General features: G+C 44.1%; 1 protein-coding gene and 1 pseudogene across 5 annotated transcripts; one reads left to right on the top strand and one right to left on the bottom strand.

Moving 5' to 3' along the window:
- Positions 1 to 19376: 19376 nt before the first annotated feature.
- Positions 19377 to 69626, top strand: ston2 (stonin 2). 5 transcript variants are annotated; one of them, XM_029729388.1, is made up of 9 exons: positions 19377 to 19459; positions 26368 to 26579; positions 30930 to 31079; positions 34374 to 34583; positions 58670 to 60117; positions 62159 to 62491; positions 62592 to 62814; positions 64698 to 64900; positions 66178 to 69626. In XM_029729388.1, the coding sequence occupies exons 2-9, from the start codon at positions 26489 to 26491 to the stop codon at positions 66265 to 66267; spliced, it is 2748 nt and encodes a 915-aa protein (XP_029585248.1). In that variant the 5' UTR covers positions 19377 to 19459; positions 26368 to 26488; the 3' UTR covers positions 66268 to 69626. The 5 variants fall into 5 exon arrangements, with proteins under 5 accessions (XP_029585248.1, XP_029585249.1, XP_029585250.1 ...); XM_029729389.1 differs by lacking the exon at positions 30930 to 31079; XM_029729390.1 differs by lacking the exons at positions 19377 to 19459; positions 26368 to 26579 and having other exon boundaries at positions 30936 to 31072.
- Positions 69627 to 71043: 1417 nt separating this feature from the next.
- Positions 71044 to 71716, bottom strand: LOC115172056 (lutropin-choriogonadotropic hormone receptor-like; annotated as a pseudogene).
- Between the last annotated feature and the right edge of the window lie 373 nt (positions 71717 to 72089).

The raw sequence follows: 72089 nt of genomic DNA, 5'->3' as shown, positions 1-72089 counted from the left end.
GTTCTTGGGGACCTTCAATGCTGCAGGAATTTTTTGGTATCCTTCCCCAGATCTGTGCCTCGACACAATCCTGTCTCGGAGCACTACAGACAATTCCTTCGACCTTATGGCATGGTTTTTGCTCTGACATGCACTGTCAACTGTGGGACCCCATATAGATAGGTGTGCACCTTTCCAAATCATGTCCAATCAATTGAATGTACCACAGGTGGACTACAATCAAGTTGTAGAAACATCTCAAGGATGATCAATGGAAACAGGATGCACCTGAGCTCAATTTCGAGTCTCATAGCAAAGGGTCTGAATACTTACGTAAATAAGGTATTTATGTTTACTTGTTTGCAATAAATTAGCAAAAATTGCTAAAAAAAATATGTTTTCACTTTGTCATTCTGGGGTATTGTGTGTTGAGATTGATGAGGATTTTAAAAAAAAATGTTAATCCATTTTACAATAAGGCTGTAATTTAACAAAATGTGGACAAAGTCAAGGGGTCTGAATACTTTCTGAATGCACTTTTTTCATAAGGCCTTATTTTGAGGGCCTAGTTTACCTTTATAAAGTGGCCTGAAATTAATGATTTTACAGGCCACATGAGCCCTGCAAGTCACATGCTGGCTTGCAAAGTGATGTGTAATTCCTATTGAAATCCAACCAGAGTTAGGATATCCAACATTTGGCATTTTTATTCACCTGCATTCATTATTGTCTACCAGGGTTGGGAAGGCTAAGATTTTAGACTACCTAAAGCATCTAAACTGGATGTAACGGGTGCAATAAGTTCAAGTAACAGAAAAATGTATGTTATTTATATTAGAGTAGCATAAGATTAATTAATCAATGTACATGCAAAAACAGACCTTGAAACAAACAATTAAAAAAATCTACCTGCAATAGAGCATGCTGGGAAATATGATAGTTGTCCTTTTGGTTCAAGTCTGGTTTTTAACACTGGTGTTCTTTTACACCAATGATTGTTAATTTAACACTTACAGAGTTAATTTAACTCCTGGATAAACACTAGAGTATAAATGGCAAAAACACAGCGAGAGACATAAAATCAACCCAAAACAACAGCGACATGAAAACACTTACTCGGTTAAACTTTTGCATCATCAATCAACACTAGGTAACACTGGCCAATTGGCGGTGCCTTTATGTGTTTTCCAACCTTCAGTCCTACATTTTCGTGCCAGTTTCCCAGACTGTGGAAAGAAAAGATGGGAAGAGGAAAGAAGAACAAGGACAGGAGGAAGAGCGTAGAAGAGGAAGGGATAGATAAGAGGAGAAGGGGGTTGTATGTACTCATTGTCTGATACACTGGGTATCACACAGTGTGCTATGGACCTGTTCCTGTAGAGGAAGAGAGGGAAAGGACAGAAAAGGAAGAGGATAAAAAGAGTATGTTTCTGTGTACACATGTTTTGAGACACAGTGGGTCTCTCACACTGTGTGACATGTTTTCTCCAGCCCCATAACTCACAGCCTGTTTGTGTTGCACTGCACACTGTGGACACACTAATTAAAGACCAACAGTCCTAGTCATAGACCACTATAAATCTCTCTCTCTTTCTCTCTCACTCTCTTTCTCTCGCTTACTATCTCTCCTTTTTTCTCACTTTCTCTCCCCCTCTTACCCATGCGCCACACCCTCTACCAACCTCCTTAAGCAACAGCGGCAATAAAGGAAGGAAAGGAAGTGCATTTAACCAGTCGCTGTTCCACCACTCTCTTATATTTGTCTCCATGCATGGATCTCCACCATGGTAGCCTGACCTATCATCCAACCTGGTTGTTGACTGTTTGTTCTGTCTGTTGTGCTCTTTTTACGTGTTGTGTGGGAAAAATCTTTACAAATGTTCATGTTAAACAAGTAAACTAGACTAGACATTTATTTTTCAACCTTTTTTTTGCCAGTTGATTGGGAATTAATTCTCATTGAGAATGAATTTTCTTTTACAATAGCAACCTAGCTTTACAATAGACCTGCAAACAGAATATTTTGAATATGCCATTCATGTTTTTTGTTAAGTGATCATCTGTCCACTTTCTGACAGTCAACCTCTGTGTCCGAAATCGCACCCTATTCCCTTTGTACTGCACTACTTTTGACCAGACCCCTATGTGGCTAACCAAATGAGGCGCTGGTGAAAAGCAGTGCACTATACACTGAATAGGGTGCGATTTCAGTATTCCAGACGAGCCGCTGACCAGTGTAATACTTCCTTCATGGTGATGTCATCCCATAGACCCTGTCCTTCCGAGAACGCTTGATTGGACACAGGTCACCGCCACCGACATGCTACCTGACACCAGTCCAATCGCTAATGACGTGTTGCTTGACTTTGATGCCAGGGAAAGAATCAAGAGGTGGCGATCATTTGAGCTTATGTCTTACTTTCTTCCTGGTGCTCTGCTTGGCCTGGCTCTGCTCAGTTGTCATGGATACAAAACACTCGTTTCTGAGAAGGGTGGGGAAAGGTGATAACTGGTGAACATTACTCAAACACTCAGCTATCACTGTTAACTCCTACCTGAAATGCCATGTTGACATTAAAGGGGTATGTTATGGTTTGAGTTAGTATCATCTCAGATGTCATCTTTATTGCTGCTCCCTACACAGATGAGGATTGGATTTTAAGTGGATACGTGTGTCTGTGTGTGTGTGTGTGTGTGTGTGTGTGTGTGTGTGTGTGTGTGTGTGTGTGTGTGTGTGTGTGTGTGTGTGTGTGTGTGTGTGATGCCAGATGTCTCATTGTTCACGCCAACACCCCACAATCCTTCACTAGGAGAACCCACACGGAAGTCACCCCACTGCTTTCTCCCGTTGTTGCCAAGGTAGCATAGAAATGGAGGTGTTCATTACATCAACGAATCAATAACCCCCCTCAGAAAGAAACACATACACACCCCAATCCGCAGACACCAGATAATAACCTGACAAATCCGTGCCCGTCCCCCTAATGCGTCCCAGGGTCCCTGTAACTCAGACACAAATACAGCAGTATTACATGAAAGCCCCAGTATTAGGCTGCCTGTGTTTGAATACATTTGCAAGTCTCCCTATCTATGGGAAGAGGGCTTGATTTGCATGGGGCTGCGGGCTAGGGGGATTTGAGAAAAGATTGAAGGCTTTGGTGGCAGCCTTGAGGAACGTGCCATGACTTCATGTAAGGACACCGACTGGAGTCTGGGAGGGAAGGGAGGGTGTGTAATGGATGCTTCAGTACTGGCACTGTGTCACTGTAACTAGACAAGAGGCTTGTAGTGCAAAACAGGGGTGGGCAACTCTGGTCCTGGGGGGCTAAAGAAGGTACTGGCTTTTGTTTCAATAAATCAAAGTGTCATGGTCTTCACTTCGGGTGTGTTAGAGCAAGGCCTGCATACAAAAGCCTGAATACATTGAGCTGTGACTCCAGTCTACCCCTAAGGTTATAAAAAGACAGTTGGTGTCTTCACATTGTGCCCTAAAAACATCACAACACACTATCTATGTTTGTTTACAGTTTGTTTTGGGCTGCCCATGGCCTGGCCCTGAAAGCTTTTCTGTTTGTGTGTGTGTGTGTGTGTGTGTGTGTGTGTGTGTGTGTGTGTGTGTGTGTGTGTGTGTGTGTGTGTGTGTGTGTGTGTGTGTGTGTGTGTGTGTGCGTGTGCGCACGCGCGAGTGTGGTGCTTGCATCTCTGTGTGTGTGTAAGTGTCTGTGTGTCTGTGCATGTGTGTGTGTACGTGCCTGTGTGTGTGGGTGTGTATGGTGTGAATCACGTTGAGGAATGTGACCGTAAGGAGACAGAAGGTAATGAAGCTGGCATTCCATGCAGCCACTGCTGACAAAGCACCTGCAAATGCCAACCTATGTTACTCCCATTCCCTTGCTCTCGCTCTCTCTCTCTCTTCCTCTCTTTGCCTCACGCTCTTTCTCTCTCTCTTTCTCTTTCTCTCCCTCTTGCTCTCTGTCTCTCTCTCCCCCTCCATTACAAATGAGGCTGCAGTAAAGTTAATGTTCTGTGTCGGAGCGTCTAACTGCAGGTAACCCACTTAGCTTTCCGCTGAGCTAATGCCCTTGATCTTTCATTAGGAGTCTACCTACGGCACCTAGGGGGGAGAGGGGCAGCCGAGCGAGGGATGAGACAGAGAGAGAGAGAAAGAAAGAGGGGAGGGGAGGGGGGGGAGAGCCCTTCCATACTCCTCTGCATTTATTTTTCTACACCCTAGTAATACTCATTCTCTTTTCGGTATTAAAACTTTAGCTTTCACTGTACCTATCTATATGTGTTACGACAAGAGATGTGTGTGTTGACAGGGAGAAACTTCCTGTTGAAATAGACTGGTGTTAAGGATAATTTTCTACGACTACACACTTTGTTTTGGTAGCAACCAACGTCCTGAAACCTGTTCAGTGGGCATGAAAGCTGTGTACCGGTAAAGGCGCCAACGATGTCCCCGTGTGTTCTCGTTGGTTACATAAACGAAATGTTCTTATAACACAGTTGCAACTACATAACAGTTATACTACTGTAATGATCCCTGTGACATCTGGATATGTGTGTGTGTACAGCGTTGGGGAGTAACTGATAACATGTAATCAGTTACATGTAATCTGATTACTATTTTTTAAACTGTAATCAGTTACTAAAATTTGGTCATCAGATTACTAAATACTTTTGAAAAACTTGATGATTACTTCTTGAATGACTTTTAAATTCAGAAAGGATGTTTGCGGAAAAAAATCATGATGTCACCTTTCTGCTTTCTCAATGACATTCATTTCAGCATTAGGTACAAGTTTAAGTTTGTTCCACTTGAGCGAGTCTGACTACAAGTCAGAGACAGGTTTGGGTAGGTTACTTTCTAAATGTAATCCATTACAGTTACTAATTACCTGTCCAAAATTGTAATCAGTAACGTAATTTTTGGATGACCCAAATTTAGTCAGGTAATTTGTTACTTTTGGATTACTTTCCCCTAAAGAGGCATTAGAAGAAGACAAAAGGATTGATCAAACGCAACTGATGTATCATTATAGTGGTCTCTGACACTCAAGAAATTAAACTTGCATCTTTTTTCAATGCTGAAATTAATGTAATTGAGAAAACAGAAAAGTTTATTTTTTTAACGTGGCATGTCAGTTAAGAACAAATTCTTATTTACAATGACGGCCTACCCCGCCCAAACCCTAACCCGGACGACGCTGGGCCAATTGTGCGCCGCCCTATGTGACTCCCAATCACGGCTGGTTGTGATACAGCCTGGAATCAAACCAGGGTCTGTAGTGACGCCTCTAGCACTGAGATGCAGAGCCTTAGACCGCTGCGCCCCTTGGGAGTCAATGTATTTTTGTTGTTGTTGCAAACATCCTTTATGATTTTAAAAATAATCCAAGGAGTAATCATCTAGTTTTTCAAAAGTATCTGTAATCTGATTACAATATTTTTGCTGGTAACGTAGCTGAATACTGTGACAGTTTTTTACATGTAACTGAGCAGGGTTACTCCCCAACCTTGCTCAGAGACCACTATGATGACACACCAAACGCGTTTGATGGATCCTTTTTGTCTTCTTGTAATGCCAAAGGGAAAAGTAATCCAAAAGTAACAGAAAGTAATCACATTACGCTACTGAGGCTAGGTAATTCAAAAGTAATCCTGGTAACTAGTAACTGTAACAGATTACATTTAGAAAGTACCCTTTACCCAACCCTGTGTGTGTTTGTGTGTGTGTGTGTGTGTGTGTGTGTGTGTGTGTGTGTGTGTGTGTGTGTGTGTGTGTGTGTGTGTGTGTGTGTGTGTGTGTGTGTGTGTGTGTGTGTGTGTGTGTGTGTGTGTGTGTGTGTGTGTGTGTGTGTGTGTGTGTGTGGGAAAGGATAAACTTAATCGGAAAATTACACATTCAACATAATATAGCACTTTACCCACATACACACTACGGACTTCTCACACAACTACATAGACAATACATATTGCACATTCCCTTACATTCAGTCAGTGGCGAACTAATGGAGCTCAGCTTTACTTATTGTCGTTCAGGTATTTGATGGACATGGGAATGAAAGAGTGCTTATAACTGTTCAGCTTACACGTAGGGACCCTATAGAGTCTGTCTGAGGGGAGGAGGGACTCTATAGTGTCTGTATGAGGGGATGAGGGACCCTATAGCGTCTGCCTGAGGGGAGGAGGGACCCTATAGTGTCTGTCTGAGGGGAGGAGGGACCCTATAGCGTCTGTCTGAGGGGATGAGGGACTCTATAGTGTCTGTATGAGGGGATTAGGGACTCTATAGTGTCTGTATGAGGGGATGAGGGACTCTATAGTGTCTGTATGAGGGGAGGAGGGACTCTATAGTGTCTGTATGAGGGGATGAGGGACCCTATAGCGTCTGTCTGAGGGGATGAGGGACTCTATAGTGTCTGTATGAGGGGATGAGGGACCCTATAGCGTCTGTCTGAGGGGAGGAGGGACCCTATAGCGTCTGTCTGAGGGGATGAGGGACTCTATAGTGTCTGTATGAGGGGATTAGGGACTCTATAGTGTCTGTATGAGGGGATGAGGGACTCTATAGTGTCTGTATGAGGGGAGGAGGGACTCTATAGTGTCTGTATGAGGGGATGAGGGACCCTATAGCGTCTGCCTGAGGGGAGGAGGGACCCTATAGCATCTGTCTGAGGGGATGAGGGACCCTATAGCGTCTGTCTGAGGGGAGGAGGGACCCTATAGCGTCTGTCTGAGGGGAGGAGGGACCCTATAGCGTCTGTCTGAGGGGATGAGGGACCCTATAGTGTCTGTCTGAGGGGATGAGGGACCCTATAGCGTCTGTCTGAGGGGATGAGGGACTCTATAGTGTCTGTCTGAGGGGATGAGGGACCCTATAGTGTCTGTCTGAGGGGATGAGGGACTCTATAGTGTCTGTATGAGGGGATGAGGGATTCTATAGTGTCTGTATGAGGGGATGAGGGACCCTATAGTGTCTGTATGAGGGGATGAGGAACTCTATAGTGTCTGTATGAGGGGAGGAGGGACCCTTTAGCGTCTGTCTGAGGGGAGGGACCCTATAGCGTCTGCCTGAGGGGATGAGGGACCCTATAGTGTCTGTATGAGGGGATAAGGGACCCTATAGTGTCTGTCTGAGGGGATGAGGAACTCTATAGTGTCTGTATGAGGGGATGAGGGACTCTATAGTGTCTGTCTGAGGGGATGAGGAACTCTATAGTGTCTGTATGAGGGGAGGAGGGACTCTATAGTGTCTGTATGAGGGGAAGAGGGACTCTATAGTGTCTGTTTGAGGGGATGAGGGACTCTATAGTGTCTGTATGAGGGGATGAGGGACACTATAGTGTCTGTCTGAGGGGATGAGGGACTCTATAGTGTCTGTCTGAGGGGATGATGAACTCTATAGTGTCTGTATGAGGGGATGAGGGACCCTATAGCGTCTGTATGAGGGGATGAGGAACTCTATAGTGTCTGTATGAGGGGATGAGGGACCCTATAGTGTCTGTATGAGGGGATGAGGGACTCTATAGTGTCTGTATGAGGGGATGAGGGACTCTATAGTGTCTGTCTGAGGGGATGAGGGACCCTATAGTGTCTGTATGAGGGGATGAGGGACTCTATAGTGTCTGTATGAGGGGATGAGGGACTCTATAGTGTCTGTATGAGGGGATGAGGGACCCTATAGTGTCTGTATGAGGGGATGAGGGACCCTATAGCGTCTGTCTGAGGGGATGAGGGACCCTATAGTGTCTGTATGAGGGGATGAGGGACCCTATAGTGTCTGTATGAGGGGATGAGGGACTCTATAGTGTCTGCCTGAGGGGATGAGGGACCCTATAGTGTCTGCCTGAGGGGATGAGGGACCCTATAGCGTCTGCCTGAGGGGAGGAGGGACCCTATAGTTTCTGCCTGAGGGGATGAGGGACCCTATAGTGTCTGTATGAGGGGATGAGGGACCCTATAGCGTCTGCCTGAGGGGATGAGGGACCCTATAGCGTCTGTCTGAGGGGAGGAGGGACCCTATAGCGTCTGCCTGAGGGGATGAGGGACCCTATAGCGTCTGTCTGAGGGGATGAGGGACCCTATAGCGTCTGTCTGAGGGGAGGAGGGACCCTATAGCGTCTGCCTGAGGGGATGAGGGACCCTATAGCGTCTGCCTGAGCGGATGAGGGACCCTATAGCGTCTGTATGAGGGGATGAGGGACCCTATAGCATCTGCCTGAGGGGAGGAGGGACCCTATAGTGTCTGCCTGAGGGGATGAGGGACCCTATAGTGTCTGCCTGAGGGGATGAGGGACCCTATAGCGTCTGCCTGAGGGGAGGAGGGACCCTATAGTGTCTGCCTGAGGGGATGAGGGACCCTATAGTGTCTGTATGAGGGGATGAGGGACCCTATAGCGTCTGTATGAGGGGATGAGGGACCCTATAGCGTCTGCCTGAGGGGAGGAGGGACCCTATAGTGTCTGCCTGAGGGGATGAGGGACCCTATAGCGTCTGCCTGAGGGGAGGAGGGACCCTATAGTGTCTGCCTGAGGGGATGAGGGACCCTATAGTGTCTGTATGAGGGGATGAGGGACCCTATAGCGTCTGCCTGAGGGGATGAGGGACCCTATAGCGTCTGCCTGAGGGGAGGAGGGACCCTATAGCGTCTACCTGAGGGGATGAGGGACTTTATAGCGTCTGTCTGAGGGGAGGAGGGACCCTATAGTGTCTGTATGAGGGGATGAGGGACCCTATAGTGTCTGTCTGAGGGGATGAGGGACTTTATAGCGTCTGTCTGAGGGGAGGAGGGACTCTATAGCGTCTGCCTGAGGGGATGAGGGACTCTATAGCGTCTGTCTGAGGGGATGAGGGACTCTATAGTGTCTGTATGAGGGGATGAGGGACCCTATAGCGTCTGTCTGAGGGGATGAGGGACCCTATAGCGTCTGTCTGAGGGGAGGAGGGACTCTATAGCGTCTGTCTGAGGGGAGGAGGGACCCTATAGTGTCTGTCTGAGGGGAGGAGGGACTCTATAGTGTCTGTATGAGGGGATGAGGGTCTCTATAGCGTCTGTCTGAGGGGATGAGGGACCCTATAGCGTCTGTCTGAGGGGAGGAGGGACCCTATAGTGTCTGTATGAGGGGATGAGGGACTCTATAGTGTCTGCCTGAGGGGATGAGGGACCCTATAGTGTCTGTATGAGGGGATGAGGGACTCTATAGCGTCTGCCTGAGGGGATGAGGGACCCTATAGTGTCTGCCTGAGGGGATGAGGGACCCTATAGTGTCTGTATGAGGGGATGAGGGAGCCTATAGTGTCTGTATGAGGGGATGAGGGACTCTATAGTGTCTGTATGAGGGGATGAGGGACTCTATAGCGTCTGTCTGAGGGGATGAGGGACTCTATAGTGTCTGTATGAGGGGAGGAGGGACTCTATAGTGTCTGTATGAGGGGATGAGGGACTCTATAGTGTCTGTATGAGGGGATGAGGGACTCTATAGTGTCTGTATGAGGGGATGAGGGACTCTGTAGTGTCTGTATGAGGGGATGAGGGACTCTATAGTGTCTGTATGAGGGGATAAGGGACTCTATAGTGTCTGTATGAGGGGATGAGGGACTCTATAGTGTCTGTATGAGGGGATGAGGGACTCTATAGTGTCTGTATGAGGGGAGTCCTGATACTTCATTTCATTTGATTTACTTATTTCACCTTTATTTAACCAGGTAGGCCAGTTGAGAACAAGTTCTCATTTACAAAGGCGACCTGGCCAAGATAAAGCAAAGCAGTGCGACAAAAACAACAACACAGAGTTACACATGGGATAAAGAAACGTATAGTCAATAACGCAATAGAAAAATCTATATACAGTGTGTGCAAATGTAGTAAGATTAGGGAGGTAAGGCAATAAATAGGCCATCGTGGCACAAAAATTGCAATTTAGCATTAACACAGGAGTGATAGATGTGCAGATGATGATGTGCAAGTAGAGATATGGGTGCAAAAGAGCAAAAATAAATAACAATATGGGGATGAGGGAGTTGGATGGGCTATTTACAGATGGGCTGTGTACAGGTGCAGTGATCGGTAAGCTGCTCTGACAGCTGATGCTTAAAGTTAGTGAGGGAGATATAAGTCTCCAGCTTCAGTGATTTTTGCAATTTGTTCCAGTGACTGGCAGCAGAAAATTGGAAGGAAAGGCGGTCAAAGGGGGTGTTAGCTTTGGGGATGACCAGTGAGATATACCTGCTGGAGCGCGTGCTACAGGTGGGTGTTGCTATGGTGACTAGTGAGCTGAGATAAGGCGGGGCTTTACCTAGCAAGGACTTATAGATGAACTGGAGCCAGTGGGTTTGGCAACGAATATGAAGCGAGGGCCAGCCAACGAGAGTGTACAGGTCACCCCGGGGTTGGGAGGAATATGGGGCTTTGGTGACAAACGGATGGCACTGTAATAGACTACATCCAATTTGCTGAGTAGAGTGTTGGAGGCTATTTTGTAAATGACATCGCCGAAGTCAAGGATCGGTAGGACAGTCAGTTTTACGAGGGTATGTTTAGCAGCATGAGTGAAGGAGGCTTTGTTGCGAAATAGGAAGCCGATTCTAGATCAAATTTGGGATTGGAGATGCTTAATGTGAGTCTGGAAGGAGAGGATACTCAGAGTGAAGTACATGGGAGTCAGAAATAGTCTGGATAATAGGAGGACGGGCTCATTGTAATGGCTGGGATGGAATCAATGGAACGGTGTCAACCACACTAAACATATGTTTGACTCCGTTTCATTTGTTTCGTTCCAGCCATTACACTGAACCCATCCTCCTATAACTCCTCCCACCAGCCTCCGTGCGTGTGTGTGTGTCACGACTTCTGCAGAAGTCGATGCCTCTCCTTGTTCGGGCGGTGCTCGGTGGTCGACGTCACCGGTCTTCTAGCCATCATTGATCCATTTTTCATTTTCCATTGGTTTTGTCTTGTCTTCCTACACACCTGGTTCCAATCTCATTCATTACATGTTGTGTATTTAACACTCTGTTTCCCCTCATGTCCTTGTCAGAGATTGTTTTGTTTGTATGCTCGTGTATTATGGATTGGTGCATGACGGGTTCTTGTACCCACTTTTATTTATTATGTACTTTGGTTTTGGAGTTTTGTTAAACGCTATTAAACTACTCCATTTATACCAAGTTCGATTCTCCTGTGCCTGACTTCCCTGCCACCTACACACACGACATTACAGTGTGATTGGCTGTTTAACTTAATCCAGAGCAGCCACCTGCAGCCCAGGCCTGTGAGGCCCATTGATTGACCGGTGATTTTAATAGTGGTGAATCAGTGTGTCTCAGTGGACAGCTGCAGACATTGGAATCCCCTGTCAACACTTATCAAATCAGGGACTCATCAGACACTGTTTACCAATGCAATGCTACGGCTCCAATCTCAGCTGTGTGTGTGTGTGTGTGTGTGTGTGTGTGTGTGTGTGTGTGTGTGTGTGTGTGTGTGTGTGTGTGTGTGTGTGTGTGTGTGAGAGAGAGATTCAACTACAATTCCAACTAAGGCAACAGATTTATTATCCCTCAGCAGCCAACCACATTGAGTGTGTACGTTTATTTGTGCATGCCTGCATGCGTCCATGCATGTGTGTGCGTATGCATGCATATGTGTGCGTATGCATGCATATGTGTGCGTATGCATGCATATGTGTGCGTATGCATGCATATGTGTGCGTATGCATGCATATGTGTGCGTATGCATGCATATGTGTGCGTATGCATGCATATGTGTGCGTATGCATGCATATGTGTGCGTATGCATGCATATGTGTGTGTGTAGTGGAGAATGGGTATGGGGAAGAGATGAGCATGTTTGGACATAGAGTATGTACTTGCCCGCTTGTACAGTTCCTGGTACGGGTATGGGAGCGTGGCTCAGCAACTGTTACTGCATCTTCTCCTGTTCTCCATTCTGTTTCAGAGATGAACACAGGCCTTGTTAGATCAGCCTGTTTATTGACCCTCTCAGGATAGTAAAGGAGTAGGTGTAAGTTCTCTCTCTCACCTGCTACAATGTTTTTGTGTGTGCATGCGCGTGTGCGTGTGTGTGTGTGTGTGTGTGTGTGTGCGTGTGCGTGCGTGCGTGTGTGTGTGTGTGTGTGTGTGTGTGCGTGTGTGTGTGTGTGTGTGTGTGTGTGTGTGTGTGTGTGTGTGTGTGTGTGTGTGTGTGTGTGTGTGTGTGTGTGTGTGTGTGTGTGTGTGTGTACGGACCTATACAGGCTATAATGTGCGGCTCATCCATACAAATTGGAGGTAATTTAATAAAAAGTTCCCACTGATGTCTCCTTTGATAGTTAGACAGTGTATCAGCGCCTCACTTGTCCCTAATGTCCTCCTCCTGTTTCATCTATTACACTGGAGAGAACGAGAGAGGGAGAGAGAGGGGAGGGGAGAGGAGAGGAGAGGAGAGGAGAGGGGAGAGGAGAGGAGAGGAGAGGAGAGGAGAGGGAGGGGAGAGGAGAGGAGAAGGGAGAAGGGAGGGGAAGGGAGAGGGGAGGAGAGGAGAGCGAGAGAGGGAGGGAGGGGGAGAGGAGAGGAGAGGAGAGGAGAGGAGAGGAGAGGAGAGGAGAGGAGAGGAGAGGAGAGGAGAGGAGAGGAGAGGAGAGGAGAGGGAAGTGGAAGGGAGAGATGGAAGAAGGAGAGAGGGGGTGAGAGGAAGATGGAAAATTAGATAGATAGAAAGAGGGAAGGAGAGACTAGTGCACAAAGAAAGAGAAGAAATATAGACAAATTGAAAAAGGTTGTGAGAGAGAAAGAGAGAAGGATTGGAGAGAGTGACTGAGATGTCGTAGTGTTGTGTTTTGTGTGCTGTGTTGTTCTGTTCATTTGCATCATTTACATATTGTACTGTACTGGGTATTGAATTGACAACGTTTAGATTTCAACCTACTCCCCATGCCAATAAAGCATGTTTGAATTAGAATTAGATGGGGATATGGAAGGAGAGGTGGAGACAGAGTGAGAGAGATGGAGAAGAGATGGATAGAGAGAGAGAAAGAGTGCCTTGGGCATTTTAATTGCTTTGAAAGTAGGTTAACCAGAGGGATGAATTAGCTGCATGTGGAGTGAATGAAGTACAGAGGAGGAGTGGTAGAGAGGAGGGGAGGAAAGGAGAAGAGAGGAGAGGAGCTTGAGAGAAGAGGAAAAGAGAGGAGCTGGAAAGGAGATGAGAAGGGAAGTGAGGAGAGGTGGAGAAGAATGGAGAGCAGAAGTGAGGGGAAGAGAGGAGAGGACAGGAGAGGTAGAGAAAGGAGAGGACAAGCGATGAGAGATAGGAGAAGGGGAGGAAAGGTAGGGCTGGAGAGGAGAGGAGGTTGACAGTATTGTGTGTGTGTGTGTGTCTGTGTGCACGTGTGCATGAGTCTGTGCATGCCCGCGCAAGTGTGAGTTTGTGTGAGGATAAAGGTATATGATAAGACAATAGTGGTCACATCTAACACAACTTTAACTGTAAAGATGGCAGGCAGCTGGTATCCCTCGTAGGCAGCGGCAATGTCACTTTACAGGATTTTGAGCAACGACCTAGTCTCACCAGCTGTCCATAGGTTACATAGTAAGCGTCCCAAATGGCACCCCATTCCCTTATATAGCACACTACTTTTGAACAGGGCCCATGAGGCCGACCAGGGCCCATAGAGCACTGGTGAAAAGTAGAGCACTACACAGGAAATAGGTTGCCACTGTACAGCAGTGGAGGCTGGTGGGAGGAGCTATAGGAGGACGGGCTCATTGTAATGGCTGTTATGGAACAAATGGAACAGAGTTAAACACGTGGTTTCCGTAGGTTTGATGTGTTTGATACCTTTCCATTGATTCCATTCCAGCCATTACAAAGAACCAATCCTCCTGTAGCTTCTCCCATCAGCCTCCACTGCTGTACAGTATGTACAGTACATTTACAAATGCATGTCGAGCAATGAGCTAACCAAGCAGCAACTTGGTAGATGTTGCCCTCAGGCATAGATGGACTTTAGGATCTCAGATCAGCCTGTACTGCACCAATTTAAACATCAGAAACCAGGAGGAGAAAACAGAAATCTGACCATAGATCAGTATGAAGGGAAATTCATTCTACTCCTCCCGCGGATGCTAACCATTTAGGCACTAGATATCTAGCTTTGCCAGAGCAACTTTATCTTATTTAGTGTCGTCTAAGGAGCCAAAACGTATCTTAGCAGGTGGTCTCTTCCATTGAGTGTGTGTGTGTGTGTGTGTGTGTGTGTGTGTGTGTCTCTGTGTGCGTGTCTCTGTCCCCCTCCCTCCCTCTCTCGCTCTCTGTGTGTGTGTGTGTGTGTGTGTGTGTGTGTGTGTGTGTGTGTGTGTGTGTGTGTGTGTGTGTGTGTGTGTGTGTGTGTGTGTGTGTGTGTGTGTGTGTGTGTGTGTGTGTGTGTGTGTGTGTACTTGTTTGACAGTGAGAGAAGGGGAAGTCACCCCTGAGCTCTTGCCTCTGCTCATGGTGGTAAATGTAGATTGTGTCTTCCGGCAGATAGGCTAACCTTGAGGGGCTCACCTGGGAGGCACAACACAGACAGAGAGGAGATTTAGTGTGTGTGTGCATGCATGTGCGTATGTGCGTGTGTATCCAGGACTGTCATTTTCCCCACCAGTTTAAAGGCTGAGGGTGGAAAGCGGTTTGCTTTCCCTTTCATGTGGATAGATAGATAGTAAGTGGTTCCCTGTAGACGTAAATCAAGTTCAAGTAAAGGGGGTCATTTTATCTCTCTCTCTCTCTCTCTCTCTCTCTCTCTCTCTCTCTCTCTCTCTCTCTCTCACACACACACACACACACATTCTCTCTATGATACCTGATACATGCTTTTGATCTGCCTCCTCCCTCCCACCTTCATGAGTCTCCATCCCATTTTCTCTGTACCTCCCTCCCTCCCTTTTTCCTTATTTAACACTCTTTGCCCATGCACAGGACCTATATCCACTTCCTCTCAAACGATAGTCTTGCAATATGGCTTTATTCAGTGGGGGGAAGGGGCAAGTGTCAATCGACATACAATTAATACATAACGGGAAAGATTTCCATGACTCTGGCGCTATCTACTGGCAAATGAGGAATGCACTCAATATTGTTGTTGATAAAGAGTCCTTAATTTCAAACCCACCAGGTGCCGCTAAATAGCTACTGAATATGTCAGTAGACCTATGCTACTAGTTTATGAAAAACACATCTAACAGCCTTATTGCACTGTCAATTGTGGCTAGGTGAAATACATACAAAATACATTTTGACAAAGGAAAAATGGATGTTTAAATTATTTTTACATAGGGCAAAGTACACGAGGTCTGGGAATTTAACAAAAAGAAACAAACTCACTTTATTGCAAAATAAAGACTCCACAGCGACACTGAAACAGTGCGATAATACACTACATGGCCAAAAGTATGTGGACACCTGCTCGAACATCTCATTCCGAAATCATGGACATTAATATAGAGTTGGTCCCCCTTTGCTGCATCCTTTCTTCTGGCAAGGCTTTCCACTAGATGTTGGAACATTGCTGCGGGGACTTGCTTTCATTCAGCCACAAGAGCATTAGTGAGGTCGGGCACCGATATTTGCCGATTAGACCTGGTTTGCAGCTGGCGTTCCAATTATTCTCAAAGGTGTTCGATGGGGTTGAGGTCAGGCCTCTGTGCAGGCCAGTCAAGTTCTTCCAGACTGATCTTGACAAACCATTTCTGTATGGACCTCACTTTGTGCATGGGGGCATTGTCATGCTGAAACAGGAAAGAGCTTTCCCCAAACTGTTGCCACAAAGTTAGAAGCACAGAATCGTCTAGAATGTCATTGTATGCTGTAGCTTAAGATTTCCCTTCACTGGAACTAAGGGGCCTAGCCCGAACCATGAAAAACAGCCCCAGACCATTATTTCTCCTCCACCAAACATTACAGTTGGCATTATGCATTCGGGCAGGTAGCGTTCTCCTGGCATCCGCCAAACCCAGATTCGTCTGTCGGACTGCCAGATGGTGAAGCGTGATTCATCACTCCAGAGATCGTGTTTCCACTGCTCCAGAGTCCAATGACATCGAGCTTTACACCCCTCCAGCCGACGCTTTCCATTGCGCATGGTGATTTTAGGCTTGTGTGCGACAGCTCGGCCACGGAAACCCATTTCATGAAGCTCCCAACGAACTGTTATCAAATCAAATCAAATTGTATTGGTCACATACACATGGTTAGCAGATGTTAATGCGAGTGTGGGTGAAATGCTTGTGCTTCTAGTTCCGACAGTGCAGTAATATCTAACAAGTAATCTAACAATTCCCCAACAACTACCTAATACACACAAATCTAAAGGGGTGAATGAGAATATGTACATATAAATATATGGATGAGCGATGGCCGAGCGGCATGGGCAAGGTGCAATAAATCAAATCAAAGTTTATTTGTCACCTGCGCCGAATACAACAGGTGTAGACCTTACAGTGAAATGCTTACTTATAGGCTCTAACCAACAGTGCAATTAAAAAAGTATTAGGTGAACAATAGGTAAGTAAAGAAATAAAAACAACAGTAAAAAGACAGTGAAAAATAACAGTAGCGAGGCTATATACAGTAGCGAGGCTATGACAGTAGTGAGGCTACATACAGGCACCGGTTAGTCGGGCTGATTGAGGTAGTATGTACATGTAGATATGGTTAAAGTGACTATGCATATATGATAAACAGAGAGTAGCAGTAGCATAAAAGAGAGGTTGGAGGGTGGATGGTGGCGGGACACAATGCAGATAGCCCGGTTAGCCAATGTGTGGGGGAACAGGTTGGTCAGGCTAATTGAGGTAGTATGAATATATAGCATGTATAGTTAAAGTGACTATGCATATATGATAAACAGAGAGCAGCAGCAGCATAAAAGAGGGGTTGGGGGGGCCACACAATGCAAATAGCCCGGGTAGCCATTTGATTACCTGTTCAGGAGTCTTATGGCTTGGGGGTAAAAACTGTTGAGAAGCCTTTTTGTCCTAGACTTGGCACTCTGGTACCGCTTGCCATGCGGTAGTAGAGAGAACAGTCTATGACTGGAGAGGCTGGGGTCTTTGACAATTTTTAGGGCCTTCCTCTGACACCGCCTGGTGTAGAGGTCTCGGATGGCAGGCAGCTTAGCCCCAGTGATGTACTGGGCCGTTCGCACTACCCTCTGTCGTGCCTTGCGGTCGGAGACCGAGCAGTTGCCATACCAGGCAGTGATGCAACCAGTCAGGATGCTCTCGATGTTGCAGCTGCAGAACCTTTTGAGGATCTGAGGACCCATGCCAAATCTTTTTAGTTTCCTAAGGGGGAATAGGCTTTGTCGTGCCCTCTTCACGACTGTCTTTGTGTGTTTGTACCATTCTAGTTTGTTGGTGATGTGGACACCAAGGAACTTGAAGCTCTCAACCTGCTCCACTACAGCCCCGTCGATGAGAATGGGGGTGTGCTCTGTCATCCTTTTCCTCTAGTCAACAATCATCTCCTTAGTCTTGATCACGTTGAGGGATAGGTTGTTATGTTGCACCACCTGGCCAGGTCTCTGACGTCCTCCCTATAGGATGTCTCATCGTTGTCGGTGATCATTCCTACCACTGTTGCATCATCTGCACACTTAATGATGGTGTTGGAGTCGTGCCTGCCATGCAGTCGTGGGTAAACAAGGAGTACAGGAGGGGACTGAGCACGCACCCTTGAGGGGCTCCTGTGTTGAGGATCAGCATGGCAGATGTGTTGTTACCTATCCTCACCACCTGGGGGCGGCCCAATCAGGAAGTCCAGGATCCAGTTGCAGAGGGAGGTGTTTAGTCCCAGGATTCTTAGCTTAGTGATGAGGTTTGAGTGTGGTGTTGAACGCTGAGCTGTAGTCAATGAATAGCTTTCTCACGTAGGTGTTCCTTTTGTCCAGGTGGGAAAGGGCAGAGTGGAGTGCAATAGAGATTGCATCATCTGTGGAATTGTTTGGGCGGTATGCAAATTGGAGTGGGTGTAGGGTTTCTGGGATAATGGTGTTGATGTGAGCCATTACTAACCTTTCAAAGCACTTCATGGCTACGGACGTGAGTGCTACGGGTCTGTAGTCATTTAGGCAGGTTACCTTTGTGTTCTTGGGCACAGGGACTATGGTGGTCTGCTTGAAACATGTTGGTATTACAGACTCAATCAGGGACATGTTGAAAATGTCAGTGATCGATGGCAAAAAAATACAGTATACACATATGATATGAGTGATGTAAGATATGTAAACATTATTAAAGTGGCATTATTTAAAGTGGCATTGTTTAAAGTAACTAGTGATCCATTTATTGAAGTGGCCAGTGATTGGGTCTCAATGTAGGCAGCAGCCTCTCTGAGTTAGTGATTGCTGTTTAGCAGTCTGATGGCCTTGAGATAGAAGCTGTTTTTCAGTCTCTCGGTCCCAGCTTTGATGCACCCTGTACTGACCTAGCCTTCTGGATGGTAGCGGTGTGAACAGGCAGTGGCTCGGGTGGTTGTTGTCCTTGATGATCTTGTTGGCCTTCCCGTGACATCGGGTGCTGTAGCTGTCATGGAGGGCAGGTAGTTGTGTACGCCGAGGAACTTAAAACTTTCCACCTTCTAAACTGCTGTCCCTATGATGCGGACAGGGGGTGCGCCCTCTGCTGTTTCCTGAAGTCCACGATCATCTCCTTTGTTTTGTTGACGTTGAGTGAGAGGTTGTTGGTAATCAAGCACACTACTGTTGTGTCGTCTGCAAACTTGATGATTGAGTTGGAGGCGTGCATGGCCACGCAGTCGTGGGTTAACAGGGAGTACAGGAGGGGGCTGAGCACGCACCCTTGTGGGGCCCCAGTGTTGCGGGTCAAGTTCTTGTGCTAACGTTGCTTCCAGTGGCAATTTGGAACTCACATTGGTTCCAGAGGCAGTTTGGAACTCAGTAGTGTTTCAGTAGTGTTGCAACCGAGGACAGACACCCTACGCACTTCAGCACTTGGCTATCTCGTTCTGTGGGCTTGTGTGGCCTACCACTTCCTAGCCAAGCTGTTGTTGTTCCTAGATGTTTTCACTTCCCAATAACAGCACTTGCAGTTGACCAGCCAGCTCTAGCCGGGCATAAATGTTTGTCTATGGAGATTGCATGGCGGTGTGCTCAATTTTATATACATGTCAGCAACGTGTGCTGCAATAGCTGAATCCACTCATTTGAATAGGTGTCCACATACTTTTCGCCATGAAGTGTATAATAATGACCGCCTCCTCACACAGATAAAAAAAAAAAAGAGTTGTTTTATTGTTCACGTCGACGTGTTAGTAGTTCACGTTTAGCGATTGACCAATCACAAGCCGCGAGGGCAGCGCATGGTGCGTGCCCAATCCTTCCGCGTCACCGGTCTCACTCTCCGCGTCTCGTTCTGGTCGACAGTCTGGCTCAGTGTGAACACGGAGAGACTCCAGCGCTTATAACACCAAACAATATCGGTACGTAACATTGAATTATTTGTTTATCCCAAACCATTTTATATCACCTTTCCCTGTAAGGCTACACAGGGCTACATTGTTGCCAAGTGTTGCTATTTCTCGAAGTTAGTAGAGGCTCTGATTTCGTTGTGTGTGTGATACAATGTTGCGTGCAAGTGCGACAGGGCAAATCAGGTCGGTCAGTTGATCAACAGGTTGTTGTAGAGAAAGCCAACTGCAGCGAGTGTCGATGGAGAATCTGTCCGTAACCTGGTTGGAGGTTGAGAGGAAGTTATTATTCTGTACCAAGACTGTGGGCAAACTTGAGTCTCTTGATCAATGCTTGCAGGATTCTGTCAACAGTTGCAGAGGAGTAGCCTAAAGCGTGTTTTGGTATTGGGTTATGGCCGCTTAATACATCCCTCACTAACTGGTCTATATAGTCAATGGAATGCACTAGACTACTTAGCCTACAGTTTAAATTGTGGACTAGTAGACAACGGTGATAAATTGTGATCGCTCTCCTAGATTGTACCCTCTATGCCAACACAGGCGGAAAGTAGTCTGAAGCAAAGTAAACAGACTCACATACAGACCAACTGCAGTAGTGCTAGTTATTTAGCGTGTCCCTGTGACTTTATGTCAACATTATGCCAGCAGTATGTTTACATAGTGGAGGGGGGTAGGGTGCATGCCACAGCAGAGATGATGATGATGATGAGGAGGAGGGGGGATCGGGGTCACTGCCGAATGCTATCACAACTATGTGACAGACTTACTGCTGGAAGTGTGTGTGTGTGTGTGTGTGTGTGTGTGTGTGTGTGTGTGTGTGTGTGTGTTTAGACACTACCCCCCACACAAACGCATGGTTGACAGTGCTTGTCTGGACCCTTGGCCTGGCAGTGGTGTGTGTGTGTCTAGGCTGGGCGCTGAGTCAGGGTTTGGAGTGCGCCCAGGGTTAGAACAATCCACCCGTCTGTTCTCCTCCTTCATTTACTCCCTCTATCCCTCTCTCCTTACCTATCCCTTCATACTCTCCCCCCTCTATCCCTACTTTCACTCACATCTCTATCCCTTCCACTCTATATCATCTGTGTTATCACTCCTTCCCCGTATCCCTTCATTTACCCAGTCCTTTCATTGCATATGAAAATAAAGAAGACCCACCCCATCCAGCCATTTATACTGCATTCGTTTCAATGGCCGTGTAGGAACACAGAGCACAGGAGAGGAATCACTGAAGACAATTCAACCATAGCCGTCCATTGGATTACATGGTTGTTTTGGTTAGGGTTCATGCAAAAAATGTAGCCTACCCCCTTTTGGCGAACAGATTTGAAGAGGCTTCCCAAGGAGAGACAGTCTTGTAGACCGTTAGATTTGTTCAAGAATCAAAGTTCAGTCTAACCTTGTGTGGTCATTGTGTAGTCATTCATTGCGTAATTATTTTGGGTCAGAGACAGAATAGTAGAGTAGGATATGAGTTGACATGAGTGCAGTTTTGAACGCTTCACTACCTGCCCAATGAGCTGAGAGAGCTGCCGAAGAGCAGTGGGCTAGTCTCTCACAATCACCTTGATCTCTTCAGTTATCTCTGTGTGTGTGTGTGTGTGTGTGTGCGCGCACGTGCGATTGTTACTGTTAGGCTACTACTCAGTTTCTCAGATATGACACCTTCTTTGTCACATCGAAATCATGCAAATAAGCATGTCAACTGTGTATTGTGGTGGATTTGGAACCATAGTGTCTTTTTGGAGTAAGTGTGAGGGTGTGGGCTTGATTGAAACCAAGCCTGGATGTTTGGTCTAGGCCAATACATTGTCAGTTATCATTAGAGACAGGGTGTGTACTTGGTCTGTGTAGCAGACTGTTGGAGGGAGAAGAGAATCCACCAGAGAGAGGAAGGAGGGAGCTGGAGAAGTGTCTGTCTCTGTGAGAAAGAGGAGAGACATTGGCAGAACAGATGTGCATGGAAGGATACAGCCAGCCATCCTCCAGAGAAAACGAGCGAGAGCGAGACGGGGGGGAAAAAAATAGAAAATAGAAATGGAATGAGTCAGTAATGTTTATCGGGCAGTTACAGAGACTGTGTGTTTCCTTTTAACGTTTCCTGTCACTGTCGTCCCGTCCCCCCCCCCCTCTTTACCCCCCCTCTTCCGCCCAGTATCTTTCTCCTACTCTCTCGCTTTGTTTCTCTCCACCTTGCTCACGTGTATTTCTGCTGCCTCTCCCTGTCTCCCCCCCCTTTTCTCCTCTCACTTTTCTCTCCTTCGGAGTGTAATATGGAATAACTGAATGTGATGGTTTTCGGCCGAATATGTATTTTCCCCTCTCCTGACCTTTCCTGACATTTTGAAGACTTATCTGTGACCTTTGCGGTGCATAGCCGATGTGAATCCTCTGGTACACACACTGTGACTGTGCCCTGGTACAAGACATATGTATCCTCACTATCCCCAGTATTACAGTGGGAACTCAGTGGGCTTCTAGTATTTAAAGAGCAGGAAAACTCCCATGCTCTTGTTAGTGAGGATTTTGATTTGGGATTCTCAGCAAAACATTATTTTATATCCTGTGAAAGTGTTTCCTGGGGGAGTGGGGGGGGGGCAGGACAAACAGGTTGATTGTGTCCTACTCGGACTGGGTTAGGGATATTTCATTTGAAAGCTTGTAGGTGGTTCACATCAGTAATGGTTAGGGAGCCACTGCTCCAGCGGACACACTGCGTATTTGTATTCATTATGGATCCCCATTTAGTTCTTGTCAAGGCAGCAGCTACTGTTCCTGGGGTGCATCAACATTAAGGCATTTATATACAATTCAAATAACATTACATGAGATTAGATAACAGATTTCATAACACATTAAGTGTGCCCTCAGGCCACCACTCTACTACCACATACAGTATCTATAACACAAAATCTGTGCGTATGTTATTGTGTGTGTGTATGCGTGTGTGTCTTCACAGTGCCCGCTGTTGCGTAAGGTGTATTTTTATCTGATTTGACTGCTTACATGAGTTACTTAATGTGGAACAGCATTCCATGAAGTCATTGCTCTATATAGTGTTTCCCATAGTTTGTTCTGGACTTAGGGCCTGTGAAGAGACCTCTGGTGGCATGTCTTGTGGGTTATGCAAGGGTGTCTGAGCTGTGTGTTAGTAGTTTTAAACAGACAGCTCGGTGCATTCAACATGTCAATACTTCTCACAAATAGTAATGAAGGCAATCTCTCCACTACTTTGAGCCAGGAGAGATTGACATCCATATTATTAATGTTAGTTCTCTGTGTACATTTAAGAGCCAGCCTTGCTGCCCTGGGAACCACACATGCGGAGATCATCCGTTCACCTACTCTGCGTCTCACAAGACTTGTCAGTTGGAATCAAAAATCTCAAATTTGGACTCATCAGACCAAAGTACAGATTTCCACTGGTTTAATGTCCATTGCTCGTGTTTGTTGGCACAAGCAAGTCTCTTCTTCTTATTGGTGTCCTTTAGTGGTGGTTTCTTTGCAGCAATTTGACCATGAAGGCCTGATTCACACAGTCTCCTCTGAACAGTTGATGTTGAGATGTGTCTGTTACTTGACCTCTGTGAAGCATTTATTTGGGCTGCAATTTCTGAGGCTGGTAACTCTAATGAACGTATCCTATGCAGCAGAGGTAACTCTGGGTCTTCCATTCCTGTGGCGGTCCTCATGAGAGCCAGTTTCATCGTAGCGCTTGATGGTTTTTGCGACTGCACTTTGAAAGTTATTGACATTTTCTGCATTGACTGACCTTCATGTCTTAAAGTAATGATGGACTGTCATTTCTCTTTGCTTATTTGAGCTGTTCATAGCTGTAATATGGACTTGGTCTTTTACCAAATAGATCTTCTGTATCCCACGCTTACCTTGTCACAATTGCTTGACTCAAACGTATTAAGAAGGAAATAAATTCCACAAATTAACTTTTAACAAGGCACACCTGTTAATTGAAATCCATTCCAGGTGACTACCTCATGAAGCTGGTTGAGAGAATGCCAAGAGTGTGCAAAGCTGTCATCAAGGCATCTGAAATATGAAATATATTTTGATTTGTTTAACACTTTTTTGGTTACTACATGATTCCATATGTGTTATTGTCTTCACTATTATTCTACAATGAAGAAAATACTAAAAATAAAGAAACCTCTTTAATGAGTAGGTGTGTCCAAACTTTTTATTTATTTATTTATTTCACCTTTATTTAACCAGGTAGGCAAGTTGAGAACAAGTTCTCATTTACAATTGCGACCTGGCCAAGATAAAGCAAAGCAGTTCGACAACATACAAAAACACAGAGTTACACATGGAGTAAAACAACATACAATCAATGATGCAGTAGAAAAAAAATAAGACTATATACAATGTGAGCAAATGATGTGAGATAATGGAGGTAAAGGCAAAAAAATGCCATGGTGGCAAAGTAAATAAAGTATGGCAAGAAAAACACTGGAATGGTAGATTTGTAGTTTGAAAAAGTTAAAAGTTAAAATATAAATAATATGAATAATATGGTGCAAAGGAGCAAAATAAATAAAATAAATAAATACAGTAGGGGAAAAGGTAGTAGTTTGGGCTCAATTAAAGATGGGCTATGTACAGGTGCAGAGATCTGTGAGCTGCTCTGACAGCTGGTGCTTAAAGCTAGTGAGGGAGATAAGTGTTTCCAGTTTTAGAGATTTTTGTAGTTCGTTCCAGTCATTGGCAGCTGAGAACTGGAAGGAGAGATGACCAAAGGAGGAGTTGGCTTTAGGGGTGACCAGAGAGATATACCTGCTGGAGCGCGTGCTACAGGTGGGTGCTGCTGCTTTTGACTGGTTACTATACGTTTTTCCACCAGCAGATTATGATTGATCATCTAAAATGCTCCACTTAACTCAAACAAAACATCTCCCACAATCTCTTTATTATCAATTTGTCTCAGCCAATCATCAGTCATTTGTGGTGATTGTTGAATGCCCTTCCCTATAAGTGTGCTGAAAATATGTGTTTACTTTGAAATAGCATTGTATCTGGTCATTCTTGGGTAGTGGAATTACTTTTTATTCCTTCCAGGCCTGAGGGCACACACTTTCTTGTAGGTTTAGATTGAATAGTTGGCCATTAGGAGTGGCAATATCGTCTGATCTCCTCCTCAATAATTTTCCATCCAAGTTGTCAGACCCAGGTGGCTTGTCATTGTTGATAGACAGCAATATGTTTTTCACCTCTTCCACACTAATTTTACAGAATTCAAAATTGCTATGCTTGTCTTTCATAATTTGGTCAGTTATGCATGGATGTGTAGGTAGTTGGCAATATCAGTGGGGTTTGTGATGAGTAAGCCATCTGATTCAATGAATGATGCAGCCGAGTTCGCCTTTTTACCCAAAATTTCATTTAAGGTGCTCCAAAACTTTTACTATCATTCTTTATATCATTTATCTTTGTTTCATAGTACAGTTTCTTCTTATTTTGTTCTGTTTAGTCACATGATTTCACATTTTACAGTATGTTTACCAATCGGCTGTGCAGCCTGACTTATTTCCCATTCCTTTGGCCTCATCCTTCTCAACCAGACCATCTTTCCATTCCTCATCAATCCACAGGGATTTAACTGTTTTTTTTAACCGGAATAAGCAATTTCATAAATGTGTCAAGTGCAGCGTCTGGTTGCTGTTTATTACACAAATATTCTTTACATCTTCAACATAGAATATGTTTTGTTGTGATTCCTATGACCTCTTATACGCTATGTTAGGCCCAGGCTTTGGAACTTTGGTTTTCCTAGATATAACTACTATATTATGATCAATACATCCAATGGATTTTGATACTGTTTTAGAGCAGATTTCTGCAACATTAGTAAAGATGGGATCAATACATGTGGATGATTTCATTCCTGTGCTGTTTGTCAGTCAACCTACCAGGGTATTTACAATCTGATCCAGGTTGCAGGCACTGGTTACAGTTTGAAGCTTTTTCTTCCAGATACTGACTGTTCGCATTTGGTGGTCTATAGCAGCTTCCCAAAAGAATGGGCTTTAGGTGAGGCAGGTTAACCTGTAGCCATATTACTTCAACAGCATTAGAAGTTAAGAACTTAACTCAATGGGAACTGAAGTGGTTAAGTACTCATAAGAGCAGGAAACAACCACTTTAGAAGGTTTTGTATCAAGGATTCTGTGGAAACCAAGTTATTTCATAGCCAGCATCATGGTCACGTCAGATCTGTAGGCTCAGGGGCTGGTAGACTAGGGTTGAGGTCTAGGACTGGCAGGCAGGGGCTGGAGAGCTGAGGCTTCCCGGATTTCAAAAGTTCCTGACACGGACACACTGACAGTGTCTTCCTGTCCTGAAGAGCACGACCCCCCCATAAATAGAATGGACACGTATTGTCAACAGCTCGATGCCGACTTTTGTTACGGCGAACTGAATGCTCATTCTCTCTCTGCTGGTTAGTCAACAGAGAGTCAGTCTATAGCATGCATCCCAAATGGCACCCTCTTCCCTATATAGTGCACTATGTAGGGAGGATGCTGCCATGGACTTCCAGAAAGTGTCTGTGTTGTGTTTGAATGCAACACATGGGAAGGGAAGTTTGCTCTCTTGTGGGTGAGACCAATGTCGAATCTTTCCAAGAGTAGCTTATCTAACCAATATGCTTGTTGTCCTGTAGTTAGTGTCTAAGCAACTTTATTACAGGACTGCCTCTGGTACACACACTTCAAACGCTTTAACAGCCTCTATGACTCCTAGGTGTCACACCTGATGTTGCCCTGGACTGAGGGTTTCTTGCTTCTCAAACAAACCTCGGTCTTCAGACCTATGTGTCAGCAGCAGGTCTATGGCTGCCAAGATTGTGCTTCAGTTTATCATTCCTCCATGTTAACTCTCTCTGTCTCTCTCCGTCTCCTCCTCAGCGTCTCCAGTTTTGCATGGATGCAGACAGGTGTGAGGGCAGGAACTAGTGGAATCTAGTGGAGTGTACACACACACACACACACACACACACACACACACACACACACACACACACAAACCATGGCCACTGCCAGCAGAGTGGGCTCGGGAAGAGCTGGTTGGGTGGCGTTCGCAGATGAAGTTTTCGGGGCGAGCACAGAGCATCAAGCAGGTACGAGTCATATTGTGAAAGTCATTTAAATCCTATACTGTAGGATGAAGTTCAGGAGTAGATGTGTTTTTGTAATGTGATCATTTTATGCCTATATACAATTAAGCACAAATCTACCTGGCAAGGAGATCCTTGAACACAACTCTGGACCATGAAGCCAGTTCCACTGCATTTTTTCATTGTTCCCCTCCAATCAGGGACTTATTTAGACCTTAGACACCAGGTGGGTGCAATTAATTATCAGGTAGAACAGAAAACCAGCAGGCTCCGGACCTCGTAGGGTAAGAGTTGAGTACCCCTGCTTTAGATTCCCCTGAGTACCTTTGCCTGTGTGTATGGATGTGTGGTAGGGTTGGGCAGTATTCAGATTTCCATACCTTCATACTGGGATATACGGTATTACAGCAGTGCACACAAGGGGCCCTATTTCTTTCTTATGCTATCAAAGTACTAGCAAATTCCCATTGTGGATGCTAGCTAGCAAGCGCAAGCAAACATAAACTAATTGCAAGGTCAGACAACCTAGCTGAAAACGTTATACAACTATTTTAAAAGGCTACTCACAATTGATCCAGGAGGGGATTGATTGTCTCTGCTCTAACCAAGAAGCGTGATCATGCAAGCTAGCCACCTATAGCTAGCAAGTTAGCAAACCAAATTAATAGCTGGAGCCCTGAGCTGGAGAAAATATGTTTGACACATCTTAAATAGTTAACTTAGTTATAAGATATTTAGCTGGTAAACATTTAATAGGGAATTTCAAGTGTAACTTGTCCACCTCTCTTGTGGATCCTCACAAACCTCCGTTTGCTCCATGTGCTCTTCGAAGTGCATCTTTCCCTTTCAAGAGGATTCAACACGTAGCTCGATCGATACGATACAGGTACGATAACTTTTAGTTTGAAACGATTCAGTGCGATTTGGTTTGATTAGAGAACGACTCAATGCGATTTGGTTCAATGCGATTCGATGCACTAACTTTTGTTGCTTAAACACATTCATTTTCCATTCTAAATTCAAATCTGCTGCTTATGATTCTCTTGAGCTGGGCCTTTCTGTGCTGGATCTATCTGAGCTGACTTCTCTCTCTCTCTCTCTCTCTCTCATGTGTCTGTGTGCCTGCCTCCCTCCCTCCCATATGGGAGACTAGGCGTCTAACACCCCACTAGACCAGGCATCTAACACCCCACTACCAAATCCAAAATGTTTTTTTCCTCTCGCTTCGGCCATGCAGTGCGCCTCACAAAAGTGACTGCTGTCCTCGTTCTGAAATTATTAACTTTACCCTGTATATCAAAAAATATGTAAACTATTGCTGATGGTGAACCTGAACAATCAAAGTAAAATATGTTGTAAGCCCTGTTCAGCAGGTACTGTACACCCAGGTGAGTTGTCTCTGGTAGCTTGTTTTATTCCAGTAAAACAACATCTTCAACAGCGCATAGAGTGCCTTCAGAAAGTTTTCAAACCCCTTGTTTGTTTCCACACTTTGTGTTACAGCTTGAATTTAAAATGGATTACATTTAGATTTTGTGTCACTATGCACAATACCCTATGTCTAAGTGGAATTATGTTTTGACACATTTTTTCAAATTAATAAAAAATGAAAATCTGAAATGTCTTGAGTTAATAAGTATTCAACTACAAAGACCAGGGAGGGTTTTCCATGCCTCATATTAAAAAACAGACATTGAATATCCCTATGAGCATGGTGAAGCTGTTAATTACACTTTGAATGGTTTATCAATCTACCCAGTCACTACAAAGATACAGGCATCCTTCTTAACTCAGTTGCTGGAGAGGAAGGACACCGCTCAGGGATTTCACCTTGAGGCCAAATTAAAACAGAGTTTAATGGCTGTGATAGGCTAAAACTGAGGATGGATCAGCAACATTCTAGTTACTCCACAATACTAACCTAAATGACAGAGTGAAAAGAAGGAACCATGTACAGAATAAAAATATTCCACAACATGCATCCTGTTTTGCAATAAGGTGCTGAAGTAAAACTGCAACAAATGTGGCAAAGAAATTTACTTTATACCCTGAATACAAAGCTGTATGTTTGGTGCAAATCCAACACGTCACTGAGTACCACTCTTCATATTTTCAAGCATGGTGGTGGCTGCATCGGGTTATGGGTATGCTAGAGTTTTTTTGGGGGAGGGATAAAAAGAAACTGATAGCGCTAAGCACAGTCAAAATCCTAGCGGAAAACCTGGTTCAGTCTGCTTTTCAACAGACACTGGGAGACACTTACCTTTCAGCAGGACAATAATCCAAATATACACAGGAGTTGTTTACAAAGACTACATTGAATGTTCCTGAGTGGCCAAGTTACAGTTTTGACTTAAATCAGCTTGAAAATATATGGCAAGACTAGAAAATGTGTGTGTAGCAATAATCAACAACCAACTTGACAGAGCTTGAAGATTTTGGAAAAAATGATTTGCAAATATTGTACAATCCAGGTGTGCAAAGCTCTTAGACTTACCCAGAAAGACTCACAGCTGTAATCCCTGCCAAAGGTGATTCTAACATGTATTGACTCAGGGGTGTGAATACTTATGTAAATGAGATATTTCTGTATTTAATTTGTAATAAATTAGCACATTTTTCTAATAATAACCTGTTTTCACTTTGTCATTATGGGGTATTGTGTGTAGAATGATGAGAGAAAAAAACGATTGAATCCATTTTTAATTCAAGGCAGTAACAGTGGAAAAAGGAAAGGGGTCTGAATATTTTCCGACTGCACAGTATACGGTATATCGCCCAAGCCTAGTGTGATGTGAGTGTGTGTGTGTGTGTGTGGTTTGGAACGTTAGTGTATGTTATCGCCATGCTGCTACTGTACATTCTCACAATTTTCTTGTCCACTCAGCTCTGGAGTCAGAGAGGGCAAGCTAGAGTGAGTTAACCCTTTACATTTGTGGGAATTGGCCTAAATGGATAAGGCTACATTGAAATGTTTCTAACAGAAGAAATATGAAAAGCATATGCATAACCATGATAGCCATTAAAAGGGAACTGTTTGGAGATTATGGGAAAATGATTAGACTAAAGGTGAGGACACAACAGTTCACATGACAAAAGATTGAATCTTGAATATTCTGTGAATTTCACATATACTGTACTTTGCGACTAATTTTGTTGATAAGAAATCTGAAAATACTCTGGAGACATTCAGTAACACGATAAAAATATTATTGGAAAATGTAGGGTAGGTGCAACGTGAGACAAATGTGTTAAAGGGTTTGAGTGAGAGGTCTAACTGGTGCCTCCAGGTGGACACCTCTTCTGAAGTCCATTCAATGCACTTTTATGACTCAATGAAGCAGGGGTTGGAACCAGGGGGTTGGAAATGGAAACAGGATGCATCTGAAGTCAATTTTCGAGTCTCATTTTGAGTCTGAATACGTGTGTAAATAAGGTATTTCTGTTTTTTTTTATTTCACATTTATTTTTAAATCCTATAAAATCTGTTTACGCTTTTTCATTATGGGGGTGTTGTTGATGAGGAAAAAAATACAAATAATTTTAGAATAAGGCTGTAACAAAATGTGGAAAAAGTCAAGGGTTCTGAATACTTTTCGAATGAACTGTATACCATGGCTATAATTGAACTCATTTGCTGGTTGAAATGTGTTCAACATCCACTGAAGTAGCTAGCAACTTTACTAGATAGGACATGTTGCCTTCCTAACCAAACAAACAGACTTGCTAGTTTAGCTAACCAAACCATCAGTCCAAGCTTTCTATTATGAAAATCGAAATCAACAATGCCAATAATGTTTTCAATGTGACATTTACTTGCAAGAGCAGCTCAAACATAGAACATGTAAGAATAAACTATATCCATACATTTTTCTACCTGGACTCACAGGTGTTTGGCTTGCATGTATGACATCAATGCAATATTTATTGTAATCCTCAACGTCTCATCTTTCAAGATACATCAAGTCCTCTTAAGTTACAGCATTTCCCTCACTCAGACGACAAAACATTTGCAAAAGTTGCCCAATTAGCTGGAGGATGGGGGCAACTTCTTGTAACGAGAGCTGCTCAAGTTCAGAAGACTGTCAGTCAAAACCCATACAGAGCTGTGAAGCGGAGGCCCTGAGCTCTGACATGTATAGCATGCTACTGGTACAGCCACCACATTCCAATTTAGGTGCTTATCAGTGTCCAAACCTGCCATTTTCAACCCGTATACGGGTATGAGTGTAAAGGGTTAAACGAGGGATAGGGCAGCAATGTTATCATAGAAAGACATTCCCTTGGTTCATTCTGTGTGTGTGTGTGTGTGTGTGTGTGTGTGTGTGTGTGTGTGTGTGTGTGACACATTAGATGTGGACAGCAGCTTGGAGAGGCCTAGCCCCGCCCCTTCTGAGAACTCTTCCAGTGTTGAGCTGTTAGCCCCTCCCCCTCAGCAGAACGCATGGGTCTTATTCGAAGAGAAGCCCTGGCCCTCGCCCAATCCGCAGTCGCAGGTAAAAGGTAATCACTCACTCACTAGCGCTTTTCTAGCTCTGTAGAATTCTGTACATTGTGAAAGGGACTCTCGCGTACTCTGTATACTTGCAAAAATAACCTTTATTATAAGTACACAGGTTTTGGTCACAGGTTCCCCCTGTCATGATGATTTGGTCACCTCCTATTTCTCCTTCTGTTCTTCCTCTCCCCTACCGTCCCTCTTCTCTCCGTCCATGCTTTGATCTCCTCCACTGTTTTCTTCTCCTCTGTTGTTTTTGCTTTGTTTCTCCCTGTCATCTTCATCTTAACATGAATGTCTCCCTCCTCTTCGCTCTCCTTCATCTCCACCTCCCTCTGTGTTCACTCGTCCTACTCCTTGGTATTTATCGCTGCCTTCCTTCTTCTCCACCCTCCTCTACTCTCTCCTCCTCTTCACCTCTGGCGTCTCCCTTGAAAACGACAGACCGAGATAGGCGTCTGTTGTCTATTCAGTGCAGTAGAGTATGCTGGGTAATGGCACCCTGCTCGATGGCTGCCACCCAGGAGTGCACAGTATGTGTTGCTCTCTCTGCTGGTCTCTGAAGTGATGCACTAACACACACGACACAGTCAGCACCAACACACACCAAGGCTGAAAAGTAGCCATTGTACCACACATACCCACATAGGGGGGAGGAGGAAAGGGTCAATCTTTAGAAAATTGAAAAACATGTATTTTTGTATAGTGTACACGACCAACGTTAAAATCACAGAATCGTAATTCCAACAAAACATTTAACATTTTCACCAAATTGTTATTTTTTTTGTGGTTGTTTATGGAAGTCATTCTTGATGACCAAAACTGCATTTAAACTAGCAGACAATCATTGGTATTGGGGGTATCTATGCCCCATACTCATTTGTAAAAGTATTGGTTAACAAAGAGTAGATACTCCCATTGAGTCATTAGAACACTAGCTAACTACATGTAACTTCCAAAATAAAGGAAACACCAACAAAAAGTGTGTTAATTTTCATGGGGGCTTGGTCATTACCTAATGCAGCGGCTATGACTGAAGCCAAATGAGCGTCGTCTTGGGGGTTGGTTTAATGTGGGTGTCTCTTGTGTGTGTGTTTGCACATGGAAAGCGTTTATACATTCAGTACACTCACCCTTCTACGCTGAACAAAAATGTAAACGCAACACGCAACAATTTCAAAGATTTTACAGATTTACAGTTCATGAACTCAGTCAATGAACTCAGTAAATGAACTCAGTTCATGAACTCAGTAAATTCATTAGGCCCTAATCTATGGATTTCACATGACTGGGAATACAGATATGCATCTGTTGGTCACAGATACCTTAAAAAAACTAAAATAGGGGTGTGGGTCAGAAAACCAGTCAGTATCTGGTGTGACCACCATTTGCCTCATGCAGTGCAACACATTTCCTTCGCATAGAGTTCATCAGGCTGTTGATTATTGCCTGTGGAATGTTGTCCCACTCCTCTTTAATGTCTGTGTGAAGTTGCTGGATATTGGCGGGAACTGGAACACGCTGTCGCACATGTCAATCCAGAGCTTCCCACAATTGGTCAATGGGTGACATGTCTGGTGAGTATACAGGCCGTGGAAGAACTGAGACATTTTCAGCTTCCAGGAATTGTGTACCTCTGCTTGCAACTTGAGGCTGTGCATTATCATGCTGATATGTGAGGTGATGGCGGCGGATGAATGGCACGACAATGGGCCTCAGGATGTCGTTACGGTATGTCTGTGCATTCAATATGGCATTGATAAAATGCAATTGTGTTCGTTGTCCCTAGCTTATGCCTGCCCATACCATAACCCCACCGCCATCTGTTCACTACATTGACATCAGCAATCCGCGCGCCCACAAGACCCCATGCATGCCGTCTAGCCGGTACTGTTGAAACCTGGCATTCATCCGGGAAGAGCACACTTCTCCAGTGTGCCAGTGGCCAGCGAAGGTGAGCATTTGCCCACTGAAGTCAGTTATGACGGCAAACTGCAGTCCGGTCATGACCCTGGTGAAGTTGACGAGTTCGCAGATGAGCTTCACTGAGACGGTTTTTGACAGTTGTGCAGACATTCCTTGGTTGTGCAAACCCACAGTTGTCCGGGGGGCTGGTCTCAGATGATCACGCCGGTGAAGAAGCTGGATGTGGAGGTCCTGGGCTGGCGTGGTTACACTTGGTTTGCGATTGTCAGTCCGGTTGGACGTACTGCCAAATTCTCTAAAAGGACGTTGTAGGCAGCTTATGGTCAAGAAATAAACATTAATTTCTCTGGCAACAGCTCTGGTGAACATTCCTGCAGTCAGCATGTCAATTGCACGGCCCCTCAAGACTTGATCTGCCACACCTGTCAGGTGGATGGATTATCTTGGCAAAGGAGAAATGCTCACTAACAGGGATGTAAACAAATTGTGCGCAACATTTGAGAGAAATACGCTTTTTGTGCATATGGAACATTTCTGGGATCTTTTATTTCAGCTCATGAAACGTGGGACCAACACTTTACATATTGCGTTTATATTTTTGTTCATTATAGAATCGTTCCATACGCCAAGTCGATATTTACGTCATAAGAAGGGATGCCCCTCTTAGGATATAACCTGGTTAAAAATCCCGATCTATCTTTCGCAATGCTCCCACGTAGGGAAATAGAGCCTGGAAGAAGAGCCCTAGTGGCTTCAGGCTACTCGGCGTGTGAAATGTGGGGAACCGGTGTCCAAGTACGCTACACGTAGCTATGTGTGTGGAAAACATTTCATCACAGGTAAGACATTAGCTGTATAGTCTGTTTGTGTTGTTGGTCTTGGCTAGCTCAATGTTCCGGTCGGTAGCTAGCTAGCACTCACTCGTGGCAGCTAGCACCGTCATAAATGGGGCATAAGGGAAGCCCTACAATATTATATTTGTCTAAGTAGTGAGAAGGCTCGGGAGCAGGCAGTGTTGAAAGGTCATCTTTAGACATGTTGTACTTTTCTTACATTTTGAAATTGACTAAAACAAGCAGACAATGTTTTTCTGTTATGAGAAATCTCCTTTATATGAATCCGTATTTATAAGGCATTCTGGTAGATTGAGTTATTATTATTGTAGGTTCAGTAAGTACAGATAAATGCATGGCCCTCCCATATTAATTACAGACGTGTTAATTAAAAACTCCACAGCCAATGACCAACAGCAAAGGGGGTTGAATGACTCTCGTATACATTGATTGGCTTATGTGGTAAAAAAAAAATGAAGTATAGTGTTTGCGTGTTTCTGATAGTGTGTGTGTAACCATGTGTCTCTGCCTCTTTGTCAGGTACTTCTAGACACAGTGTCTGTTCCACAGCCAGTTTCTGGAGCGCCGTCCCGCCCTCAGAGAGCAGCTGGACCCAATCAGAACCAGGCTCAGTCTGGACCACACAATCAGGGAAGAGCTCTGTGAGCATGGGGGCGTCATCTTGTGATCTTCCCTCCCTAAACGCAGAGGAACGGCACAATGAGTCGTCATCCCGACCCCAGTCACCCAGTGAGTACACATACACACACACACACACACACACACACACACACACACACACAGTCATTGTGTGTATAGTTTGTTGGGAAGTAGTTATTTATTGGGAAAGAGTACTTGGTCTCTAAGCCCCTCAGGTGTGCTACAGAAAGGAAGTGGGCTATGGTAGTCATAGATTGCTGCCTACTTAAATGATTAGGTAAGGCGCACACACACACACACACATTGCGCTTACAAGACCACTCCTTCCTCTGACTCTCTCCCTGTCTGTGACTCAACTCAATTGCTTTCAGCCACTCCCTCCATCAGAAACAGAGAAGAGGAAGGGGGAGAAGAGGTAAGGAGAGGGGAAGGAATTTAGAGGAGAGCAGAGTCCAGCGGCCTGCTCCCTAAGGATGAGGGGGGCTTAGAAGGGAGTTTGGTAGGGATGAGGAGGACATGACTTATACTGGGTGGGACAGAGAGAAGCTGCCTTTAGATATAATTGTTTTTCTATTCATTTTGAATTGATTTGCTACAGCAAGTCAAACAGAAAAGTGAAGTAAAGCATGCGTTGGAACCGATAGGAATAGTGTTTGAGGAAATGTTCTGTGTGTTTAGGGATGTGGTCTGTTGTTGCTGTTTCCCTGCATATTTCAACAGAAAAGAGAGAGAGTAAGGGAGAAATCTCAGGCTGATAGGACACACACGCGCACAAGTTTCCATAGAGACAGGGTTAGAGGGGACAGAGTCTTGGCGAGTTGAATATTTCTCTTGATGAGATAAATGGGCTTGTCCTCAGAGCCGGTCTCTCACTCACACACACACACACACACACACACACACACACACACACACACACACACACACACACACACACACACACGAGAATGCTGTTAATTGAATGCAGCGCACCATTCAACACCATAGTGCCCTCGAAGCTCATCACTAAGCTAAGGACCCTGGGATTAAACACCTCCCTCTGCAACTGGATCCTGGACTTCCTGACGGGCCGCCCCCAGCTGGTAAGGGTAGGCAACAGCATATCTGCCACGCTGACCCTCAACTCAGGGGGCCCCTGAGGGGTGTGTGCTTAGTCCTCTCCTGTAATCCCTGATCACAGACTACAATGAGACAGCCTACAGGCAGGAGGTCAGAGACCTGGCAATATGGTGCCAGGACAACAACCTCTCCCTTAACGTCAGCAAGACAAAGGAGCTGATTGTGGACTACAGGAAATGGAGAGCCGAGCAATATTTGCTATTTATTTTATATTTTTCTTACTTTTTAACTCTGCATTGTTTGGAAAGGGCTTGTATGAGGCCAATGGTGATTTTAAAACAGAGTTTAATGGTTGTGATAGGATAAAACTGAGGATGGATCAGCAACATTCTAGTTACTCCACAATACTAACCTAAATGAGTGAAAAGAAGGAACCATGTACAGAATAAAAATATCCAAAACATGTATCCATTTTTTGCAGTAAGACGCTAAAGTAAAACTGCAACAAATGTGGCAAAGAAATTAACTTAATGTCCTGAATACAAAGCATTATTTTGGGGGCAAATCCAACACATCACTGAGTACCACTTTTTCATATTTTCAAGCATGGTGGTGGCTTCATCATTTTATGGGTATCCTTGTCATTGGGGTGGACTAGGGAGTTTTTTAGGATAAAAATAAACGGAATAACACTAAGCACAGGCAAAATCGTAGAGGAATACCTGATTCAGTCTGCTTTCCAACAGACTGGGAGACAAATTCCCATTTCAGCAGGACAATAGTGTAAAAAAACAAGGCCAAATCTACACTGAACTTGCTTACCAAGATGTTCTTGGGTGGCCTCGTTACACTTTTGACTTAAATCGGCTTGAAAATCTATGGCATGCCTTCAAAATGGCTGTCTCGCAATGATCAACAACCAACTTGACAGAGGTTGAAGAATTTTAGAAAGAATAATGTGCAAATATTGTACCATCCAGGTGTACAAAGCTCTTAGACTTACCCAGAAAGACTCACAGCTGTAATCGCTGCCAAGTGTGTTTCTAACATGTATTGACTCAGGAGTATGAATACTTATGTAAATGAGATATTTCTGTATTTAATTTTCAATAAATTTGCACACAAAAATAATATATGTTTTCACTTTGTCAATATGGGTTATTGTGTGTAGATGGGTGAGAGAAATACTTAATACATTTTGAATTCAAGGCTGTAACAACAAAATGTGGAATAAGTCAAGGGGTATGGATACTTTCTGAAGCCACTAAGTATTCAATCTTTCTCTCACTCATCCTCCTTTGCTCTCTTTTTCATGATATGCTCATTTTCTCTTCCCGGTCCCCCTCTATCACTCCCCTTTTCTCTCTCTCTCTTTCATTAATCCTTCCATAACTAAGCAGTAGTGTTAACAGGAAGTGGATTTGACTGTTGATATGATTATTGTGTATACCCGTCTGGAGTACTAGAGACCCCCAACGTGGCTGGCTGCGTCTCAATAGTCTCCTCTCATGGTCTCCTTTCCTTTTTATAGACTGAGATGAGGAGAGAAAAACATTTTTGATTATTGAGATACAACTTTAATGTTGACTGAGATATTCTATATTATATGGGACAGACTGCCTTATCTTCTGTCTCTTCTCTGGAGTAACCTAGTCCAAGTATTCGAGACAAGGGAAAGACACACACACACACACACACATTCCCAGCAAGAGGGGAAGGAAGCGTTGAAGTGGCTGCTTCTTCTTTCTTAATGAGGGGTTGTGACAGAACTTCTGTTGTTTTGGAGGGAAGGGTGGAAATTAACCCTGTTTATGGTGGAAATTGGACAGTGGGAGAGGTGTGTGTGTGTGTGTGTGTGTGTGTGTGTGTGTGTGTGTGTGTGTGTGTGTGTATATCTCTGTCATTCCAAAACGCGCTACACTAGTAATGATCCTCTGACAGATGTGTGAGGTTCGGGCAGAAGTTTTTGTGTGTGTGTGTGTGTGTCAATGAATGATGTACTGTGTGTGTGTTCAGCTGTGCTTGTCAGTTCAGCTAGGAAGGCAGCCTTAACAGGGAGAGACATAGTAGAGGAGAATAGAGATGCACAGTCTGGCTCACACTCACTCAATCACTTACTCACTACCACAATGGTTTGGGGCGAGTTCCAACATGAAAATATAGGTTGTCCCGTTACACCGAATCTTCCACCCCTCCCCTGTAATTACCTTTTCCCTAGAGCACGATTTCTATTTTATTTAACCTTTTTTTAACCAGGAAGGGCACATTGAGATTTGAAATCTCATTTTCAGGAACGTCCTGGCCAAGATAGGCAGCACCAAGTCATTACGCAATTACAGACAGACAACATGAAATACTACAAGTAATCCAGTAAGAACAATAGAATTCACAAGAGTATAACAAAATCATAAAACAGAAAATTAAAAACATTGACCGGTAAGGGAATCAGCCTCAAAATCCTTCATCAGTGATTTTAAAGCACCAAGTATTTTGTAAGGCATTCCAAGCCGATGTCGCGGAGTACATAAAAGCCCTTTTACCAAATTCAGTTCGGACATTTGTAACAGTTAGCAGGATAAAGTCCTGCGAACGAAGAGAGTACCCATCACATTTCCGAACAATAAAAATGCCCAAATAAAATGGTATTTAACCCAAAATGGCTTTGTAAATAAAAGTAAACCAGTGACTGAGCCTACGAGTGACTAGAGAAGGCCAGCCAACCCTGGTATACAAAGTGCAGTGGTGCGTAAGGGTTTTGCAGTTTAAAATAAATCTCAATGTGCCATGGTAAAGGGTGTCAATTGATCTTTAAACACTGAGCGGAAGCGTTCATATATAAAATATCCCCATAGTCTAGTAAAGGCATACAGGTAGCTGATACTAGCCTCCTCCTGGCTTCAAAAGAAAAACAGGTCTTATTCCTAAAATAAAATCCCAACTTCAGCTTCAATTTTTTTGTAAGTTGTTGAATATGCAATTTAAAGAGAGGCTGTCATCAATTAAAATTCCAAGATATTTATGAGGTTACAGTCTCAATCTCATTGCCCTGACAGGCAGTAATAGGTGAAAGGTTCAGAGGTCTATTTCTTTCTTTAGAAAACACCATTACTTTAGTTTTGTCAGTATTGAGTATAAGCTTCAATTGACACAAGGTATGTTGAACAGTATAAAAAGCAGTTTGCAAGTTCTGGAAAACTTTTGTGAGAGACGAGGCACAACAATAAATAACAGTATCATCAGCATAAAAGTGAAGTTGCGCATTTTGCACATTTTTGTCAAAATTATTATATAAATAGTGAATACGAGGGGACCAAGTACAGAGCGCTGGGGCACACCATTACAGACAGAACATTTAACAGACATGAGCCCATCAAATTGAGTGCACTGAGTTCTATCAGACAGATAGTTAGCAAACCATGCAACTGCATGCGCCGAAAGACCTACACTCGACAATCTCTGCCTCAGTATAGCATGATCAACTGTATCAAAAGCCTTAGAGAGATCAATAAAAAGTTAGACACAGTGCTGTTTTTTGTCAAGGGCTTCAGTGATATCATTTAAAACCTTCATGGCTGCTGTAATTGTGCTATGCTTCTTCCTGAAGCCTGATTGGTACATTGATAAAATAGAGTTAGTGTATTAAAACTCTTTTAGCTGTTCACTCACAAGGGTTTCAAGTATTTTCACCAGGGGTGACAGCTTTGAGATTGGACTATAATTATTTAAAGAGCTGGATCTCCCCCTTTTTTAAAAGTGGTAGGACATAAGTGGTAGGTTAGATTGAACAGATATGTAAGTGGTTCAGCTATGAAACCAGCTGCCAGATTTAAAAAGCAGGGATCCAAAAGATCAGGACCTGCAGGCTTTCTCTAATTTAAGGATTTCAGGGCTACGTGTACCTCCTACGTGTACCTCCTGCACTGAGAATGGCAAAAAGCTATATATCAGCGCAACAATCAGAACGGTCTCTCATTGTGTGTGATGGCAAATGTTTCCTGTGCTGTAATAAACACCTAACGTAACGCTTCCTTTTGACTAGAGCTCGGCCCCAACTCAGTGCCACTCGTTTTGGTTTAGCACCTCTGTCTGTCACACATTCAGTGAGGCACCGCACTGTGGAACGTTCAGAAATATATTGAGCACAACAGACATGCCTCTCTTGACATGTAGAGTTAAGGAATCATGTCAGTTATATTCATGACATGTCTATGCAACAATCAGTATACAGTTGAAGTCGGAAATTTACATACGCCTTAGCCAAATACATTTAAACTCAGTTTTTCACAATTCCTGACATTTAATCCTAGTAAAAATTCCCTGTTTTAAGTCAGTTAGGATCACCACTTTATTTTAAGAATGTGAAATAGTAGAGAGTGATTTATTTCAGCTTTTATTTATTTCATCACATTCCCAGTGGCTCAGAAGTTTACATACACTCAATTAGTATTTGGTAGCATTGCCTTTAAATTGTTTAACTTGGGTCAAACGTTTTGGGTAGCATTCCACAAGCTTCCTACAATAAGTTGGGTGAATTTTGGCCCATTCCTCTTGACAGAGCTGGTGTAACTGAGTCAGGTTTGTAGGCCTCCTTGCTCGCACACACTTTTTCAGTTCTGCCCACAAATTTTCTATAGGATTGAGGTCAGGGCTTTGCGATGGCCACTCCAATACCTTGACTTTGTTGTCCTTAAGCCATTTTCCCACAACTTTGGAAGTATGCTTGGGGTCATTGTCCATTTGGAAGACCCATTTGCGACCAAGCTTTAACTTCCTGACTGATGTCTTGAGATGCTGCTTCAATATATCCACATAATTTAGCTTCCTCATGATGCCATCTATTTTGTGAATTGCACCAGTCCATCCTGCAGCAAAGCACCCCCACAACATGATGCTGCCACCCCTGTGGTTCAAGGTTGGGATGGTGTTCTTCGGCTTGCAAGCCTCCCCCTTTTTCCTCCAAACATAACGATGGTCATTATGGCCAAACAGTTCAGACTTGAGGACATTTCTCCAAAAAGTACAATCTTTGTCCCCATGTGCAGTTGCAAACCGTAGTCTGTCTTTTTTATAGCGGTTTTGGAGCAGTGGCTTCTTCCATGCTGAGCGTCCTTTCAGGTTATGTCGATATAGGACTCGTTTTACTGTGGATGTAGATACTTTTGTACCTGTTTCCTCAAGCATCTTCAGAAGGTCCTATGCTGTTGTTCTGTGATTGATTTGCACTTTTTGCACCAAAGTATCTTCATCTCTAGGACACCGGGCACGTCTCCTTCTTGAGCAGTATGACGGCTGCATGGTCCCATGGTGTTTATACTTGTGTACTATTGTTTGTACAGATGAACGTGGTACCTTCAGGCGTTTGGAAATTTCTCCCAAGGATGAACCAGACTTGTGGAGGTCTACACATTTTTTTTCTGAGGTCTTGGCTGATTTCTTTTAATTTTCCTATGATGTCAAGCAAAGAGAGGCACTGAGTTTGAAGGTAGGCCTTGAAATACATCCACAGGTACACCTCCAATTGACTCAAATAATGTCAATTAGCCAATCAGAAGCTTCTAAAGCCATGACATAATTTTCTGGCATTTTCCAAGCTGATTAACCTCTCTGGGACCAGATTAAATCGGGTACGTTTTTTATCCGGCCGTGCAAATACTGCCCCCTATCCCCAACAGGTTAACCTGTTTAAGATAGGGGGCAGTATTTTCACGGCCGGATAAAAAACGTACCTGATTTAATCTGGTTATTCCTCCTGCCCAGAAACTAGAATATGCATATAATTATTTGATTTGGATAGAAAACACCCTAAAGTTTCTAAAACTGTTTGAATGGTGTCTGTGAGTATAACAGAACTCTTATGGCAGGCCAAAACCTGAGAAGATTCTATATGGGAAGTACCCTGTCTGACCATTTCTTGTCCTTCTATAGCCTCTTTATCGAAAATAGAGGATCTCTGCTGTAACGTGACATTTTCTAAGGCTCCCATAGGCTCTCAGAAGGCGACAGAACGGGGAATGATGACTCTGCAGTCCCTGGGTGAATAACAGTAGGGGTTTTGGAAAGTGGTCATTCTGAGAACAATGACACTGGTTCGCGTGTGCATGTGAAACTCCATTTTCTATTTTCAGTGTTTGAACGAAAACAAGGTCTCCCGGTCGGAATATTATCGCTATTTTACAAGAAAAATCGCATAAAAATTGATTTTAAACAGCGTTTGACATGCTTCGAAGTACGGTAATGGAATATTTTGAATTTTTTTGTCACGATATGCGCCGGCGCGTCACCCTTCGGATAGTGTCTTGAACGCAAGAACAAAACACAGCTATTCGGATATAACAATGGATTATTTGGGACCAAACCAACATTTGTTATTGAAGTAGAAGTCCTGGGAGTGCATTCTGACGAAGAACAGCAAAGGTAATCAAATTTTTCTTATAGTAAATCTGAGTTTGGTGAGTGCCAAACTTGGTGGGTGTCTAAATAGCTAGCCATGATGGCCAGGCTATCTACTCAGAATATTGCAAAATGTGCTTTCACCGAAAAGCTATTTTAAAATCGGACACCGCGATTGCATAAAGGAGTTCTGTATCTATAATTGTTAAAATAATTGTTATGTTTTTTGTGAACGAAAGCACATTTTGCAATATTCTAAGTAGATAGCCCGGCATCACAGGGCTAGCTATTTAGACACCCAGCAAGTTTAGCCTTCACCAAACTCCGATTTACTATTAGAAAAGTTTGATTACCTTTGGTGTTCTTCGTCAGAATGCACTCCCAGGACTTCTACTTCAATAACAAATGTTGGTTTGGTCCCAAATAATCCATTGTTATATCCAAACAGCGGCGTTTTGTTCGTGCGTTCAAGACACTACCCGAAAGGGTAAATAAGGGTTATGAGCACGGCGCATTTTGTGACAAAAAAAATCTAAATATTCCATTACTGTACTTCGAAGCATGTCAACCGCTGTTTAAAATCAATTTTTATGCCATTTTTCTTGTAAGAAAGCGTTAATATTCCGACCGGGAATCTGCGTTTAGGTAAATAGACGAAAGAAAATAAAGCACGGGGTCGACTCGTGCACGCGCCTAAGCCCATTATCCTCTTATCGGCCACTTGCCAAAAGCGCAAATGTGTTTCAGCCTGGGGCTGCCTCGATATCATTCAGCTTTTTCCCGGGCTCTGAGAGCCTATGGGAACCGTAGGAAGTGTCACGTTACAGCAAAGATCCTCAGTCTTCAATAAACAGAGACAAGAAGATCAAGATCTTGTCAGAGAGGGCACTTCCTGTAAGGAATCTTCTCAAGTTTTTGCCTGCCATATGAGTTCTGTTATACTCACAGACACCATTCAAACAGTTGTAGAAACTTTAGGGTGTTTTCTATCCAAAGCCAATAATTATATGCATATTCTAGTTACTGGGTAGGAGTAGTAACCAGATTAAATTGGGTACGTTTTTTATCCGGCCGTGTAAATACTGCCCCCTAGCCCTAACAGGTTAACAAGAAATTTGTGGAGTGGTTAAAACACTTAGGTTGGAGTCATTAACTTTTTTATGTAAACTTCCGACTTCAACTGAATGTAGCACCCACCTGAACGGAGCAGTTTGTGTGTGTGAAGGGTGTGTGTGTGTGTGTGAAGGGTGTGTGTGAAGGGTGTGTGTGTGTGTGTGAAGGGTGTGTGTGTGTGTGAAGGGTGTGTGTGTGTGAAGGGTGTGTGACATAATTATAGTGGGGAACTACTGAGTAAATACTACTCAAAATTATAGTGGGAACAGATTAGCCATGGGATGTCCTGAGGTTCTCAGAGTCCCTATAGATCCCTGCAGGGGGCCACTACCAACGTTTTAAAGACTGACCTTTGACCTCAGGTTTGACCTTTGACATTCAGGTTCACTTTAAAATGAGTTTCCGGGTGGGGGTGCTGCAAATATTTTCAATGGATACAGTATGGGCACAATTTTTACTTTGACATTTTAGTCATTTAGCAGACACTCTTATCCAGAGTGACTTACAGGAGAAATTAGGGGAGGGTTTCCCAAACTTGGTCCTGAGAACCCCAAGTGGTGCACATTTAGTTCAGCTGTGTAGTGCTAGGGTAAAAAACTAAATGTACACTCCTTGGGGTCCCCAGGACTGAGTTTGGGAAATGCTTAATTATGGTTAAGTGCCTTGCTCAAGGGCACATCAACAGATTTTTCACCTAGTCGGCTCGGGGATTCGAACCACCAACCTTTCGCTTATTGGCCCCAAGCTCTTAACCGCTAGGCTACCTGTCGCATTCACACACCAATAGCGTTAGCTGGCCCGAGAGTTCTTAGCAACTCTGAACGTAATTTGCGAACTGAGTGCGCCCCGATTTTACAAATGGACTCGTGAAAAATGTTGGCGCTCAGACGTCTACAGCAGGTGGTCCCTAAAAGACAGCGTGCTGAACGATCGGCAGGTGAACGCTAGATCCACATTCAGCGCGATATGTGCGAGCCTTAAGTCCTTGTTGCTGACTGTACTGCTCAAGAATGGAGCGCATGGTTAACGCCTGCTAAGGTACACACACTTGTGCACGCACACACACACGTAATATGCATGTGTAGACCCATGCACATAGATCAACTACGACACAGGTAAGCAACCAGCGGAGGCGTAGATTAAAAGGCTGACAGACTGTTTAACTGACGAATGTAAGTACTGAGCGAAAGGGAGAAAAAGGAAGGTAAATAGTGAAGAAAAGTAGTTTGACCGAGAGAAAGCGAATTAGAAAGAGACATGGACAGAGTGTGGGAAAAATGTGAAAAGAGAGAGGGGCAGAGATTTGAGGTAAATATTCCTGAAGAGAGAAAAGGTACGAGAGAGAGGACCTGAACAAAGTAAACAGAAAGAGGGAGAAGTAGGCAGGGTTCTACCCGCTTCTACATGCCCCTGTTGAACTATGCAGGGTGGCTGCTGAGTCACATGACCTGACCTACAGCCAGCACTATGGAACAGCAGGGAACTCCTCTCCCTAGTCAGCCTTTCATCCAGCTCACGCACGCACACACACCCGACAGACCACACACTCCTTTGCTGTGATACTACTTGGTGAGCGACACTTCATTTTCTTCTGTCTTCACTCCTTTAGTTACATCTTTGCAAGGTGTGTGGTGTGTATGTGTTTGGAGGGGGTAGTGTGAAGTGTAGTGCAAGTGTGTAATGTTTGGGTGGAGTGGTTTGCTGTCTTTGTTTGCAGTGTGTGAGTGAATGATCCTGCAGGGTAGCCTTTCCTGTGTAAATGTCCTTGACTTGAGAGTTTGAGAATAGAAGACAAATCAATTGTGAAAAGCCTTATTGTTGTCTGTCTTTGCTCTGCCACGTTAGTTGCTGATATAACTGAAACATCTCTGCTGACTTCTGAGAAAGCTAAACCGGAGAGAACAGGGTAGACGGAGTGAGTGAATGAGAGAGAACTGCTGAGAGAGAGTGAGTGGGTGCATTCGCGTGTGTGTTTCTAAATTCCCACTCTGTTAAGTCCTGATGAAGTTTTAGAGGGGTGTTCTCTCTCGCGCCAGTGAGTCTTCATTGTGGTCTCTACTTGGCAAGACAGCCTGATCATCTGGCGCTTAGCAACAGGAGCCGGTCTTTTCACAGGGTCTTAGTCCACTGTTGATGAATACTGACACCCTCCCTCTCCTCTCTCTTGCTGTCTCGCGGCTGGTCGCTGATGCAAGAGGTGTGTGCGTATGTTTGTGCGCATGTGTGTGTACACTTTGCAGTCAATACAAAGTAAATGAAACTAAAACTAGTTAAAGGGATGTGATATCAGTTATTCAGCAACATGTTAGTAAACTGTGTGTGTGTGTTATGTGCCCAAGTTTTATTAGCCGTATGTACAGGCTACGCATGGTATACGTCATCCAACAAAGTACTTATGTGAAGGATCCTTCTCAAGAATGCGACAACAATAAGAAATAATAAAAGGTAAGAATATGAACATAAAGTAAATGGCTCAGTAGAATAGAATAAACATTTTAGCATAAATATAATACAGGAAGGCACAACTTATAGTCCAATATTTACACGTGTATTGGGGAAGGGGAGGATGGGGGCAGTGTATATACTGAGCATTATAAGAGTCTGGTAGCAGCAGTTACAATATGTGTGTGTGTGTAGCATGAATGTATGTGTCTGTATATTGTGTTCTGTTGGCTATATTCAATGGCAGTGGATAATGTATGTGTGTGTTAGTAGACTACCATTTTGGCAGCCGGTCAGGTGCTGTAAATTTCCACTTTCCCAGTAATCCTCTCCTCTCCCCCAGTCTGGCTAGTTACCGCTGTCTTTCTTTCCTTCTGTTTCTTTCTGTCTCAACATGAAGAGACTTGTCCTCCAGAGCTCCCGACTGCCACAGAAGTAGCCACAGTAGTTCACATACTTCTTAGGTGGTGTCGGCGGCACTCAAATATTGTATCCCTCTTCCCTGTCCTCCCTTTATCTCCTCCTCCCTTTATCTCCTCCTCCTCTCTCCAGCCCACAGTTACCCGATAAGTCATCACGGCTCAGCAGCTCACCCATTTGCTTTGTTTATCCAAAGAAGTCTAAAGCCCCATTTATACCTGGCCCTAACATGTCCTTTGTCTTGATCTTGTCCACATTCTGATTGTGGCCACATTTTTAGACCGGTGTAGAGGATTAAAAGATGCATTGTGATCTGATTGTGGTCAGATCTTCCTGACCACATCCAGAGGTAGTCGTGCACGCGTTGTCTGGATATCTTAAATGTGTAGACAGATCTGGACAGTGAAACAATTTAAATTATAATTATCCTGCCTTCTAAAATCATCAATATGTATACAGGTAGACCAGAAGACACATCCCTTATTGGCAGATGAGTGGCAACCCTGATTAGAAGCAGCTGCTGGTCATCGGTTGTTCACCTGTGTTCCCTGTAAATGTTGTTTTGAATTAAAGAGTTGTACCTACACATTGAAGAAGTCTGGAAAGCTAAAACATCTGTGTATGCTATCCCTCCTGCAATGAAAAAATATACCATAATTTCCGGACTATTAAGCGCACCTGAATATAAGCTGCACCCACTGAATTAAAAAAATATATTATTTTGAACATAAATAAGCCGCACGTGTCTATAAGCCGCAGGTGCCTACCGGTACATTGAAACAAATGAACTTTACACAGGCTTTAACGAAACACGGCTTGTAACAAAAATAAATAGGCTTTAACGAAACACGGCTTGTAACAAAAATAAATAGGCTTTAACGAAACACGGCTTGTAACAAAAAATAAAAAATTAGTAGTAAGCTTTAGTTGTCTTTTTGCACTGAGTCAATTCCTCACGCTGCTGTTTCCAACGTCTTATCATCGACTCATTAAGACCAAACTCCCGTGCAGCAGCTCTATTTCCTTTTCCAACAGCCAGATCAATCGCCTTCAACTTGAAAGCTGCATCATATGCATTTCTCCGTGTCTTTGCCATGATGAGGGTGACAAAATGTCTACCGTAATCAGAATGATGGGAAGTAAATCGAGCGCTCTCAAAATCTAAACAGTAAACAAAAAAGTTGTTTGACCTTAACCCGTTCGGCAATTTCATTGGTCTAATGAAAGCTTCATGCCGCCAAAAAACTGAGCACGTCACAGAATGTGTTCTTTTGGAGGGAAAAATCCATATATTAGCCGCGTCATTGTTTAAGCCGCGAGGTTCAAAGCGTGGTAAAAAAGTTGCGGCTTATAGTCCGGAATTTACGGTACAGTTGAAGTCAGAAGTTTACATACACTTAGGTTGAAGTCATTAAACAATTTGTTTTTCAACCATTCCACACATTTCTTGTTAACAAACTATAGTTTTGGCAAGTCGGTTAAGACATCTACTTTGTTGATGACACAAGTAATTTTTCCAACAATTGTTTACAAACAGATTCATTCACTTATGTCAGCAATTGTGAAAACATGATTTTAATGTATTTGGCTAAGGCGTATGTAAACTTCTGACTTCAACTGTGTATCTATACAGTTGAAGTCGGAAGTTTACATACACCTTAGCCAAATACATTTAAACTCAGTTTTTCACAATTCCTGACATTTAACCCTTGTTGAACTTGGGTCAAAATTTTCAGGTAGCCTTCCACGAGCTTCCCACAATAAGTTGGGTGAATTTTGGCCCATTCCTCCTGACAGAGCTGGTGTAACTTAGTCAGGTTTGTAGGCCTCCTTGCTCGCACACACTTGTTCAGTTCTGGCCACACATTTTCTATAGGATTGAGGTCAGGGCTTTGTGATGGCCACTCCAATACCTTGACTTTGTTGTCCTTAAGCCATTTTGCCACAACTTTGGAAATATGCTTGGGGTCATTGTCCATTTGGAAGACCCATTTGCGAACAAGCTTTAACTTTCTGACTGATGTCTTGAGATGCTGCTTCAATATATCCACATAATTTTGCTTCCTCATGATGCCATCTATTTTGTGAATTGCACCAGTGCCTCCTGCAGCAAAGCACCCCACAACATGATGCTGCCACCCCCGTGCTTCACGTTTGGGATGGTGTTCTTCGGCTTGCAAGACTCCCCCTTTTTCCTCCAAACATAACGATGATCATTATGGCTAAACAGTTCTATTTTTGTTTCATCAGACTAAAAAGTATGATCTTTGTTCCCATGTACCGTAGTCTGGCTTTTTTATGGCAGTTTTGGAGCAGTGGCTTCTTCCTTGCTGAGCGGCCTTTCAGGTTATGTCGATATAGGACTCGTTTTACTGTGGATATAGATACTTTTGCACCTGTTTCCTCCAGCATCTTCACAAGGTCTTTTTCTGTTGTTCTGGGATTGATTTGCACTTTTCCCATTAAAGTCTCTAGGAGACAGAAGACGTCTCCTTCCTGAGCGGTATGACAGCTGTGTGGTCCCATTCAGGCGTTTGGAAATTGCTCCTAAGGATGAACCAGACTTGTGGAGGTCTACAATTTTTTTTGAGGTATTGGCTGATTTCTTTTGATTTTTTTCCATGATATCAAGCAAAGAGGCACTAAGTTTGAAGGTAGACCTTGAAATACATCCACAGGTACACCTCCAATTGACTCAAATTATGTCAATTAGCCTATCAGAAGCTTCTAAAGCACAACATTATTTTCCGGAATTTTCCAAGCTGTTTAAAGGCACAGTTAACTTATTGTATGTAAACTTCTGACCCACTGGCATTGTGATACAGTGAATTATAAGTGAAATAATCTCTCTGTAAACAATTGTTGGAAAAATTACTCTGTCATGCACAAAGTAGATGTCCTAACCGACTTGCCAAAACTGTAGTTTGTTAACAAGAAATTTGTGGAGTGGCTGAAAAACGAGTTTTAATGACTCCAACCTAAGTGTATGTAAACTTCTGACTTCAACTGTATATATACAGTACCAGTAAAAGTTTGGACACACCTATTCATTCAAGGGTTTTTCTTTATTTTGCTATTTTCTACATTGTAGAATAATAGTGAAGACATCAAAACTCTGACATAACACACATGGAATCATGTACAGTGGGGGGGAAAAGTATTTGATCCCCTGCTGATTTTGTACGTTTGCCCACTGATAAAGAAAGGATCAGTCTATAATTTTAATGGTAGGTTTATGTGAACAGTGAGAGACAGAATAACAACAGAAATATCCAGAAAAACGCATGTAAAAAATGATATAAATTGATTTGCATTTTAATGAGGGAAATAAGTATTTATTTGACCCTCTCTCAATCTGAAAGATTTCTGGCTCCCATGTGTCTTTTATACAGGTAACGAGCTGAGATTAGGAGCACACTCTTAAAGGGAGTGCTCCTAACCACAGCTTGTTACCTGTAAAAAAGACACCTGTCCACAGAAGCAATCAATCAATCAGATTCCAAACTCTCCACCATGGCCAAGACCAAAGAGTTCTCCAAGGATGTCAGGGACAAGATTGTAGACCTACACAAGGCTGGAATGGGCTACAAAGACCATCGCCAAGCAGCTTGGTGAGAAGGTGACAACATTTGGTACGATTATTCGCAAATGGAAGAAGCACAAAAGAACTGTCAATATCCCTCGGCCTGGGGCTCCATGCAAGATCTCACCTCGTGGGGTTGCAATGATCATGAGAACAGTGAGGAATCAGCCCAGAACTACACGGGAGGATCTTGTCAATGATCTCAAGGCAGCTGGGACTATAGTCACCAAGAAAACAATTGGTAACACACTACGCCGTGAAGGACTGAAATCCTGCAGCGCCCGCAAGGTCCCCCTGCTCAAGAATACATATACATGCCCGTCTGAAGTTTGCCAATGAACATCTGAATGATTCAGAGGACAACTGGTGAAAGTGTTGGGGTCAGATGAGACCAAAATGGAGCTCTTTGGCATCCACTCAACTCGCCGTGTTTGGAGGAGGAGGAATGCTTCCTATGACACCAATAACACCATCTCCACCATCAAACATGGAGGTGGAAACATTATGCTTTGTGGGTGTTTTTCTGCTAAGGGGACAGGACAACTTCACCGCATCAAAGGGACGATGGACGGGGCCATGTACCGTCAAATCTTGGGTGAGAACCTCCTTCCATCAGCCAGGGCATTGAAAATGGGTAGTGGATGGGTATTCCAGCATGAAAATGACCCAAAACACACGGCCAAGGCAACAAAGGAGTGGCTCAAGAAGAAGCACATTAAGGTCCTGGAGTGGCCTAGCCAGTCTCCAGACCTTAATCCCATAGAATATCTGTGGAGGGAGCTGAAGGTTCGAGTTGACAAACGTCAGCCTCGAAACCTTAATGACTTAGAGAAGATCTGCAAAGAGGAGTGGGGCAAAATCCCTCCTGAGATGTGTGCAAACCTGGTGGCCAACTACAAGAAACGTCTGACCTCTGTGATTGCCAACAAAGGTTTTGCCACCAAGTACTAAGTCATGTTTTGCAGAGGGGTCAAATACTTATTTCCCTCATTAAAATGCAAATCATTTTATAACATTTTTGACATGTGTTTTTCTGGATTTTTTAGTTGTTATTCTGTCTCTCACTGTTCAAATAAACCTACCATTAAAATTATAGACTGATCATTTCTTTGTAAGTGGGCAAACGTACAAAATCAGCAGGGGATCAAATACTTTTTTCCCCCCACTGTAGTAATCCAAAAAAGTGTTAAACAAATCAAAATATGTTTTATGTTTGAGGTTCTTCAAAGTAGCCACCCTTTGCCTTGATGACAGCTTTGCACACTCTTGGCATAAAATGAATTCTGAAACTCACAGGCAGCCAGTGCGGAGACCTTAAAACCGGTGTAATGTGTGCTCTCCATCTGGTCTTGGTCTGTACCCGTGCTGCTGCTACATTCTGTATGTTTTGCAGTTGACCAATGTCTTTTTTGGGTAGACCAGACAGGAGAGCATTACAGTAGTCAAGCCTGCTTGTAATAAAAGCATGGATGAGTCTCTCTGTATCAACCTGAGAGAGAAATGCAACTTGGCAATGTATCTCAGGTGGTAAAAAGCTATTTTGTTCACATTCCTAATGTGCGATTTGAAATTTAGGTCAGAATCTAAAATAACACCTCGGTTTTTTACCTGGTGTTTTATCTTTATTGTATGTGAATTAAGATGTGTGGCCAGATTCTCTCTGTGCTTTGGCTCCAACAATAAGTACCTTGGTCTTGATTTAGCTAGAGGAAGTTGTGAGCCATCCAAGTATTTAAATCACTAATACAGTCTAATTTATCCGTGAAGCTAAAATCCTGTAGTGACACAGAATTGTGAAGCTGTATATCGTCTGCGTAGCAGTAAAAATCAATGCTGTGCGTTCTGATAACGATGTCAAGGGGTAATATATATATATATATATATATATAAAAATATATATATATATATAAAAATATATATATATATATAAATATATATATATATATATAAATATATATATATATATATATAAATATATATATATATAAATATATATATATAAATATATATATATATATATATATATATATATATATATATATATATATATATATAAATATAAATATATATATTTTTATATATATAAATATAAAAAAAAAAATATATATATATAAAAAATATATATATATATAAAAATAAATAAATAAATAAATAAATAAATAAATAAACAAATAAATAAACAAACTGAACAGTACCAGACCCAAAATGTAACCTTGTGGAACGCCACATGTGATTTGTATTTTCTCTGAGTTATGTTCACTAAGGGTGACAAACTCTCAACCGGTTAAATAGGTCCTGAACCAATTTAGAACTGGACCCACCTGTCCAGAAGGACATCATGGTCAAGTGTCGAATGCAGCACTTAAATCCAAGAGTACAAGATCAGAGAGCTGTTTGGCATCTGTGTTGGCGCTAAGATCATTTACCACTTTAAGTAAGGTCGGGAGTTTGAGAGTTTGTCTATGCTGTGGTGTGCCCGAAAACCAGATTGGAATTTAAAAAAAATACAGTTGGCGCTTAGGCAAAATTGTGGAGAAATTATTTTTTAAGAATGGACGTTTGGATATTGCTAAAAGCTGAAGAATCAAGATGACTTTTCTTCAGAAGGGGTTTCACCATAGCAGTTTTTAATGCAGTGGGGAAAGTGCCTGTGAACAGGGAGTGATTTAACAAAAGCTTGTACTTCATCAGATATGCAATTAACAACTGTTTTGAAGAAGGTGGTGGAAGTAGGATCTCAAGAAGGGAGATGGAAGGCTTAAGTTGTGATGGCACTTTCCTGAGCATTTCTGTGTCAACCAGGGAAAATAACTCCATAGTGCCTTCACGTGATAGGCTAGGGCACATAACATCAAACTTCTCATCATGTCTTGCTTGACTGATACCCAGCCTAATGTTTTTTTATTATCTCTGAAATATGCCTCAAACTCATCACATTTAGATGTCGTGGAAAGTTCACATAGGTTTGCAGAGGTAGGATTTATCAGGCCATTAATGATCGAAGCACACACTCAGATTATTCTGATTTATTAGCGATCAACTTGAGCCCGTCTGGCATTTCTAATTGCCTTGTTATATATGCCAAGTTGCTTTCTCAGAATATCCTAATGGACCTGCAACTTCGACTTTCTCCACTTCCGCTCTGCCTTTCTGCAATTTCTGCTCGATCATCCAAGGGGTTCTCTGTTTGGATGTGGCCTTTTTCAACTTTACTGGAGCTGTGGCATCAATGGTTCCCCTTAATTTGCTATTAATGTTATCAACTAAATCATCACGAGGAAGGCAGAATAGGTGGTGGAGTATTGTTCATACACTCAATAAAATCTGTAGCAACTTCAGAGGTAAGGTAGTGTTTCTTAATAATGCGTTCAGTATTACCCTGTACAAGGTAGTAAAAAACACACAGTGGTGATTAGATAAAGCAACATCAACAATAGAGGATATGTCAATAGAAAGCCCTTTGGTAATATCCAGGTCCAGAGTATGGCCGCGGTTATGGGTGGGTCCAGTAACATGGGATTAGAATGTGCATAGTGAGTAGTACAAGAAGGGATTCCTGTAGAGAGCCCAACAGCAGTGAATCATGGGTAATGTAGTGTGAATGGGGGTGAATAGACTACAAAGGCAGCAGCTAGTTGAAAGCCCAGCGGATTAGTATTGTGTTGGTTTGAATGGAACCTTGTTGTACTGTAGGGTTAGTTAGCTTGCCTGGGGGAACTGTGAATTATGACCATGTCAGGTATGTATCTCTATGGCAACATGACCTTGGAGCCTCAACAGCCTTGCATGGCCTTGTGTGTGTCTGTGTGTCCCTCTGCTTGGCAAATTAGTTTGCCACACTCGTACAGCAGAGTTCGGCCTGTATTGTCTGTGCTCAGAGGCCGAACATTTATCCTGTCTGTCTGTCTGTCTGTCTGTCTGTCTGTCTGTCTGTCTGTCTGTCTGTCTGTCTGTCTGTCTGTCTGTCTGTCTGTCTGTCTGTCTGTCTGTCTGTCTGTCTGTCTGTCTGTCTGTCTGTCTGTCTGTCTGTCTGTCTGTCTGTCTGTCTGTCTGTCTGTCTGTCTGTCTGTCTGTCTGTCTGTCTGTCTGTCTGTCTGTCTGTCCCTCCCACTCTTCTTCCTCAATCTCTTCTCTCTTCCCCCCTCTCTCTTATCCTTTCTCACGCTCTCCCTCTCTATTAGAACAGAGTGTGGAAGACTGATACATTCTGAGCGGAGGAATGGAGGGGAAAGAGAGAAAGGAGAAGACATTCAGTTCACTCACAAGGAGCCTTGATACTAATCTATAGGAAGAGAAAGACGGACTGACAGACAGAACCTAGGCCACACTGAGATATCTCACTTTTGTACTAATTGGTATATATGTTCAACTTTTAGTAATGGTCTAAAGGAATTCCTTAGCAATTTTACAACAGTTGGTTTCCTTCAGTTCAAGTGTGATTTTCCTCCGCTTTTCCTTTTGAATGTCTGTAATCTATAGTATGTAGTAGAAGTTTAGAGAGCGGTATGGGGAAGACCTGTGGCTGCTGACACAGAAGGATTCAACCAAACACAACTTCCCGAGTCAGCGATCCTATTGTGATTGTACAATATGCACACACGCACGCATGTATGCATACATGCGCGCGCACTCACTCTCTCACTCTCTCTCTCTCTCTCTCTCTCACTCTCTCACTCTCTCTCTCTCTCTCTCTCTCTCTCTCTCTCTCTCACTCTCTCACTCACTCACTCACTCACTCACTCACTCACTCACTCACTCACTCACTCACTCACTCACTCACTCACTCACTCTCTCACACACACACACACACACACACACACACACACACACACACACGCACAGTATAAACACTCAACCCCATCCTGTACTCCCTGTTCACCCATGACTGCGTGGCCACAGGTCAAACTCAATCATCAAGTTTTCTGATGACATAACAGTGGTAGGCCTGATTACCATCAATGACGAGATAGCGAGAGCCCTGGCGGAGTGGTGCCAGGAAAATAACCTCTCCCTCAATGTCAACAAAATGAAGGAGATGATTGTGGGTGACAGGAGACAGCAGAGAGAGCACGCCCCTATCCACATCAACAGGGCTGCAGTGGAGAGTGTGAAAAGCTTCAAGTTCCTCAGAGTGTATGTCACTGACGACTTGAAATGGTCCATTCACACAGACAGTATGGTGAAAAAGGCGCAACAGCGCCTTTTCAACCTCATTAGGCGGAAGAAATTTAGCTTGGCCCATAAGACCCTCACAAACTTCTACAGATGTACCATTGAGAGCATCCTGTCGGGCTATATCACCCGGGTTATATCATCATACTGTTTTAACCACTTCATATGTAAATACTGTATTCTAGTCATGGTCATCCTATATAACTACTGCTGTACACACCTTTTCTATTCATATACTGTCTAAACACACCATTATATTATACAAAACATTAAGGACACCTACTCTTTCCATGACATAGACTGACCAGGTGAATCTAGGTGGTCCCTTATTGACGTCACTTGTTAAATTAACTTCAATCGGTGTAGATGAAGGGGAGGAGACAGGTTAAAGAAGTTTTTTTTTAAGCCTTGAGACATTTGGGACGTGGATTGTGTATGTGTGCCATTCAGAGGGTGAATGGACAAGACAAAAGTGTTGCTGGGTTTTTCACACTCAACAGTTTCCCGTGTGTACGAAGAATGGTCCACCGCCCAAAGGACATTCATCCCTGACCTCAACCCCATCGAACATTTTTGGTATGAATTGGAACGCCGACTGCATGCCAGGCCTAATCGCCCAACATCAGTGTCTGACCTCACTAATGCTCTTGTGGCTGAATGAAAGCAAGTCCCCGCAGCAAAGTGTGGGGGGGGGGGGGGGAGTAAATAAAATACTCCTTCTACAATGTTAAAACATTCTACATTGTGACATCCTTAAAATACTCCTACTACAGAATACTCCTACTACAGACACTGATGTTGGGCTATTAGGCCTGGCATGCAGTCGGCCTTTCTCAATAGCAAGGTTATGCTCACTGAGTCTGTACATTAGTCAAAGCTTTCCTTAAGTTTGGGTCAGTCACAGTGGTCAGGTATTGTGTGTGTGTGTCTCTCTCTCTCTCTCTCTCTCTCTCTCTTTCTTTCTTTCTTTCTTTCTTTCTTTCTTTCTTTCTTTCTTTCTTTCTCTCTCTCTCTCTCTCTCTCTCTCTCTCTCTCTCTCTCTCTCTCTCTCTCTCTCTCTCTCTCTCTCTCTCTCTCTCTCTCTCTCTCTCTCTCTCTCTCTCTCTCTCTCTCTCTCTCTCTCTCTCTCTCTCTCTCTCTCTCTCTCTCTCTGAGACATTGCTCGTTTTGCTAGTTCTTTATTTTTTGGATGTGTGCGTATTGCTAGGTATTACTGCACTGTTGGAAGTAGAAACACAAGCATTTTGGTGCACCGGCAATAACATCTTCAAATATGTGTACACGACCAATAAACGTTTTATTGGATTTGAACACACAATCCAGGCCTCTCTGTCCATTTAAAGGCACAATATGTAGCTTTGGGCACAACTTTGTGTATTGGAATCTGCCAGTATTCCTTTGAATCCTCCTAGTAGTTGTTTTCAATCAATCAAATTCATTTCTAAAGCCATTTTTACATTAGCAGATGTCAGAAAGTGCTACACAGAAACCCAGCCTAAACCCCCAAACAGCAAGCAATGCAGAAGCACGGGGGCTAGGAAAAACTCCCTAGAAAGGAAGGAACCTAGGAAGAAACCTAGAGAGGAACCAGGCTCTGAGGGGTGGTTAGTCCTCTTCTGGCTGTGCCAGGTGGAGATTCTAAGTATAAGTACATGGCCATTAAAGCCAGATTGTTATTCAAGATTTTCATAGGTGTCCAGCTGGGTCAAATAATAATCACAGTGGTTGTAGAGGGTGCAACAGGTCAGTACCTCAGGAGTAAATGTTAGTTGGCTTTTCATAGCCAAGCAGTCAGAGGTCGAGACAGCAGGTGCGGTAGAGAGAGAGAGAGAGAAAGTCGAAAACAGCTGGTCTGGATAAAGGTAGCATGTCCGGTGAACAGGTCAGGGTTTCATAGCCGCAGGCTGGGTCAGCAGTACAACAAGGTGGACTGGGGACAGCCAGGAGTCATCAGGCCAGGTAGTCCTGAGGCATGGTCCCGGGGCTCAGGTTCTCCGCGAGGATTGATTGATTGTGGTTGTATTCTCTTGGATTGGGAAGTGTGTTTTTGTATGTTTGTGTGTGTCATACCCTTATACCCTGGTATTTAAAGTGACCGTGCAGCAGCAGTTAGCCTTCATCGTATCTGTTGCCTTCATCACATGAGCTGACTCATACAATACGAGGACATGTGGTATAAATAAAGTTGCCCACTTATTTTTGGATTGTTCGGTTTAAATAAAGAGGTCTCATTCACCTAATCATTATTTTACTAATCTCTCATGGACAGACTACTAGATCTGTTTCATGATGGGATGCACGAGATAATGAGCAGCATTAGTCACTCAGTTTCAAGAAATGGTTTCATACTATGTACAGTCGTGGCCAAAAGTTTTGAGAATGACACAAGTATTAATTTTCACAAAGTTTGCTGCTTCAGTGTCTTTAGATATATTTTTGTCAGATGTTACTATGGAATACTGAAGTATAATTATAAGCATTTCATAGGTGTCGAAGGCTTTTATTGACAATTACATGAAATTGATGCAAGAGTCAATATTTACAGTGTTGACCCTTCTTTTTCAAGACCTCTGCAATCCGCCCTGGCATGTTGTCAATTAACTTCTGGCCACATCCTGACTGATGGCAGCTCATTCTTGCATAATCAATGCTTGGAGTTTGTCAGAATTTGTGGGTTTTTGTTTGTCTACCCGCCTCTTCAGGATTGACCACAAGTTCTCAATGGGATTAAGGTCTGGGGAGTTTCCTGGCCATGGACCCAAAATATTGATGTTTTGTTCCCCGAGCCACTTAGTCATCACTTTTGCCTTATGGCAAGGTGCTCCATCATGCTGGAAAAGGCATTATTCGTCACCAAACTGTTCCTGGATGGTTGGGAGAAGTTGCTCTCGGAGGATGTGTTGGTACCATTCTTTATTCATGGCTGTGTTCTTAGGCAAAATTGTGAGTGAGCCCACTCCCTTGGCTGAGAAGCAACCCCACACATGAATGGTTTCAGGATGCTTTACTGTTGGCATGACACAGGACTGATGGTAGCGCTCACCTTGTCTTCTCCAGACAAGCTTTTTACGGATGCCCCAAACAATTGGAAAGGGGATTCATCAGAGAAAATGACTTTACCCCAGTCCTCAGCAGTCCAATCCCTGTACCTTTTGCAGAATATCATTCTGTCTCTGATGTTTTTCCTGGAGAGAAGTGGCTTCTTTGCTGCCCTTCTTGACACCAGGCCATCCTCCAAAAGTATTTGCCTCACTGTGCGTGCAGATGCACTCACACCTGCCTGCTGCCATTCCTGAGCAAGCTCTGTACTGGTGGTGCCCCAATCCCGCAGCTGAATCAACTTTAGGAGATGGTACTGGCGCTTGCTGGACATTCTTGGGGGCTCTGAAGCCTTCTTCACAACAATTGAACCGCTCTCCTTGAAGTTCTTGATGATCCGATAAATGGTTGATTTAGGTGCAATCTTACTGGCAGCAATATCCTTACCTGTGAAGCCCTTTTTGTGTAAAGCAATGATGACGGCACGTGTTTCCTTGCAGGTAACAATGGTTGACAGAGGAAGAACAATGATTCCAAGCACCACCCTCCTTTTGAAGCTTCCAGTCTGTTATTCAAACTCAATCAGCATGACAGAGTGATCTCCAGCCTTGTCCTCGTCAATACTCACACCTGTGTTAACGAGAGAATCACTGACATGATGTCAGCTGGTCCTTTTGTGGCAGGGCTAAAATGCAGTGGAAATGTTTTTTGGGGATTCAGTTCATTTGCATGGCAAAGAGGGACTTTGCAATTAATTGCAATTCATCTGATCACTCTTCATAACATTCTGGAGTATATGCAAATTGCCATCATACAAACTGAGGCAGCAGACTTTGTGAAAATTAATATTTGTGTCATTCTCAAAACTTTTGGCCATGACTGTATATTATGCATATGATATGGTTTTATAATTTAATATGAATTTATATATTTTAAATATCTGTTTGTTTTTGTGTAGATTCGTCAGTGTTCCAAGAGGATGAAGGTATAGAGATGGATTCAGTCAGCTGGACTTCCAACACTAAACTCCCCGGCACCCAATCAGAGACCCCCATTTCCTCTGGACGCTTCTCATCCTGGGTGACCTTCGACGATGACGATGAGGACAAGCCCCACCTCCACCACCGGGAGCAGCCGTCCCACATTCGATTTGATGATCTCAGCCACTTCCAGGATGCCAACAGTAACCTGATTGGTTCTCCTCCCAACGTTTGGAAGCAGAACGGGAACCAGCAGAACCAGAACCGCCACCTCCTGGACCTGACGCCGGATGGAAACCCTCCTAGAACCCTTCTGACTGAACCTAGAACCGCTCCCCTGCTCCCCGGTAGGACTAAACCTTACACCAAGAAGAACCCTTTCCTGTGTGAAGAGTTCAATGACATCCAGCCCTCTCCCATCAACCCCTTTAGTTCCTACTTTGACTGTAAACAGGAAGTGGCATCACAGACGATCCAGAGTAATGGCTCCGCCAACCACCTGGAGAGCTCTCCCTGTGCCTTCTCCTTTAGCTCTCCTTTCTTCCAGTCTTTCAGCTCTCACAGCCAAGAGGCCAAACGAGAGTCCATTCTAGTCTTCTCCTCCGAGTTTGAGCCCACCGGAGGAGGAGGGGAAGAGACAGTCAGCCATGTCACTCCTCCCTTAGACAGACTAGACCTGGATCAGCTGAGAAACCTCCAGATCACAGACCCAGACGATCCAGGCAGCCCAACTCTGCCTGATGACTTAGTGGAGGATGCGGAGGAGGCGAAGGAAGATGGGTTGGAGGGAGAGGAGGAGAGCGCCCCCTACCTCCCAGATCATATGACCCCCCAAGATGGCTGGGCCATGCTGCTCCGTATACCAGAGAAGAAGAACATCATGTCGTCACGCCACTGGGGGCCTATCTATGTCCGTCTGTCTGACGACGGCGTGCTCCAGATGTTCTACGAGAAAGGTCTGGAAAAACCCTTCAGGACCCTGAAACTGGACCCTCGCTACGAGGCAGCTGAACACCGCCTGCAGAACTACGAAGAAGCCGGCCGCGTCCACACGCTCAGTGTGGACCTCGTCCAATACCGCGAGAGGAGGCGAATCCAGCCGAAGTCACCCGTCACCCACCAGCCAATCCGCGAGCAGCTGGTGAAGCTGGGCACCACCTGTTACCACGACTTCCTGAGTTTTCGTCATGCGCTGGTGGAGGTGCTGAGGCGGTTGCCGGCAGTGACGGGTGGGGCGTTGACGGGGTCGCCCATAGGGGCGGGGCTGACAGAGGAGGAGGTTCAGGTGGAGGTGAGGGACGAGTTCTACGGGACGGTCGCTGCGGGAGATGGGAGGATTCTGAAGCAGCTTGTGATGACTCGTGTGCACGTGCTGGCCTTCCTCTCTGGGTCGGCAGGCTGCCGCCTCGGACTCAATGATGTGCAGGTAAAAGAGAAGGAGAGCGTGTTAAAATAGTCCAGTTACGAGTGAAAGGGGAGGGTGGTTCATGTTGGGTAGCTTATAGGTGTGTGAAAGATGGATTTTTGTAGGGATCAAATTGGAACCATTGCTGAGTGGGAGACAGCTCATAATATTGGCTGGAATGGAGTCAATGGAATGTTATTACATGCATCAAACACGTGGTTTCCATGCGTTTGATGCCATTCCGTTGACTCCATTCCAGCCATTATTATGAGCCGTCATCCCCTCAGCAGCTTCCACTGAATCATTGGTATGAGAGGAGGATTTGGATGGTGAGATGTGTACACATCAGAATATTGGCCCTGGAGTTCTGCAGACACTTATTCAGACAATGGTACAAACATTGAAATGCATGTACAGTTGAAGTCAGAAGTTTACATTCAACTTAGCCAAATAAATTTAAACTCAGTTTTTCACAATTCCTAACATTTCATCCTAGTAAAATTCCCTGTCTTAGGTCAGTTAGGATCACCACTTTATTTTAAGAATGTGAAATGTCAGAATAATAGTAGAGAGAATGATTTATTTTAGCTTTCATTTCTTTTATCACATTCCCAGTAGGTCAGAAGTTTACATACACTCAGTAAGTATTTGGTAGCATTGCCTTTAAATTGTTGAACTTGGGTCAAACGTTTCAGGTAGCCTTCCACAAGCTTCCCACAAGTTGGGTGAATTATGGCCCATTCCTCCTGACAGTGCTGGCGTAACTGAGTCAGGTTTGTAGGCCTCCTTGCTCGCACACGCTTTTTCAGTTCTGCCCTCAGGGCTTTGTGATGGCCACTCCAATACCTTGACTTTGTTGTCCTTAAGCCATTTTCCACAACTTTGGAAGTATGCTTGGGGTCATTGTCCATTTGGAAGACCCATTTGCGACCAAGCTTTAACTTCCTGACTGATGTCTTGAGATGTTGCTTCAATATATCCACATAAATGATCCTTTCTCATGATGCCATCTATTCTGTGAAGTGCACCAGTCCCTCCTGCAGCAAAGCACCCCGAAAACATGATGCTGCCACCCCCGTGCTTCACGGTTGGGATGGTGTTCTTCGGCTTGCAAGCCTCCCCCTTTTTCCTCCAAACATAACCATGGTTATGGCCAAACAGTTCTATTTTTGTTTCATCAGAACAGAGGACATTTCTCCAAAAAGTAGCATCTTTGTCCCCATGTGCAGTGGCAAACCGTAGTCTGGCTTTTTTTATGGCGGTTTTGGAACAGTGGCATCTTCCTTGCTGAGCGGCCTTTCAGGTTATGTCGATATAGGACTAATTTTTACTGTGGATATAGATACTTTTGTACTTGTTTTCTCCAGCATCTTCAGAAGGTCCTTTGCTGTTGTTCTGGGATTGATTTGCAGTTTTCGCACCAAAGTACGTTCATCTCAAGGAGACAGAACCTTCCTGAGCGGTATGACGGCTGCGTGGTCCCATGGTGTTTATACTTGCGTACTATTGTATTGTTTGTACAAATGAATGTGGTACCTTCAGGCGTTTTGAGATTCCCCCCCATTTTGAACCAGACTTGTGGAGGTCTACAATTACTGAGGTCTTGGCCGATTTCTTTTGATTTTCCCATGGTGTCAAGCAAAGAGGCACTGAGTTTGAAGGTAGGCCTTGAAATACATCCACAAGTACACCTCCAATTGACTCAAATGATGACAATTAGCCAATCAGAAGCTTCCAAAGCCATGACCTAATTTTCAGGAATTTTCCAAGCTGTTTAAAGGCACAGTCAATTTAGTGTATGTAAACTTCTGATCCACTGGAATTGTGATACAGTGAATTTTAAGTGAAATAATCTGTCTGTAAACAATTGTTGCAAAAATTACTTGTGTCATGCACAAGTAGATGTCCTAACCGACTTGCCAAAACTATAGTTTGTAAACAAGAAATTTGTGGAGTGGTTGAAAAACGAGTTTTAATGACTCCAACCTAAGTGTATGTAAACTTCTGACTTCAACTGTATACATGAAAGTATTAAACCCCCTTCCCGATGTTGTTCCTCTAGGTCAAAGGTAAGGAGGTGGTCTCCAGACATGACATCATCCCCAACACCACCACACGCTGGATCCGCTTGCGTGACTGCGAGCTTCATGACGAACACGCAGACGAACTAGAGTTCCTGTCGTCACGCCAAGTTGTCTTCACACCGCCGCCCTGCCGCCGCTTCCAGCTGCTCGCCTTCCGCACGGCCTTCGCTGAGAAGACCCTCCCCTTCACGCTGCGCACTGTTGCCTCCGTCCGCGGTGCCGAGGTCACCCTGCAGTCCTGGCTGCTGATGTCACAGGGGTTCTCGTCCAATCGGGACACGTTGAACCTCATCCCCTGCGAGAATGTGGCGGTAAAATAATAATAGGATATTGTGTCTCTTGCGGTTTTTTATTATTGAACTTCACTTCCCTCAGTCATTTGCTAACATTGATTATCATGCCTACCCCTAGATCCGCTACCCCATCCTTGAGATTTGGGCCAAGAACTTCCGTCGGGACGGGGTGATGGGGGAGAGGTCACTGAAGGCGAGGTTCAACAAGGGTGCCAGCTTCGGCACGGCGAGTACTTCCGGGTCAGAGCCAGTGATGAGGGTGACCCTTGGCACGGCCAAGTATGAACAGGCTTTTAAAGCTGTGGTGTGGAGGCTCAGCCGCCTGCCTGACAAAAACTCTGGTAAGAAGTTGTTGGAGTCATATTCAGTAAGAACTATTTCTATTCTCACTGTAGAAATGCAAAAATACACCGCTATTTCACTAGCAGTGCACAAGCCTTTGTTAAGGAGGGAAGGAGTTTGAGGTGATACCCTGCTATTGTCACTGTGAAAAGGGCTAGGTCTATAGTTGTTTTACCAGTCATACCTGACAGCGGAGAGATGGCTCATTTCAGACACTATGGGTAGGTTTCACGGACACAGATAAAGCCTGGTCTAAAAACGAATGTTCAATGGAGAATCTCTATTGAAATACCTCTTTAGCTATTTCACTAGGCGTAATCTGTGTCTACATGTGTGGAGGATCAGGGCCATTCCCTTGTATTCTCATTCTTCTGACGATCCATTTGAGGTTTCATCACAGTGCCAGTCAGTATTAGTGGAGCTGGTTTATATTTCACCCAGCTCAGAGGGACAGGACATGGGGGATGTCTCTATTTCACCCAGCATTGAGAGATTATGAACATTGATCTGTTTCTGCTGTCATTACACTGTGCAGACTGTCAATAGTCCTTACCCCAGGCACTGTCAATATCCTAGTGTGCGTATGTGTTGTAGAGTTGTTTGTGTGTGTACATGCAGGCATGTATCCGTGAATGATTGCGTGCATCTGCGCCTCTGCGTGTGTGTATGCGCCCGTGTGTGTGTGTGTGCACCCATGCACGTGTCTGTGCGTGTGCATGAGTTCGCCCTTGTGTGTGTTCTCCCTGGCCCCAGTCCAGTGTTGGTATGTCTCTGTCAGAATGCGGCCCCCTTCAGGCCTTTCAATAGGCTGTCAGCATGGCTGCCTGTCCTGAGTACTGATTGGCCAGTCAAAGCCCTGGCTGTCACCATGCATTACCTCACAAACCCACAGGCCACAGGCTTCTATTGTAAATACATGCTCTGCCACGGGCTGACCCCTCCCCCCCACCCCCCTTCTATTGTGGGCCCCTCTTTTTTTCTCTCCCCTCATTCTCTCCCCCTTTCTTCTTTCTCTCTTTACCCTCTGCCTCTCGTCCCCCTCTCTCACTTTTCGTCCCTCTCTCACTTTTCTTCCCCTTTCCCCTCTCTTTAGCCCTTGCTTCAGCTCCTCTCCCTCCTCCTCATCTCCCCCTCTCTACTTAACTGGGCCAAGCCTGCCCTCCATTTTCTGTCTCTCTTTCTTTTGTTTGCACCGTCTTTTGTCTTTCTGTCTGCCTTGCTTTTTCTTTCTCTCTCCTTCTTTGTGTTCCTTCTTCTTTCTTCATGCTCATTCGTCCCATCGTTCTATGTGTGCTACAGTCCACACAGTGATGCCAACTCTGGGGCTGTAATTCCCTGCACCAGAAATGAGAGAAGCATGGTGGTATGCTGGTTAACATTTCACTGCTACAGTCCTCTTCTCCAAAAACAGTGTGTACAACAGAGGATATTCTCTCTGACCTCACGGCACTTCCTGTTTTGACCCCTCTTGGTGGCCCGTCCCGTCCGTGCTCAGTGTTGTGATGTTGTGGCACAACTCTCACCCTCTCTGTGGCCCTGTCCAGAGACAACTGCTAGCCCCTTCCCCTAGGCACTTCATGAAGACCTGAACAAATTGGATAGGCATAGCAATAGTTGTGTTGTCACCTGATAAGTTTGATGTAGATTTCAATATCGCTTACAACTATCCAATCTACACGTGTTTAAGGGAAAGGATTTGCTCTCCCTTTCTGTGCTCTGTGTGTGTGTGTGCGTGTCTGCATGTGCGGACCCACCGGGAGGACAATCCTACTCGACCCAGAGTGATCGCTGATGATGAACGTGTATGTTTGCGTGCGTGGTGTGTGTTGATGTGTTCGTCTGCATGTGTGTTTTAATGTACGTTTGTGTCTCCCCCTGGCAGCGTTGGGTCACCCCCACACCTTCTTCTGTCGTCTGGAGCTGGGTTCGGACCGGGAAGTGCCAGCCTCGCTGCAGAGCCACCTAGAGGTAGAGTTCGACATGCCTGCCGCCTCTGCCTCCAAAGCCACCGTCCGCTCCCTCTCTGTAGAGGACAGGGCAGACGCCAAGAAGTGGATCAACTACAAATCACACTACTCCTACCAGGTAATAGACCAGGGTGTTTGTGCGTGGAGTTGTAGCCTTTTGTGAATGGGCTGACATGGTAAAATTACACACACACACGTTGGTTGTCCTCCATAACCTTCTGGCTCAGCTGCGGGAGCTGTTTTCTGTGTGTGTTTGCCCGTCCACACATGTAATTAGGCACGATGAGCATCCCCCTCTGGCTCCCACTAACAGTAGCTAACACAGTAGTCCACACAGTTGCTGCAGATCAACACAAACAACAATTTAACGCAGGGCCTGTATCCACAAAGCATCTCAAGAGTAGGAGTGCTGATCTAGGATCTGTCCTTATAGTCTTATTCATAATGATCTAAAAGGCTAAACTGATTGTAGGTTAGCGCTCGTACTCTGAGACGCTTTATGGATACGGTCCCAGGCCACACGTATAGTACAGTAAGAAAGCCCTGTTATCATACAGTACAACAGTAGGATAGCCCTGTTATTATACAGTGAGCAAACGCTATAGTAGTAATTATAGCAGTGGTTCGGTTCTCCTAGAAGTATTTTAGGTGAGTCACAAGGACCATTAAAATGAACGATTTTTAAACAAGGTCAATGTCCTTCACATTGGTTAATATAAGGTATATTGTAAAGACTGTGTGTACAGGTTAATTCCCACGTGTACAATTCGTAGAATGCTTCAGGAGCACAGTGAGCGTTAGACAGATGACAGCTGGCAAGGATCAGCTACTAGTGGTCCTGTAACTGGCGTGGCTAGCCAGAGCCGAGTCCAACCCAGGGGTCTATATCTATATCCAAGGCATCAGCCAGGGTAGACACCTCACCAGAACAACCTGGTTTACGTGGTAGGCAGCGCTACGACACCAACCTCTGCTCAGACCTTCCGCAACCTCCGACTTCTCTCTTCTCTAAACGGAGACATAGATGGATCTCATGACTGATCTCACTGTATGGGCTATGATCACCATCTTGTGGCCAAAGACAATCACACCTTCATTTAAGTAGGCCGTGTCTCTGACTGACGTTCTTATACAATACAACTTTATGTCCATTTAGTTACAGCAAACAATGGAAATGTGTCTTCTGTTCCGTTCTCAACCCCTGCCTCCCCCCCCCCCCCCAGACAGCACACATCGCACATACAGCTTAGACGAGCACAGGGTCAAGCTGCATTGCAGTTCTTGTTTTGAGACTCCACAACAGATCTATAGAGATTTTTTAGTGCTTATAAGCAGTAGGCCTCCATAGGTGTCCTTGTGTTTGCCTTTCTGACCGTTGTCCCTCCTGTCCCCCAGGTGCCTATAGAACAGAAGACAGGCAGCCTCTCAGAGAGCAGCAGCCCTGCACTGGACCAGGACCAGCCTGGAGAATGTGCTCAGCAGTGAACACACACACAGACAGACGGATGTTGGGAGGGCAGGAGGATTTGATGACTGCTTTTTTAACAGGAGAAGGGAGAAAAGTCACTTTTTGCACTTTGAAGAACTGTACCGGAGGACTAGTTGGCCGATGTTTGTGCATAGATTGGATGTAGACTGAATGTACACTGGACATAACTGATTCTTGATAGGACATCAACTTGACATAGAATGGGTCTAGACTGGAAGTACAGTGGTCGTAGACTGGACATAGACTAGATCTACACTAGACCAACTGGTTATAGAAGGGTCGTAGACTGGTATGACTAGATGTACTACCACCTGACAGTTTATTAGGTACACCACCCCGTTCACGAAAATGGATCGTTCCTACAGACAGTGAGTCACGTGGCCGTGGCTTGCTATATAAAGCAGGCAGGCAGGCAGGCATCGAGGCATTCAGTTACTGTTCAGTTGAATGTTAGAATGGGCAAAACAAGTGACCTAAGCAACTTTGATTGTGTTATGATCGACTGTGCCAGGAGCTCCGGTTCCAGTATCTCAGAAACGTCCAGCCTCCTGGGCTTTTCACGCACAACAGTATCTAGGGTTTACAGAGAATGAGGTGACAAACAAAATACATCCAGTCAGCGGCAGTCCTGTGGGCGAAAACAGCTTGTTGATCAGAGAGTTTGAAGGAATCAACAAGAGTCGTGCAAGCTAACAGGCGGGCCACAATCAGGCAAATAACGGCGCAGTACAACAGTGGTTTGCAGAACGGCATCTCGGAAGGCACAACACGTCGGTCCTTGTCATGGATGGTTCTATTGCAGCAGACGACCACACCGGGTTCCACTCCTATCAGCTAAAAACAAGAAGAAGTGGCTCCAGTGGGCACGTGATCTGGACAATTGAGGAGTGGAAAAACATTACCTGGAACATGACAATGAGTTCAGTTTACTTGAGTGGCCTGGTCAGTCCCTGGACCTGGACAGTCCCCAGACTTCAACCCAATAGAACATCTTTGTGATGAGATGGAACGGGCTGTTCACAGCATGAATATACCGCCATCCAATCTGCAGCAACTGCGTGATGCCATCGCGTCCACATGGACCAGCACCTTGTAGAATGCCCCAAATAATTCAGACTGTTCTGGAGGCAAAGGGGGGTCCGACACCGGTACTAGATGGGTGTACCTAATAAACTGGTCGGTGACTGTAGACTGGACTTTTTTGTAGACTAGATATAAACTGGACTAAACTGGTTGTAGAATGGATATGACTAGATGTAAACTGGATATAGACTCTGCTTAAACTAGTCGTAGACTGGATATGACTAGATGTAAACTGGATATAGACTAGGGAAACTCAGCAGAATGGAGGCTAGTTAAGGATCTTGCTTTGTTCATTTGTTTGTTTTCTTAAAAATGCTGATTTGGCCAGACTAGTCTTACTGAGGGAGAGCTATTAGTTTTATATGATGATTCATTTATTGTGAGTGGATCGGCTTGGCCTTGTGGCCTTACCCCATTGGGATACAGCGTACAGCAAGGGCAACGTTACAGATCGTTCAGATAGAAATGTATTGTGTAGAACAGATGATTGTCTGTGAGAGTCAAATATTGTGGTATGATGGGGATTAGTTTGACATTGTAAATCCTGGCATTTCAGTAAACCAGGACTTTGAGATAAGTGAAATAAGTGCCCTTATTTCAGTACAGTCATTACAGTCTTAGTGGATTTCATGCACTCTGAGACTAATCGAAGCACTAGCTAATGTGCTTCTACAGTACGTGTTTGCTTCAGTGTTCATTGACCTTCCACACAATTCTCAATCAATAGATTTAAGAGGCTTACATTAGTTTACATAGTAGAGACAAAATGGCTCTTCAGTATGCCACCTAGATAAAAAAAATATCCTTTCATGCAGTGTAGACCTTGAAACTTACTAGTTCTATGTATTTTCAACAGTTCTTTCCCCCCCCCAGTGTCAGTGTTGGTTCACTATTCAGTATTCGACTGAATGCTCTTGTGTTCAGTCAGGTGTTAGGTAAGCATAAATGCTTTCTGCTTTTCTCTCTCGCAAAGTTGAATGTTCTTCCAAAAGGTCTTATAGGTACTTCGGTCCTGTCATTTCACATAGTAGTCTTAACCAGTCTATACATGAGTTAACAACAGTCAATACTGCTATTGGTGATGATGATGATGCAGAGTTCTAATGACAACATACTGTAGTTTGGCTATTTTGGCTGTACTTGGTAATATAATGAAAATTGCAGCATTTTTTAAATAAATTTTTTGGTTTTTATAAATGTGCTTTACATGTACAATGTGCATCCGTACTACTAACATTGACTCAATGTGAACAAGATACTGTATGTACAAAATATAAATATATTCTGCAATGGACATCATCTGCAGGTCTAAACACTGATGTATACTTTTTCTAGCTGCTCCATTGTGTAGTTGGTCACAATTGTAGGTTACTGTTGTCGTTCAGTTGGTACATTTTGTGCAAAAAAATGCTTCTTTATGAAAATTGCCCTACTGGAAGCTTCTCAAAACATCTTCTTAGCAGAGGGAATTTTGTTCTCAACAGCGCAATAAATCATCTCAACAAATGTACTGATAAGGGGGCTTGTTGTTTAGGACAATGCACAATGTGTTCTTGTCGCGAGGGAACATGAAATAATGAATTGTATTTATATAGAGAGTGAATAGTTTATCTTTTTTTTCTAGATGATTAACAGGTATTTCACGTGAAATTTTGTCAAGTGAGTGGAATGTTAGAAAATAGGTCTTAACGGGATCTGGGTTACCTAGTTTACCATCTCTGAGAAAAAATGAAGGAAAAAAAACATGGAAATGGGTAAATCCAGATCTGAATGGGGAAACTAGTCCAGAAAATCAAATACAATAGAACATTTGAATCATTTTAAAAGATTTTCAAGCTCAAGATATCTAGACCTCTTTTGAGACCTCAGTCGATTTTCGAAGAAAAGTCTGTTGTATAAGCCCAGTACATTTCAATGGTTTCCCAAGAAAAATTTTACTCGTTAGAAAAAAAATAACTGATGCAGTCTGACAACATTGTCATTTTTATTCTTTATGAAAAAACATCATATGACTGTGCTCTGCTTCTGTGTACCTAAAAAGATGCATTGTGGGTCATGGGATTAGTCTGTTTTGGTAACATGGTTTTGTGTTCCGTACATGGCGACGGTTTATCGTTAGCTGCAACCTGTAAATCATCCATTCTGCAACACTTGAAGGATAAGAACTGTTCCTTTGACAGATCCAATTGGAGTACTCAAGAATGCTAGAGGTATATTTGCTGAAAATGATACTTTAAACTGGAAAAAGGAATTAAATATATTTTTCTCTTGAGTATTGCTTTTTTTCCAGCTTTTTTTAAACTACATCCAGGAGGTCCTGCAAAACAAAACATCACTAACACACAAGACAGTTAGACAATCCTAGAATATACACTGCTACACACGAGCTGTTCTTGCAAATTCCTTTTTCTGCTGCTGCTTTGTTCTCTGTTGCGTTGTTCCTCAACCAAGCTGTGAGTAGCACCTCTTTGCCTTCTTTTTAGTTACGACGACGGCCTACCGGGGAACAGTGGGTTAACTGCCTTGTTCAGAGACAGATTTTTACCTTGTCAGCTGGGGGGGGGGGGATTCGATCAAGCAGCGTTTCGGTTACTGGCCCAACGCTCTAACCACTAGGCTACCTGCCGCCCCACTAGGCTACCTGCTTCAGTTCCAGTCAACTCGGAAATTCTATATGCAACATGAATAAAACAAATTACACAAGATATAAATTAAAGAGCCATTTCCATTGTCCAATCTGATTCCTCAATTCAACATTTACAAACTGGTTGGTCATCATAAAAAAAAAAAAAAAACGTATTCTCACACCGGCTAGATGCAGTGAAATATGTTGTTTTACAGGGTCATCCATAGTACGAGGTTCGGGAACCACTGCCCCAATCAACTGGAGAACCAATAGAATCAAGCCTCTCTCGGCTGTGGTTCTCATTCTCCCTGGTGCGTGGCAACACCTTGGATTCCTCCAGTTTGATGACCTGCTCCTTTGTGTGTCTACGTTCTCTGCTTCTGAGGAGTGCCAGCATTTGGGTTGCAGGACGGAGGACGCCTTTGCTCTTGCCCCCAGCGGAGCTGCCCATGACGCGCTGTGCTCCTCGTTAGAGCTGGGCCTGGTGTTAACACAGACCCACACGGCTCAGCAGCATTAGGACATCCCCGTGGAAGGCCCGCGTCAGGATACCATACAGGAATGGGTTGGCACACGAGTTCCATGGGTAGAACAGCAGCAGCAGCACCTAGAATGGATAGACGGAAGAAAAGATAAGCAGGTGTCAAGATGAGGATGAGCAGATGAAGAAAGATTTTTGAAGATGAGGATGAATGAAGGTAAAACATAGGAGGATGAAGGATTTGAATTAAAGTCATTCCATTCGATCAACCAATTAGATAAAACTGGATAAGGATGAATAAAGGAGTGATGTGGAGAACTATTATGGAGAACTAACAGACACAAGAAGTTGAAGATGTCCACGGCCATTCGTTTGGCCATGCTGGCATCCCCTCGGCTCGACAGATGCTGCTGGTTGTGCACCATACAGTAGATGTGCACACCACAAACGCCAACACATTCTGCGCAAGCAGGGCTACCACGTAGACCATGGCGGGCGGTCGAGTCTGTGTCCATGAGCAGACAGGTAACTCTCTTGTAGCTAACACCAGGCACAGCAGCCAGCCCGCTAGCATTAGCACCACTACATGGCAGCCAGCGTGTAGACTGACAGCTCGCTGGCGAACACTGTGAGCACCCCGGCCAATTGGCAGCTGGCGCCAGTCTGCCAGTCGATGGCATAGTGGTGGGACTGGGAGCGCATGTAGAGGTCCACAGATGTGGTGAGCAGGAGGTACATGCCCATGTAGAGGTCTGCCAAGGCAAGGTTGCATAGGAGGAAGCGGATGATTGTCAGTTTGTTGTGGCTGGTCAACAGGATGAACAGGACCAGGAGGTTAGCAAGGACAGCTAGCAGGCTGACCAGCCACACGACACCTGCATGAACCCTAGGCTCATCACGACCTCACAGGGGTTGAAGGTGTCCCAAAGGACCTCCTTGGATCGTTGCCTTTTGGCAGAGCTGGTCAGGTTGCAAATTATAGACTCCACGTGTCTAGAAGATTTAAGACCCACATGAGCATTGTCCCATACAAATACACTAATATGTTAAATACAGTCGCTAGTGAAAGTCTACACACCCCTTGCACAATCTCCACGTTTTGCAGCCTTAAAATTGTATCTAAAAAGGATTACATTTTTCCTACTGATCTATAGAAAAATGTCCTAATTAATATAAAATAAAACATGAATACTTATTGATTGCGTATGTCTTCACACCCAGAGTTAATATTTGGTGGAACACCTTTGGCGACCATTACAGCTGTGAATATTTTTTCTACCAATCTTGCACAACTCTTAACCCCTGTAAGTCTAGGAGGTTGGGGGAGGGAATATTGAATTGGGCCTTTACTACGATAGCCCAGAGAAATGCATTGAATAACACATTCATAAATGGCAAAAAATGTATCATATGAAGTGTCTGTCTTATATCTAGGAGATATAGGAAAGCTCAGGAAATACACTACATGACAAAAAGTATGTGGACACCTGCTTGTCGAACATCTCATTCCAAAATCATGGGCATTAATATGGAGTTGGTCCCCCCCTTTGCTGCTATAACAGACTCCACTTTTCTGGGAAGGCTTTCCACTAGATGTTGGAGCATTGCTGCGGGAACTTGCTTCCATT

The sequence above is a fragment of the Salmo trutta genome, chromosome 33 (assembly GCF_901001165.1).
Source record: "Salmo trutta chromosome 33, fSalTru1.1, whole genome shotgun sequence".
Taxonomy (NCBI): domain Eukaryota; kingdom Metazoa; phylum Chordata; class Actinopteri; order Salmoniformes; family Salmonidae; genus Salmo; species Salmo trutta.
Note: the sequence above shows the minus strand (reverse complement) of the source record. Positions and strands in the feature narration are given on the sequence as shown.

What these genes read in the sequence shown, in the direction of transcription:
- ston2 (XM_029729388.1), top strand. Translation starts at nt 26,489, where the DNA reads ATGGCCACTGCCAGCAGAGTGGGCTCGGGAAGAGCTGGTTGGGTGGCG. An exon ending in GAGCACAGAGCATCAAGCAG is followed by an intron (nt 26,580 to 30,929) that starts GTACGAGTCATA and finishes GTGACACATTAG; the next exon opens with ATGTGGACAGCAGCTTGGAG. An exon ending in AATCACACTACTCCTACCAG is followed by an intron (nt 64,901 to 66,177) that starts GTAATAGACCAG and finishes CCTGTCCCCCAG; the next exon opens with GTGCCTATAGAACAGAAGAC.